Source organism: Rosa rugosa, chromosome 4 (assembly GCF_958449725.1).
Source record: "Rosa rugosa chromosome 4, drRosRugo1.1, whole genome shotgun sequence".
NCBI classification, from domain to species: domain Eukaryota; kingdom Viridiplantae; phylum Streptophyta; class Magnoliopsida; order Rosales; family Rosaceae; genus Rosa; species Rosa rugosa.
The window spans coordinates 39,342,188-39,413,007 of record NC_084823.1 but is presented as its reverse complement, the minus strand read 5'-3'; the positions used below and the strand labels follow the sequence as shown (position 1 = coordinate 39,413,007).

At 38.6% G+C, this 70,820-nt stretch overlaps 7 protein-coding genes across 21 annotated transcripts in view; 3 read left to right on the top strand and 4 right to left on the bottom strand.

Moving 5' to 3' along the window:
- The first annotated feature begins 12,303 nt into the window (after positions 1-12,303).
- On the top strand, positions 12,304-13,728 carry LOC133706755 (spermidine hydroxycinnamoyltransferase 2). The gene is made up of 2 exons (XM_062132298.1): positions 12,304-12,913; positions 12,994-13,728. Exons 1-2 carry the CDS (start codon positions 12,446-12,448, stop codon positions 13,588-13,590), a joined length of 1,065 nt encoding a protein of 354 aa, XP_061988282.1. The 5' UTR covers positions 12,304-12,445; the 3' UTR covers positions 13,591-13,728.
- A 5,101-nt stretch (positions 13,729-18,829) lies between these two features.
- On the bottom strand, positions 18,830-21,785 carry LOC133745430 (histone-lysine N-methyltransferase, H3 lysine-9 specific SUVH6-like). Of its 3 annotated transcripts, none has more exons than XM_062173501.1 (4): positions 21,669-21,785; positions 20,956-21,009; positions 20,758-20,857; positions 18,830-20,623 (listed from the first exon to the last, which is right to left on the bottom strand). In XM_062173501.1, exon 4 carries the CDS (start codon positions 20,583-20,585, stop codon positions 19,149-19,151), a length of 1,437 nt encoding a protein of 478 aa, XP_062029485.1. In that variant the 5' UTR covers positions 20,586-20,623; positions 20,758-20,857; positions 20,956-21,009; positions 21,669-21,785; the 3' UTR covers positions 18,830-19,148. The 3 variants fall into 3 exon arrangements, with proteins under 3 accessions (XP_062029485.1, XP_062029486.1, XP_062029487.1); XM_062173502.1 differs by having other exon boundaries at positions 21,582-21,710; XM_062173503.1 differs by lacking the exon at positions 20,956-21,009 and having other exon boundaries at positions 21,669-21,764.
- A 3,738-nt stretch (positions 21,786-25,523) lies between these two features.
- Positions 25,524-36,834, top strand: LOC133742461 (MADS-box protein AGL24-like). 8 transcript variants are annotated; one of them, XM_062170124.1, is made up of 12 exons: positions 25,524-25,866; positions 26,245-26,416; positions 26,501-26,556; positions 26,959-27,606; positions 27,890-28,090; positions 33,415-33,493; positions 33,728-33,789; positions 33,876-33,975; positions 34,044-34,124; positions 35,883-35,933; positions 36,028-36,212; positions 36,634-36,834. In XM_062170124.1, the coding sequence occupies exons 5-12, from the start codon at positions 27,915-27,917 to the stop codon at positions 36,650-36,652; spliced, it is 753 nt and encodes a 250-aa protein (XP_062026108.1). In that variant the 5' UTR covers positions 25,524-25,866; positions 26,245-26,416; positions 26,501-26,556; positions 26,959-27,606; positions 27,890-27,914; the 3' UTR covers positions 36,653-36,834. The 8 variants fall into 8 exon arrangements, with proteins under 8 accessions (XP_062026108.1, XP_062026110.1, XP_062026109.1 ...); XM_062170126.1 differs by having other exon boundaries at positions 26,245-26,556; XM_062170125.1 differs by lacking the exons at positions 26,245-26,416; positions 26,501-26,556 and having other exon boundaries at positions 25,524-25,859.
- A 120-nt stretch (positions 36,835-36,954) lies between these two features.
- LOC133742460 (histone-lysine N-methyltransferase, H3 lysine-9 specific SUVH6-like) lies at positions 36,955-39,202 on the bottom strand. The gene is made up of 2 exons (XM_062170122.1): positions 37,635-39,202; positions 36,955-37,391 (listed from the first exon to the last, which is right to left on the bottom strand). The coding sequence occupies exon 1, from the start codon at positions 38,894-38,896 to the stop codon at positions 37,643-37,645; it is 1,254 nt and encodes a 417-aa protein (XP_062026106.1). The 5' UTR covers positions 38,897-39,202; the 3' UTR covers positions 36,955-37,391; positions 37,635-37,642.
- Positions 39,203-40,901: 1,699 nt separating this feature from the next.
- LOC133707026 (uncharacterized) lies at positions 40,902-45,907 on the top strand. 2 transcript variants are annotated; one of them, XM_062132572.1, is made up of 8 exons: positions 41,117-41,244; positions 41,342-41,411; positions 42,919-43,007; positions 43,142-43,217; positions 44,214-44,263; positions 44,340-44,672; positions 44,804-44,842; positions 45,262-45,907. In XM_062132572.1, the coding sequence occupies exons 2-8, from the start codon at positions 41,342-41,344 to the stop codon at positions 45,436-45,438; spliced, it is 834 nt and encodes a 277-aa protein (XP_061988556.1). In that variant the 5' UTR covers positions 41,117-41,244; the 3' UTR covers positions 45,439-45,907. The 2 variants fall into 2 exon arrangements, with proteins under 2 accessions (XP_061988555.1, XP_061988556.1); XM_062132571.1 differs by lacking the exon at positions 41,342-41,411 and having other exon boundaries at positions 40,902-41,244.
- Positions 45,908-50,872: 4,965 nt separating this feature from the next.
- LOC133744801 (vegetative cell wall protein gp1-like) lies at positions 50,873-51,328 on the bottom strand. Its single transcript, XM_062172842.1, has one exon. It carries the CDS (start codon positions 51,326-51,328, stop codon positions 50,873-50,875), a length of 456 nt encoding a protein of 151 aa, XP_062028826.1.
- A 17,529-nt stretch (positions 51,329-68,857) lies between these two features.
- Positions 68,858-70,820, bottom strand: part of LOC133707147 (histone-lysine N-methyltransferase, H3 lysine-9 specific SUVH6-like) — a 4,211-nt gene continuing 2,248 nt past the window's right edge. For 4 of the 5 annotated variants that reach the window (XM_062132690.1, XM_062132692.1, XM_062132688.1 and 1 more), the window contains exon 2: positions 68,858-70,365. In XM_062132690.1, the coding sequence (XP_061988674.1) occupies positions 68,950-70,338 (1,389 nt within the window). In that variant the 5' untranslated portion in view covers positions 70,339-70,365 and the 3' untranslated portion in view covers positions 68,858-68,949. The remainder of the gene's footprint in view (positions 70,366-70,820) is intronic. The other variant, XM_062132687.1, reaches the window with a different exon arrangement.

The following is a 70,820-nucleotide window of genomic DNA, read 5'->3' as shown; positions in this document are numbered from 1 at the left end:
TTTTTGTCTCACTGGGTTTTTGTTACTCGGCAAGGTTTTTGACGAGGCAACGAGAGTAGCACCACGTTTGGGCGACACAAGGGGGAGTGTTCAAGTAAATCCAGAATATGTGTCTGGCCCAAACCCTAGGTTACTTGCTCTAGTTGTAATAGGGTTTGTATTAGAGATAATCTCTGAGAATCTTAGTAGATATCCAATCAATGTACGATTATGTTTCCATGTACAACTCTATCTCTATGCTTGTAATCCTCTATTTAAAGAGACCCCTATTATCAATGAAAGCACGACTCAATTCTCTCCCAATTTTAGTTTTCCTAAAACAGAACCAAAAAATTATCTAACTTTTTCTAGCTCATATTTTGTGAATATGGATGAAACATCAATACATACTTTGAATTCTCCTTCTAAATTATTTTAACCCTTGTATCTTTTTATACTCCATCCTATGAATTACTTAGATTGTAACCTTTTCTACTGCAATTTTTAAAGGGTAAGCCATTATTTATAACTCTCGCCCCAGTATTAATACTGACGTTTTCACTTGAAATATATATATATACAGCGGTTCTCCACTGCGGACGTCCGCAGTTTTTCGATCCGTACGGATTTCCAATTTTGATCCACTTTTCGATCACATTTTCACATCTTAACCGTTCAGTTTTTAGGTCCTAATGTATAGATCACCTCTGCAAAATTTCAACAAATTTGGTGATCATTAAGGCATTCAAAACTGCAAATTACAACAATATATACGAACGGTTCCGGTTCGACAGATTTGGTTCGTTCGTGTAAATTGCAGTTTTGAATGCCTTAACGATCACCAAATTGGCTGAAATTTTGCAGAGCTGATCTATACATTAGGACCTAAAAACTGAACGGTTAAGATGTGAATGTGTGATCGAAAAGTGGGGAAAAACACAAAATCCGTACGTTTTTGCTTAGGTGCGGATATCCACACCTGAGCAAGATTATATATATATATATATACGTTAATTTAAAAAAAAATTTAACTATTTTGGGATGAGGATCACAGTATTATCGTCATGTCATCTATGATTCTTTGAAATGATCATCTTCGATTTTGGAAGTCGTAATCGGTACTCAGAATCTTTGTCTTGTTATCCGATTCATTGTATATTATATCATCAGAGCGATAGATCCAATGAAGACCAAACTCAATAAAAAAAAAATTCATCTCTAGTTAACGCATCTCTAATGGGCTACCTATAAGAGATCATAAGTTAAAATTTAGTGAAAAGCTAAAAAAAGTTGCTTCAATCACGTTCCCTAATATGCTCCTAAGATAACAATGTCACCAGGAGCTCCTAAATCCGAAGAGAGAGAATATGATTACAACGCATTTAATAATCTAATTAATATTTATTTTTGGACAGTGAAATAATACCACGAAAATTCAAAAATGACACTTATTTGCCCAGTATTATTTAGTCTAGTGACATAGTCTCCCCTTCATAAGTGGGAGGTTGTGAGTTCGACTCACGAAAAAATAGTAGTAGCGTTTGAGTTGTTTATCTGATAAAAAAAAATAACACATATTTTGGTGTAAATTGAAGTGAGAAATTAGGGTAATTAATTCTTTCTTTTCTTTCCAGAGAAATTTAAAATTTCCAAGTTGAGAATACCAAAAGACAAAGTTGACTTCTAGAAATTATGAAATCCTCACCTTCAGTTAAATTTCATCATTTTTTCCCCTCACTTAAACACATATTTGGGTTCATTTAGCACCAATTTTCTTTGAGCTAAAATCATTTTACTTTCTTGAACTTTACACCTAAAATCTTTTGTACCCCCAAACTTCTAATTTGATCGCATGTGCCTTTGTCCTCTCCAATTTGATCGATTATAACCAATCCTTCACTAATGTATCAATTTCTTCATATATTGTTGCCCCCTCAAATTAGTTTTTAGCCTTCAATCATGCAAGAAACAAAGGCCAAAGCTAAAAATTGACCCTAAATGGTCATGGATTGCCACTAATTTTATGAAGAAAATGAGAAATTAGTTTACTAATTAATGATTATAATTGATCATATTGGAGAGTATAAGGGCATATGTGCTTAAATTAAAAGTTTGTGGGTACAAGATATTAGGTGTAAAGTTCAAGGAAGGTAAAATGACTTTAACTCATTTTCTTTTATGATTTTTTGGTATAGGCAGTTAGGCATCTTTAGCAATGCTAGCCATTTTTGTGTCAAATTTTAGTCAAAGCAGCTAAAAACTCATTTTGGCTAGCCACTTTAAAAATACGTCTGCATCAGTGCTCTCTATTATAGCTAGTTTTAAATTTTTATTATTTTTTAAACAGATATTAAGGTTTAAATATATTTATAAATTACATAAAATATCTCACAATGAATGTTTTAAATTATAGAGAGTCTCATCTTGCTCTCTATATTTAGGAGCGAGATAGCTAAAAGTTATAATGGAGAGCCATTTAGGAGTCTGGTACAGCTGCTAAAATAGATAAAAAACTAAACATGTTCTCTAAAATAGCTAAGGAACTAAAATAGAGAGTCTGCTAAAGATGCTCTTAAGCACTTTTGTTTTATTTTTACTCCATCCAAATTTAAAATCAAAATATCCAAATCAAAACAGCAAAACTATCATCATTGATTTATAAAGGAAATTTAGAGCATCGATGTGCACTTGCACCAACAAAAATGGATGGTTGGATAACATCAATTAACCTTTTTGGTTATTAAAAAAAATTTAAATACAAATATCAAGGGTTGAAATTATCTAATAAGTTTCCATGTTGCTGGGTTTTTTTACCCCCTTTTCACCAAAAAAAAGAAGAAATTATCTAATAAGTGCTGGGTCACTTGCACTGCCGGTGCATAAAAGAATTTGAGCTAAATACTGTTTAGTACCCTGTGGTATCGGTCCAACATCGATTCAGTCCCTCAACTTTCAATTTCATCAAAAACACCCCTGTGATATCATATTCTCATCCAATAGGTCCCTCCGTCGGGATTCCGTCAATTTCAACCGTTAACCGCTGACGTGGCAATCCAACTCAGCAAAAGTGGGACCTACATGGAAGTCAAATACTGAAAATAACCCTGGCCAACCAGATATGGAAAAATAAAAAATAAACTCTCAATTTTGCGGTTGGGGAGACTCGAACCCACCCCCAAAGATATGCAAATCAAAGCCCCAACCACCATACCACTTGGACGATAGTGACACACTTCCAACACAATAATATATATCTGATAGCCAACCGGATATGGAAAAATCCAAAATAAGCACCATATTTTGCGATTGGGGAGACTCGAACCCACCCCACCAGATTAGCAAATTAAATCCCCTACCACTGTACCACTTGCACGGTAATGACAAATCCCGAACAAAATAATATATATCTTTATACCCAATCGAATAAACCAAAAATCTTAAATAAGCACAATATTTTGCGGTTGGGGAGACTCGAACCCACCCCACCACATGTGCAAATGAAGAGCACAACCACCAGGGCACTTGTATCTTTTTGATATGACCCAAACAAAATAATATATATATCTATATAACATATCAGAGTACCAGATATCGAAAAAAATGCAAGTGGTCTGGTGGTTGTGCTCTTCATTTGCGCATGTGGTGGGGTGGGTTCGAGTCTCCCCAACCGCAAAATATTGTGCTTATTTAAGATTTTTGGTATATCCGATTGGGTATAAAGATATATATTATTTTGTTCGGGATTTGTCATTACCGTGCAAGTGGTACGGTGGTTGGGGATTTCATTTGCCAATCTGGTGGGGTGGGTTTGAGTCTCCCCAACCGCAAAATATGGTGCTTATTTTGGATTTTTCCATATCCGGTTGGCTATCAGATATATATTATTGTGTTGGAAGTGTGTCACTATCGTCCAAGTGGTATGGCGGTTGGGGCTTTGATTTGCATATCTTTGGGGTGGGACCTATTGGATGAGAATATGATATCACATGGGTGTTTTTGATGAAATTGAAAGTTGAAGGACTGAATCAATGTTGGACCGATACCACAGGGTACTAAACAGTATTTAGCCCAAAGAATTTTCATCGATTTATTCATTTGAACAATCAACAAACTTTTATTCATCCTTTATAGCAGCAATATCCAATTTTTTGTTATACTTTTTTTTTGAATTAATGGTAATTCCATTGATAAAACTCATGCCAAGAAGGCCATTACATATCCACCGGTTGCCTTACAATGGACAGAACAAGGCTTCATGGTGAAACCATAGTGATACATAGGATAGACCAACTATATTCGAACTTATCGCTCACTTAAAAGCGAACCTATAAGCTATGAAAAAAACCAAGGACTAAAATATCGATATTTCGGCAATAATTTCATTTTTTTGAGTCCCCAAAATTATCGTCACATACCACCATAATATCGTGATATATTTACGATATCTCGCGAAATATCCCGATATTCCTCGAAATATGCGATATTTTGCCGAAATTTAGGGAATATTCCAAAATATTCCTCAAAGAAAATCGAACAAACCTTGACATTACACAGGTTTCGAACCTGTGACCTTCCAAAATAAGGCCAGGCAAGGCACCAAGCCCCCAGCCAACTCGACTGACCGTTGCTTTTGGTTCTAACACACTTTGTTTCTATTAGAATGTGTTTTCCATGGAAAATATTACTAATTCTTTTTTTGAGAATTAAGTTAAACTTCTAAAATATAATTTTAAGCAATTTTGTATTTTTAATTTGTTGACTCTAACATTTCTAAATAGTTTAATGCTTTACAAGATCTCCTAAATACTTTTGTCACGTTTTCGTAATATTAATTCAGTTGTATTTGATTGAATAGTTCTACAACTTTACTAAATCTCTAATTATAATTTGTACCATATATTTTACTGGCGGCAACATACGTACTCTAAATTACTATAATTCACTATGAAATGAAGGTTGTTCACCATTTTTTTTTTCAAATATAATAGATAATGGAACAAAGAAATAGGTCACAAGGTTTCACTTAAAATTTCAATAATTTTCTCTCAATTTCCACCATTTTTTTTGAAAATTTATCAATATCGATATTTCCTCGATATTTCCGTCGAAATTTCCATTTCTCAGAGTATCGATATTTCCTCGATACTCGATATTTTAGTCATTGAAAAAAACATAGCGAATAGACAAGCAAAACTACACTCGTTAGGGCTCATTAAGTAACCAAACCTAACAAGTATAAGGCTCTAAAAAAAATAGAGAATTATTTAGCTAAAATAAAACTGAATAGTAAGCCCAAGAGCGTCTAAGAGAATAGTCCAACTCTAGAGCCTATCAAGCTGGCTTGATCTCGGCCCATCATCCCCTGACGCCATGTCGTACGCTACAAGCCCAACGCCTCCGCCCGACCCGCTCTGCCGACGACCCGTGCCGCCTTGATTTACCCCGCTGCGACCTCTCGCCGCTTCGACCCAAAACCGCCACAGATCACACCGTTAAGACTCGATCCCGAATCACGCCGGTCTAGCGCCTCACCATCTGCACCACCGTCGATTCAGAACCCATGCTGCCAGTCCTGATTAGCACAACCACGCCTCCAATCTTGGTTAGAGATGCTACCAGAAAAACACAAGCTGAAAGCCGTCTGGAACTACCTCGAGTACAAACCACCCATGGAGCACCCTCGAAACATATCGGATCGAATACCGGTCACGCAGAAGACCCCAAGATGTCGGCGAGGCAGGAGGCCAGCACCGGTCAGGGCGCCGCCGGACGAGCTCGATTACTTAATTGGAAGAAAAAAAAAACCGATTTCAGGGTTTTAGGGTTTCTCGAGGAAGAGAGAAAACCTATTTTATTAACCATATATGCATTAGGGACCAATTTTGTTATACTTTTCTTTCATAAGTTATTTATTGTTCAATTTCAGCCTTAGCAATGAATTTTATATATAATTACTTGAAAAATAAATAAAAACAATATGTGAATAGTGGTTGCTAGTTTTGTAGTAGGTCATATTGTAATTGTTCACGTCAAGCTTAAAAAATGTCATATTCTGAATTTCTTAAATTGAAAATGTAATTTAAAATATTTCAAGCTAGGAGGTTGAAAATTTAGAAGGTTGTTGCATTATTGTCATAAAAATAAATGTACTTTGTAATTAGTGAAGTGATTGAAACCTCCTTACTGACTAATTATTGATTTTTCTATATTGAAGAAACTTAGATTTGAATTTATTGTTGAATTAATTAGTCAGACAGCTACATAAGCCTAATTTTGTAAGCCCTAAAGGACTCCGGCCCCTTTCCCAAAAGAAAAAAGAAGAAGAATGTCATGTTATCCTTATTTATGTTTGGGATTACAACCACGATTACAACCTGACATATATATGACAATTTTGTCAATTACATCTTGTGGCCCCAAAGTAGAGGGCAGTTAGTTGTTGTTAATTAGACCCCAAATCCAATTTTGCATTTAATTAAGTGAACGTCACGCCATTCGCATACCAACTTGTTTACATTTATGGCTGGACGGTGGTGCATACCTATCACCTGTAAAGTTTTCCATCACATTTTGCTTTCCTGTGTACCTCAAATTTTCTCTCTTAAAAGTTATAGTAACCAAGGTTTTAAATATCGGTACTTTGAAAAAGGGAGATATCGGATATATCGGGGATACAATGTACGGAAATATCGTTTTTGAAAAAAGTCAATTTATTAGAAATTTAAAACTACATATAAATACATATGAATGTCAACTTCATCTACATCCAAAAAGAGACTCTAGGCGGTTGAAAAGCCGCTCGCTGGTCTACGAAAATGCAATAATCAGACCAAGACATATGACCCATATAGTGCGAATTGTAGTGATGAACATGATAGTTATAGATCTCTTTAGAGCTGCCGACTGTTTCCCCTATAAGGGGATAATAAGGATGAACCCAACTAGATGACTGATCATATACTTCTCCATATTGATTATATCCATAAGCATCATAACCAAATTGATTATTGCCTTCATGAGATTCATTTGAGATCCCACTGCGCTCTGTGCCTAAACTGATAGAGGACAAACTAAGCATCATCACCAACCAAGAAAGAGTAACTTGACGACCAAATTATTATTCAAATCTTCCACCAATAATTTCTATGGGAAATTGGTAGGAAATTTCATTCCCTGATCAATTTGGGGCCCTTTGTATAGTTTTATAAACATTGCACTTAATAAAATAAAATCAATAAAAAGATGAATTACATTTAACTATTTAACCGTCTGTAGTTTGCTTCATATCATATATCACTTTCTATTTTTAATTATGTTGATCCACTAAAACAAGAGACAACTTCCAAAAAAAAATTTCAGGTTTAAGACACAGAGTAACACAAAATCTTATAAACTTAGAGTAACACAAGAAGCACACACAAAAATTTTATACATTTGGGTTACCTTTTTCTTTTTGAAAGTTAAGAATTGAGGTTGTTTTTGTGAAAATTGAGAAAGAGGTTACAATGAATTAGAGAGATGCATTGAATTAGAGAGATGCATTACAGTTTCTGATATATATTAGACTGAGAAAGAGGCAAACTTACAAGAATACCCTTATGTAAATGGTTCTTATCTTGTTAATGGATTAATACTAAACCAGACCATTAAAATTTGTGTTCTTATCATGGTGACCCTATATGAGACCAAACCAATAAACCTCAAACCGAATCCTTATAATTCATTCGTGTTCGTGTCGTGTTATCATGTCATGTGCAATTTTGCTAGGTATAGGGCCAATGACATTCAATCAACCACAATAAAACATCATCAAACCAAGTACTCTAGGAGCATAAGTTGAGATAAATGAAGTAAAATTAAAGGCTCATCAACTTCTTGATTCCATCCAAAAGATGCCCATCAACAACGAGACTCTCCTCTCCATCTAGCATCACCTGTACAATCGCATGCGTGTACGACTCTACCTTCAGATGAAGATATCCCTTTGTCAATGCTAGATGGGTTGAAATTGCGAAGATATTGGTAATGCCATAGAGAGGAATGGTGTTGGCTACCGCAATTTTCCCTTTGTCATTTCGAATAATGACACCAGCACCACTAGTCCTTGAAGCAGATATAAAATTAAGCACCATCAGTGTTTAATTTCCAAATACCACTTGAAGGAGGGTTTTTTCATTCAACTAGGTAGTTGATAGACTTTTTTTTTTTTATTAAAAGAAAAAAAAAAAGAATAATTAAGAGAGGAGGGAGGGGGGGGACGTGAAGCCAAAACTCCTCAAAGAAAAGAAAAATTCCAAAGGCAATCCAAAACATATGCAAGATCAGCACTACCTCGCTAAATCAAAGATTGAGACGCACAGTAGGTGTTCGAGTTCCAGTAGGGTATTGCGAACTCGTTTGGCCATCTTGTGTAGTTTTCAATTTCTTGTGATAAACTTTTGGGAGAGTACGAAAAAAATTCTCTTCATCCAAAGTTGCTCTCTCTTCATCATGCAAGCCAAGAATTATCAAAATTGAATTTTGATCTAGTAGAACAACGATGCCCAAGGGGTTCTTCATTTTCCAAATCACCCCAACAAAATTTGGTTTGAGTTTCAGGTATTGCCAAAGTAGATTCTATATGATTATTAGCAAGCAAAGTGTCAGTGGGCACAAAATCATCCTCTGCTACAACAACATTGTTTACCTTTGAAACATTCTCCATAACCCCACATGAATTCTCCAAAGGAACCGTTATTGGCTCCATGAGCACGTGATTATGGTCTTCTAAGACATGCTCACTAGGTTCATCAGCTAATATATCAAACCTGTTTTCAGTTTCTAGAGAATGGGAAACCAAAGGGTTAACACAAGGAGTGTTCCTGAGTCCATATTGTTCGGTGACTAGGGCATTCTCCTCAAGTTGCTGCTCAATAGTAACCAGTCTTCTCCCTGCTAGGAGCAAGATCCATTCCCACTTGAAAAGTCATCTGATTAGTGGTGACTGGTGAATTTTGAACAAAGGAAGGGCCCTCACCACAATCCATTATAGGAAGAGGTGTAGGAGCAACAACCACAGCATTGTCTTTGGGTTGCTTAGGAACATAAACCTTAGATATAACCCTCTTCCTCTCATCGTTGTTACGTTGCTTACGTGATCGACCTCTACCACTTTTTGACTACTCAACTGGCTTAGAAGTAGCAAGTTGAACATGCTTGCAGGAGGTAACTCGATGCCCCACATTGCCACAATGTGAGCAGAGATCAGGATGCTTCTCATAGTCTACACCTTGCACACAAGTTTTCCCATTTTTGCTTTTGATCACCAATTCAACAGGAAGGTCAGAAGAGAGATCAACGTCAACCAAAATCCTAGCAAAAAAACCAAACTTACGATCTAATATACTGGGATCAATTTTCACTGGAACACCGATATCACTAGCTATTTCATACAAGGTCTTAGCCTCCCAAAACTCCAGACCCAAATCCCAAAACTTCACCCACCCATGAGCATTAGTATTGCATTTATTGGAAGGGGAGAAATTGGGAACCCATTTCATGAATCTCATCATTCCAGGTTTCAAAAAATTGCACCCTGTGCACAAACCCTAGAGACTGACTCCTCCGAAGCAAAACTGAAAGTGTAGAAACCTTTTCCCATGGGAATAATTTTCCAGCAGCCAAGATTGCTCCAAAAAAGACTAAGTTTCCGTTGTAGATCGATAGGAGTATAAGGCTTGTCGCTAGAGGCCAATTGAAGACGTCCCAGAAGCATATGTTTGCATTTATCCAAGCCTGCTTGATAACCTTCCTCTGAAATGGTGATTGATGTTTTCCCATCATTGACCTTAGGCACGGGCAAATCTGAGATGGGAATGGCTGCCTGATGTATGATAGAAGCATAAGATTTGGGCTGCGACGTCCCACCCTCAGCCAAGAAGGGCCAAGGACAGATCGGTCGTGAATTGAACTCTAGTACCATGGGTAAGAAAACCCTAGTATCAGGGCGGCGGCAAGATACCCTATCTTTTAGTCTCACCAAACTAGCAATAACTGCAGACCTTTTTCTACTAGACGCTTACCTTTTACCCTATCTTTTACCTTTTGTCTTTTCATCTCTTCTGCTTCTCTTTTACTCTCGGTCTTGTTGAAACTGTGACCATTTGATACTCCTCGATCTTTACTTTCGGTTCATTAAATTTTTTATTTTATTTTTATATTGATTAGTTTAAAATAAGAGTTCAAACTTTTGTCTTTTGGTCAATAAAAAAAGTAAGGTCAGGCGTGAGACTAAGCCTTCCCAACTAGACTAGATTCTAAAGAAAGTTGGCATTTCTACCCTTTGGATAATACCCTATGGGTAATACCCACTCAAAAATACTTTGTAATGGGTATTACCCACAAAATAATTTGTGGGTATGGGTGTTTAGTATTTACCCAACCCATTTTTACCCGTAGTTTTATTTATTTATTTAAAGGCCTAGTAAAGGCAGGATTTTTAAGAAATTAATCCTTTCATGCCATGATCCTTCTTTTCCCAACGAACTTCTATCCAACGGCAACGGCGGCTCCACCTTTCTCCTACTCCCCAATCTCAAAACCCCATACAATTTATCAAACTCAAGGGAGGTTTTGATCATCACCCTCACCTTGATCTTTCTCTCTTACCTTGATCGTCACCTTCCTTCACCTTCACTTTACAATCCATGTACAGAACCAGCTATTTCACATCTTATCTATAATCACTTCTTTAATACCAATCAATGTGAGCTTGTTTGTCGGAGCCAAACCCGAATCCGAGATCCAACAAGAACAAATCGGAAGGCATGGTGGTCATCCGGTGTCAGATCGGAAGAGACTCGAAATCCTCACTGAAATTGCTACTGTTATCAGTCGGACGCCAAGTGCTTAAGAGCCTTGAGGCAACTGTAGAGATCGGAGTCTTCGTCGGATTTGGTTTTTAGAGAGAGAGAGGGAGAGAGAGTAGACCGGATTTGATTTTCAAAAACTAAAAACTCTGGGTATTATTAGTTTATTACCCATAGGTACCCACGGGTAATACGAATACCCATCCCTTTTTTTATGGGTATTTTAAAAGTATTTTTTTTAAATATCCATACTCACCCAAAATCCGTAAATGGGTACTCATACTCGTAAAAATATACCCACGGGTACCCATACTTAGAGCAAATGCACCCATGAACCAAGGGCAATTGCTGATTTGCCAACCAAATTGGTACTACTAATCCACTATTCATCCCAAAAATTGGTACTACTAATCCACTATTCATCCCAAATTAGCAATTGCCTCCAGCTTATACAATGCACCAATGAAAGGCAATTTGCCTGCCAATCCACTATTCACACTTCAAATTTGAATAATTCATTAAACTTATAATTTAATTAACTAAACAATTAACAATTAGATTAATCATACAATGTTAATTTAATAAAAAAATAATGCATAAGTTTTAAAAATAAATAAAATTGTATATCAAGTATAAATATCGTTCTCGGAAAAAAAAAAGTTATCGTTATGATAAAAAAAATATATATCTATGACAATTGGTCAGTTACTTCTCTTGGTCAGTTACATGGTCAGTTACTTCTCTTGGTTAGCTACTTGGTCAGTTACATGGTCAGTTACCATTCGGATTATTTGAAAAAAAAATTCTGATTATTTTTTTACCATTCGGATTATTTTTTAGGGTAGAAAAAATCTTACTGTTGTCAATTAATTGCAGCCATTGGATCACATGATCCAACAACCACAATTAAGTGACCGTTGCACAAAAGACAGTTAAAAAAAAAAAAAACAGCCGTTGGCAGCAGGCCCATGTGGGTGTGGAGCCCACCACCAATGGTTGGGCAATCCATTTGCTAATCCTTGGTCATCCAACTGCCTGGGCAGGTGGGGCCCCCAAAAAACTTGCAGTCAGTCCGGCAATTTATTGCCACTGCATTCCACTTTTCCTTCTTTCTCTCCAATTGGTCATCCAATTGGTTTGCTGTGCATTTGCTCTTATGGGTTAAAATGCCATCCCTAGTTCCAAACCTCTATTCAAAAAAAAAAAAAAAAAGGGAAGTAGGTAACTCGGGCCTCCAAATTATTGAATGTATTGAAAGGTACTGGCCTAATTACCCAAAAAGAGTAATTTTGTTCTTCAATTTTAGACAAAAATGGGAATTGTGTGGATTTCATAATGTGTTGAACAGTTGAACCTCGTCTAGTTGTTATCGAACAGTTTTGAGTGGCTAGAATTTACGGGTGTTGCAACAAAAACAAGAGGCTAAAAGCTCTTCATGTGAACAACGAACCATATCAAAATGTTTGACAAGAAAATGGGAAATCAAGCACTTTCAATTCCATGCATATAAATAGGGGGGATTTTAGGTAATCTCAAACGCGACCACTCCCTATATCTGCATATATTAATAATGTTTATATTGTCCTTTTGGTAATACCTTTCTAGCAGTTCCTCTCAAGATGACATTGTCCAATGGTGTCACCATGCTCCTCCCAGAAGCACACATTGAATCCGTCCAGTCTGTAATGCCCTTCAAGATCACCGATCCGCGGCCGGCACGCCAAGTGTCGGCTGCAGACCCCGTCGGTTTGGGAATATTCCAACAGTGCCTGCACATAGTTCTCTACTACACAAAAGCAACCGAAGAGGACTCACGTTGGCTCCATGCTGGTTGGATCAAGGAATCACTTTCGAGGGCGTTGCTGGAGCAACCGCTATTTGCTGGCCGTTTACGCACGAGTGATGGGGGAGAGTTGGAGATTGTGGCAAATGACAGCGGCGTTAGACTCGTCGAAACTCGTACTCCGATGACCATGGCTGAGTTTCTGTCTTACAAGGACAGCATGGAGGATACAGAAGATAAACTTGTGTTTTGGAAAACTATTGATGAACGAAGTCCTCAGTACTCTCCTCTCTTTTATGTTCAGGTACTTGGCACTGGATTTCTTGCTTCGTTTTTGTTTTTGGGATATATTGAATTCACTACTATCTTTTGTTTTGTTTTCAGGTGACATATTTTCAGTGTGGAGGGAGATCAGTAGGAATTAGCTGCAGTATTCTTCTAGCAGATCTTTTGTTCAAAGACAATTTTCTCAAGAAATGGGCTAACATCCACCACAATCTGCTTTCAGACGAGAGTCTACCTGCGACACCCTTTTATAACTTCCCACATGTTGAAAAAAGTGGAAATTCCTGCAAGAAAATATTTGTCTCTATTCCGAGCAAAAAATGTGGCAAGACAATGATCTTCAATGTTGCAGCTGAGAAGGCGGACTCGGAGAACGATGATGCATTGCAACTTTGTGTTGAAGAAGCAGAGAGCAAGTTTGGTTTTGGGAAATTGTTTGTGAAGATCAACGTTTCATCCTGCAGTGCAATCAAGGTTGAGAATTTTCAAAAAGAAGGACTTGCTAAGCCGAAACTGAGCCTAATTGCTGAAGCGGATTGGGATTATTTCGGGGCAAAGGAGGTCGAATTTCATGAAGGGAATAAGCCGGCTACTGTTTCGTATTGGTTTGGATTCATTTCTGGTGGACTTGTTATGGCAGTGCCATCATCAGCTGATCAGGAGGGTGCTTCAGTGATTGTCACAGTTCCTAACTAGGAGGATTAATTCCTAGTTAGTCCTGAATATCATACATTCTGTTATGTTTCTGTTTCAATCTCATTAATGTATCTCTTTGATTTGATTGATCAGAATTGATGGAAATGAATAAATGTGGACATGTGTTGCTTAAACAAACACTTGTGGCTATGGTTGTTCAGAAACAAGAAATCCTCAGAGCCATTTTAAGCTTTTAACAAACACTTGTGTGCAGAATTGTTACTTAAACTGTCAGACAGTTGGTGGGTAGCTTTAGATATATTTAGTATAAAATGCTCACATTCACTGGGTGAGTACTATTGACATTATGATGAAAGGATCTATATTAACAGTCCATATTAGAAGTCAAGGATAACCATGCAAGGACGCTAAGGAGAGGATCTGAATCCCACATTTTGATGAATCAGTCATCAAGATACATTAAAGGAATCAGCTCGGCCATTAAAAGGACTTCAATAATAGACGCTAGTGCGTGGATTCATTACTTCAATTATTGAGCCATACCTCAAGTGTGAAAGACCATTTCAGCTACTTGCATTGAGTAACAGCAGATGCTCCTCTCACACAAAGCTTATGGAGCAGAAAATTGTTAAACGTTTTGTCTAGCTTCTTCAGCGCGCAACAAGATTCCACAATAGGCAACTTAAAAGGATTGGTTAATTAAGCAATTATAACCGATAACTAGTCAGTTCTAATTGAAGGCTACGACTTAGTTTGGATCTCACCGTTAATCTATATTGTCTAGATTTGTATGTGCTTGATGGGATTAGTCTGATGTCAATTTACCATGTATCATCATCTTCTGATAATGATGTCGAGCCGCTTGCTTGCTAACTACCATTCTTTTGAAATGTATTTAGTTCATATCTAATGTGTATTTATAATTAATTGATGATAGCTAGTAAAGGTCTTGGAGGATGTGGGATACAATTAAACTTAGCGTTAGCGTTAAGACATTTGATCCCCTCCATTTTGACTAAGAAATTGATGAAACCGTACACGCTCAAACGTGGCTTTATGTATCGTTTCTTAAAGTGACCTGATTAACTTAGGTAACCTAGCTAGCTAGAGTTTATGGATAGGCCTAGTTTGAGATAGAAACAAGAAAATTAGAGAAGAATTTGATTTTTGACCTAGCTTTTTGCCTTGGTCTAAATCTCATTCACCTTCATTAATAACCTACTTAATTTAGAAGCTCGAGCTGCAAAAAATTACTACGCATGGATGCCTTCAATGCTCAAGCACACCCATGTCCACACATCCCTCCATGGACTCAAAAGTCAACACGTTCGTTCGTTAACTCTTCTTTACTACACACCACGTTTTGTAGACCCTGTCCTTCATAGAATTGATTCATCACAAGTTCATTAACTCTCCCATCTTGTCTCACCAATATGCAATTGATTCATCACAAGTCATAACTCTCCCATCTTGTCTCACCAAAATGAACATGGAGAATTGGAGATGGACTTTTCTTAATATAAAACAAATCTCTATACAAACGAACTATTATTATAATATAGTTTACATTATTTTTTATTGACGGAAAGTGAGATCCAATTTGAGACCTTTGCCAATACTTATTGAAGAAAAATGTCTTACGTACTACACCACTAACTTAAAAGGTTATGGATCATCCGCTTCTACAACCAAGAAGTTTCCTTGACGTATTGTTCTTATCTGACTCTGTCGGTCTAAAAAGAACCCTTTTGTCCTTATACCATCTCAGGTAGCTAGACGTTCACCAGCAAGCCAAATAGGGGATGAGAAGGGGTAGTATGGATGCTCACCTGAAACTTCCTCTAGAACATATCCTCATACAGTGTCACACCAGTATCCGTACGAATGGCCTAGTTCTACCAAAAACTCGGGGCCAATTACCAAACTCAGGAGCCTAGCGTTCGGAACTAGAGGAGCCGAACAGTCCTTCACCTAATTGTTGCAGTAGAAGTTGGCATATCAAACCCGAACCTAAATCATGGGTGGGTGGGCATGTTCCATCCCGGGACAGTGTCCATTGTGTACTTTGGAAACTTCTATACATCGATTGCATACAACTATAATGATCAGCACATAAGAGAAGTGAAAAAGCTCTTAATATATAAGGTGGTAACATACCAATTTATCATTGAGCAACTGAAGCAGGGCAGCAAATTCATTCAAAAAGGACACAGTCCAGAGTAAGCATCACTTGGCTGTACAGCAGGGTGCAGCTAGCCAGTTATTATCCAAAGAAAAATTAGCGAGTAAAAAGGACAAAGTTCATGGTTATGGAGCGCAGAAACAATCACTCTCTTTATCTATCTTAAGACAGAAACGTGCAACAAATCTCGTATTTATAACCTGTTAAAACCTTCCATTACAATCAAGTAATACTATTAAGCCACAAAACATTTAAACACAACAGCCATTACAACCAATACAAAAGCAACTCAATATATCCAAGCTCAAGACTAAGATAATAGAAGCAAACCTTGAGGATCCATTCTGATGAACTGAGGCAGCTAGCTAGGATGAAGACTGGAGCTAGTAAAAGAAGATCTTCTGCAGAATGCTTAATGTGAACTCTCAATGGGAAGTGCTTAACTCACGTACTGAAGCTACTGCAGGGACCCCCTTTATATAGTGCTTAGAGTATGTCAATCCACTAACCCATCAAAAGTGTTTGAGTCCTACTCTAACTCTATCCCATAACCACATTACATATAACTGACCTGATATTAAGGTCATTTCAAGTTACCTTATCCTGCATTCTATCCAGATAACACAAGACTTAGTCAAGGTCCAAAATTACAAATCGATCTCTTAGTAACTTATTCTGCGTAGTCACAATTACTGTCAATGCTTGAGGTAATTAATTTGTTTGTCCAAATTACTTCTTACATTCTCCCACTTGGACAACTATTAATTACTTGACAAGAAATCATGTTAGATCAGATGTAGTCACTATCCTTAGTGCACATGAGACTTCAATGCAATTTTATAACTTGTAAACCAGTGGTACTCAAGTTCAACAACCACAATGCAGAATGACAAAGAAAACTTAGCATCACTAACAATGTAGATATCAAACTATATATCACTTCTGGTAATGTGAACTGTAAGTACATACATAATATGAACTGGACTCACATTTTTGCATGTACAATTGGTCCTCCTTATGGCTCTGTATGCTGAGCCTCAACACAACTTCCAATACGAAAGCTTCCGTATGTGTTCATTCAGTTCTAGACTGAACTATTCCTTCTGAATTCAAAACAATCAACCAAAAATAATTAAACACAGATTGTTCACAGAGGAATAACTTAAAACATGAGCTCAAAACAAAAACAATATGCTGCAGCAATGATGGATAAAAATATCAACTTTATTAACTTCAAAACTGAGAAAAGAAAATCTTAGTAACAATTTTCAGTTCAAGAATACAATGAAAGCAACTGAAAAATAAACATACAATCCAAAAACAGTGGCAATATTACTCCCACTAATCCTGTGACTACTCCCACTAGAATCAAAAATCCAAAGCAGGTAAAATTCCCATTTCAGTGATATGTTGAGTGAAAGCTGCAACTGTCAAAGCCTTGGTGAAGGGGTCAGCTAGTTGAGCCTTGGTGAAGGGGTCAGCTAGTTGAGATAAAGTGTTAATCTTCAACACTTCAATCTCTCCATGCTTAACTCTCTCCCTAACACTGTAGTATTTAAGATCAATATGCTTGGAGTTAGTTGACCTCTTATTATTTTTGGTAAAATAAACAGCTGCTGAATTGTCACAATAAATTTTCAATGGCCTTGAAACAATGCTGGCCACTATGTTTGTTTGCACCAGAAAATTTTTCAACCATAAGCCTTCACATACACCCTCATATATTGCTATATAAACTCAGCTTGCATAGTTGAAGTTGATGTAAGTGTTTGTTTAACACTTCTCCACACTATAGCTCCTCCAGCAAGAATAAACACATAACATGAAGTAGACTTTCCTGAATGTGGATAGCTACTAGCAAAATCAGAGTCTGTATAGCCAATCACCTCCAATTCCTTGACTCTTCTATAGACCAGCATATGACCTTTGGTCTTTTGAAGGTACCTAAGCACTTTCTTCCCCCCAATCCAGTGCTCACAGCCTGGATTTGACTGAAACCTTTACAAAATGCCAACTGCATAGGCCAAGTCAGGTCTTGTGCACACTTGTGCATACATCAAAGTACCAACCAACTGAGCGTAAGGCTTGTTCTTCATGCTTTCTTTCTCACTTTCAGTTTTAGGACATTGATCCTTGTTCAGCTTGTCACCCTCAGTCATAGGTACCGGTCCTCCAGAACAGTTTGACATGTCAAAACGTTTCAGCACCTTGTTAATGTAATTCTCTTGGCACAGCCCCAAAACTTTTCTAGCTCTATCTCTCTTGACTTCAATCCCTAGTACAAAGGATGCCTCACCTAAATCCTTCATGTCGAACTTTTTAGACAAGAAAGACTTAGTCTTCTTCAACATGTTCGTATCCGTGCTAGCCAAAAGTATATCATCAACATACAAAACCAGAAAAGTATAGTTTTTACCTTCTGATTTCATATAAACAGATTCATCTACCTGATTCTCTATAAAGCCAAAATCACTAATCACAGAATCAAATTTCAAGTACCACTGCCTTGAGGATCCATTCTGATGAACTGAGGCAGCTAGCTAGGATGAAGACTGGAGCTAGTAAAAGAAGATCTTCTGCAAAATGCTTATTGTCAACTCTCAATGGGAAGAGTGCTTAACTCACGTACTGAAGCTACTGCAGGGACCCCCTTTATATAGTGCTTAGAGTATGTCAATCCACTAACCCATCAAAAGTGTTTGAGTCCTACTCTAACTCTATCCCATAACCACATTACCTATAACTGACCTGATATTAAGGCCATTTCAAGTTACCTTATCCTGCATTCTATCCAGATAACACAAGACTTAGTCAAGGTCTAAAATTACAAATCGATCTCTTAGTAACTTATTCTGCGTAGTCACAATTACTGTCAATGCTTGAGGTAATTAATTTGTTTGTCCAAATTACTTCTTACATAACCAACCCAGAAAGCAATCATAGATCCCAGTCCCACACAATGACACAAAGATGGAATGAAAGTGACCATGGATGTTTTGTTGAATTAATACTATTTTTCAATTGCCTTCCACTAGTTACTTGGTAAACATCAGTTTATTTGAAATATTGGAATTTCCCTCTCAAAATTAGGTAAAAGCACTACGTACGTAAGAAGTTTTTAAGCTGTAAATGAGCAACATAATCTGAATTCCAATATTTGTTGGTAACTGGTTCACTTGAAACAAACGAACACGATTTGGACAAATATAATCCGAATTTTATAATAACAAAAAACTGAAGCAATACGGAGCAAAGAAAAGAACAAACAGTCCATTCACCAAGAAAAGGACCTCATCTTGCACGAACTCAGCTGGTGTTGCCTTGTTGGTAATAGAGTTGAGAAGGAACAGCTGAAAAACTGCACGATATATCCAAATACGAGCTAGATAATGTGTTGTAATGCTAAATTCTGAAGTTATTTCTTTCGTAGCAAGCTCTGACCCTCAATTCTGTCTAGTTGAAACTTGAAAACAAGCTTACCATGAGGCCCCATTTCCTTCCAACACTTCACTACCAAATATAGTCCATCATATATATAATATTTAGTTCTTCCATCTGATGATTCAGAACCACGGATCATTCTAACAGGAGTCTTTGCATGCATGCTATTCTTCAAAGCAAGGTTTCCCCGTTGAAGCTTTTGATCTTCAGGTTCCTTATCCGGATGCATCACATTTCCTCCTTGGCCCGTGTAAGTCAAGGAATTCAAATTATGCAAATCATCAGCATATCCCCCAGATGCAACAATACTAGTTGCAAGCATCTTCCCACCAAAAGTTGCATAATCTATACCACCTTGAGTTGGGTAATGTAAGCCAACAATATTAAGTTCAATCCTGTAATGAAATTCATCGCCAACTTCAACACCGGGGAAATGTCCCAAGATTTGTTTGCCAGTATTTATATGTTTTCCTTCCTTCTTGAGAATCTTTGCAGCTTTTAAATCGACCCTTCTGAGTGGAGTTCCTCCTTCCTTTGACTTGTCATATTCCAGTTGTCTACAAAGAGCTTTGAAACGACCCAACGTCTCTGTCACCTTTTTTCGGATGGCATCCGTGTTATTATCATGAAGGCTGCTGCTAGAACTAGCCTGACCAAAACCAGTAGTCTTCCCTGCTATTGAATGAATATTCTTTTTAGAGTGTCCTCCAATCTCTGGGCCAACTTTTGTCCTCCAAGCATCTTTAGATCTTTCTAGCTGAAGCTTTGAATCAGGTTTCTCTCCCTGTCTTTCACTTATACCTCCTCCTGGTTTAGACTTGTGGGCCACTTTTCCCTTCCACCAGGAAGGATGTGATGCAGGCTTCAAGTTCGGAATTACTTTATTCAATTTCAGTTCTGAACTCTCAACATCTTCTTCAAGCAGATGGTTATGAGAATTAGATATATCAAAAGACTTCTCCTTTGGACCTTCCATCCTCCGTTCCATCATATTACTAGGTAGAAAGTTGCCACCATTGACTTGAGAAACATCTGCTTTCAATTCACTGTTGTGAAGCTCTTCATCTTGAACATCCACTTCTGATTTTTTCACATCATCAAAAGCCTTGGCCTCGAAACATATATTTATTCCACATTGAGGTGGGAAATCCCGAACATATTCTACTATTCTTTGAGGAGGATATTTTTTAGCCACAGTCATGTCCATACCAATGCCATTAGAAGTACCAACTGAAGTTGCATACCGTCCACACCCAGGGGGGAAGTCACGAATAGCAGAGACTCTGGGTCTCTTATACTCGGGCCCATTTTCCAAGGACAATCTTCCCAATCTTTCCTCAGAATGGCTACCGCTTAGCTGTTCAATTGTTCTCGATGATTCCAACTGCTGCAACCCCATTACAACCCTCATTCCAAGTTTCCAACTCCCAAAATGAAATGCTCAAGAACCTGAAGACAGAGCAATCACTAAGGTATATGTATTCACAATGGTATAACATAACAAATCAGGTAAAACCTAAAGTAGTAACACTTCATCTAATCATCCAACAACTTCTGTTAGTGACCTAAAATGTGGAACTTACAGAATTCCTGAAGCAGAGGACTCTGGCTTCGTAGCTGACACGACCAATACTTTGCAATCTGGAAGTTATCAATGCCTGTGGCTGTCAAGGTTGTTAACGCCTGATAAACAAAGAGTCTATTGTTAGAAACAGAAGTTATCCCAGACTTCATAGGGTAAACGAAGGTGGTAACGAAATGTGATCACAATAAGCTCTTACGTGTGCTTCTAAATCCCCAAAACAAACACTTCCTTTCTTCACCACAGTCTATGCCTACAAACAAAGACATAAGTTACTTATATCAACTACGAAAAGAAACACAGAATTACAGGCACACTAATCATAAGAACAAATGGTGTCAAGGTCAGGAAGTTCCCCAACTTCTACAAATGCAGTAATATAGCCTGATCTCAAATCGAGCATTGTGGGACACTTTGCTAGAGTTGAAATACTAATCGAAAACTCAGATCTTAACCCCACATACCTACAGTACTCTTCTGTATAATCAGCAAACAAAGAACAGTACACATGTCCCACAAAAAAAAAAAATCATGAACGAAATTTGGACAATTAATGCACTAATCTTGGACAGTTATTCCACATTATCAGCCAAAAATGACAGAAAAAATTTACTAAGAACAAATTTTGAGCAGCATAAAGATTGAGAATGGAAATTGAAAACAACCCTTTGTTGATGACAGCAAAAGCACACCCTCAACACAACCCAATTCTCTGTTCATGTCAAAAATGCAGGAAACGAAAAGAGATTCTTAAATGCAGTAGTCCATCGATTCCCAAATTCTCAAAAACCCAACTACAATTTCACAAGGTTTACACATTCTCACCGAAAAACCCCAGCCTCAAGAAAGACCCATATTCGGTTCAGGTCGAAAATGCTGGAACGGAAGACGAAAGAGGCAGAAGGGACTCACCGAAAATTGCAGAGAAAACGAGGCAAAGAATCTGAAGAGGCATTTGTACTAGTTGCCAGAAATGGCAGTTGCAGTAGCTTTTGTACACTCCAAACCGACCCTGTGACTCGATTTTCTGCAATAAACCAGTCAATTACTTGTACGAAGGATTTCAGCTTTGTCTGAACCAATGGGCCGGGGTCATTTTGGTCATTTGAGCTTGTAAAATGGGAGACCAGATTGACGTGGCAGGTTTTCATTGGAGGTGAGTGGACCTGGGTTTGTAAATTTACTGGTTAGTACATGAGTGTAGCTAGGCCCCTTTATTCTTTACTTATTGATGGAGAAATGCTACCTAACATTCAACGCTCTTTGTTTGGTTCATAAATATCTCTGCTTTACGAATTTTTGTTTGAAATTTTATATTTTTCGTTTAGAAACGACATTGCCACCTTTGATCTACCACCGCGTAGAGTCGCTATCACTTGCATTTGCTACGAACCCACATTTACCATCACCCCAATTTTAGACGTCATCACCTTATTCTAACAAGGTAAGTTTCGAAGAAAGTTTACAAAATAATTATATACTTTTAGTGGGATGTCACTCAGTAGTCCTACCAATATGGTGTGGTGATCGAGATACCCCTCCCAATTTTATTTTGTGGCATCATAAGAGTGACTTTATGGGGTATTCATCAATTTAAGTTGCTTTAACTTATTTTGTATGGTTCTTGATTCAAAAAATGTGTCACCTCAATAACCATACTATGTTGAGTTGGTATATGGTGGGAACCGTGTGATAATCCCTCCATATTCTATTGTCACATTTTGATAGTAACATTCTGGGTGTCATCAATTTAGGTTTTGTTAACATACATACTTTGTTTGGTTCTTGATTCCAGAGGTTGTTGCCTCACTAACCATGCTAATTTGATGTGGTGAGATATCCTTTACAATTTTATTTTGACGCATTGTAATAGTGATATTTTGGTCTTCTTTAATTTAGGTTTCAATAACTTATTATGTTTTTTTTTTTTCCACTAAACTCATCCCTAATGCCAGTGAGACTTGAAATCGTCACCTCCACAATATTAGTTAGGCTAGTTAATCAACAAGTTGTAACTCACTGAAAACTTATTTTATATGATTCTTGGTTTAAAGGGCCTGCTGATTTGGTCCCCTACCTCATTATTTCATGTTCTTTGTTTAATATATTGGAGTGTTAAGGAGGCTATTCCTATCACTTGTTTCATCAAAAGAGAAAAAGAAGAAAGAAAAGAATCCATACTAAGTTGGTGATCTCATTCCAAATGTTTATTTTGAAACTAAGAACTCATACATGTACTCTAATTATTGCAATTTTCGGGTACGTACATGTTTTCATTTTTATTGTCAGCACCAGTTCACTACACAAATAGAGTGAAGATGGCTATTATTCCTCATTTCTCCTCCAAATTCAAGTCAAGCGTAACCCATAAACCTCTACTCCATCCCATGAGTCCATCATTGCTGTGGAGTTGTGATAGGAGCATTTTTATGCGACGTTTTAATAATTATTTCCTCATATTTTTCTTAATTATTTCCTTTACTTCATCATTTTTAATTTAGTTTTTATTTTCTAGGTACATTGGAATAAATGACAAGGAAAAGAGCTTAAAGACACATGAAGGATGTGAGACATTGGAGATAACAAAGGCAAGGCACAAGGGATGCAGAAATGAGCTGAAATGAAGAAATGAAGTTTTCCTAGTCCAACTAGGAATCCCAGTCAACGCAGGAATCCTGATGAGGCTAGGAAACCTGAAGGCATTAGGAGACCACATGACTTGAAGATGACTTGTGAGATATTATGGGAGATTAAATCTGATTTTTGCCATGGGAAATGATGGAGATAATGTGAAAATCAATGAGAGAATCAAGGAGATTACGTTGAGAAAATCTTGGGAGAGTTTCAAGGGATTGTGCAACAAGATAAGGCTCAAAACAAGTCCAGATTCGTTCCTCAATTCCCTCAAGATATGTTGGCTGAAATTAAGGAATTAAAATCTGCAGTATTAATGTGAAAATCAAGAGAAAATCAAGGGGAGGACATTAAGGATAAAGGCATGGAGAGATTTATGGGAAAAAAGGTCCAAAATGCATCCAGATATATTGTCTAGGTTCATGCCTAGATATTTGGCCGAAATTTATGAATAAAATCAGAAATAATCCTTGGAATTTCAGCAACAATATATTAGGGATTGATTTTGGAGCTTTTTGATTGGTTGGATGACACAACAGAGCTGACGTGACGCTACGTGATTGGTCGAAGCTGTGTGGCATTATCAGATTAATTCCTTGGGAAATTAAAAGAAAGATCATGAAGCTTGGCCGACCCCTATATAAACCCCCCTATGCTAGACGTTTTACACACACCTTCTCATTCAGAAAATCCTCCATAACGTCAAAGCTCTCTCTCTCTCTCCATTCTCTAGTTGCAAAGTTCTGCGTTTTCAAGCAAGGAGAGGAGGAAGAAGAAGAAGCCATGAAGATCCTAGCCTCCATCATCTACCTTGAAGATTTGCTTCCAAGATTCAAGATTCCAACGTTCAAGCTCTCCATCTCCATCTCCAACTCACGGTGTAATTCATTATTTTTCCTTATAATCTTTTGATTTCCTTGTTTGATTTCGTAGGAATTTGTTTCTAGTTAACAATAATGTTTAGGGCAAAGTTTAAGCCCAATTTCTATGTTTAAATAAAGTTTTCGCATTCTATGATTGTGATTCTAAGTTGCTTATGTGAGTTTGTTCGATTGAATTTGCTTGACAGAAAACTTTTATATGTTTATCTTATTTGGGTCGACACTTATAGGATTTGCATGTAATTGGTGCTAGATTTAGGTAAACGATTCACCTACTAGTTTTGTGAACCTAAATCACAAGTAGTAAAGGCTTTGGACAAATGTCGAATTCAATTGAAGAGGATTGCAAATAGGTGAACTTATTCATAACTAGGTTGTGCACTTAAGTTGATAACCTTTTTCTATGCTTCTTGCGTTGAACTTGTTTTGATTAGCTAGCTTTCTAGACTATGATTGCGTGTTTAATAGGATTGATCTAGGTGCTGTCACTTAGGTGAATTAGTAAAGGAAAGTAAAATATGGGAAATCATTTGCGTCGAATGTTTCACATGATCAACTTCTTTCTCATAACTTAGATGATCATCGAATGTTTCACATGATCAACTTCTTTCTCATAACTTAGATGATCAATTATAGGGTTTGAGTTGAGTTTGATTACATGGACTTGGTTTTGATCTTTGTTTCTTACGTTTCATTCTTGTACATGTGTTTTTATAAAAGGTGAAGTTTATTGTTGAATACGAGTTTTAATTGTAAGTTGTAAATTGAATGGAATAGGTGAAGTCTTATTATCCTTTATTGTTTTTTTCTTTCTTATAGATGCTTTTGTGCATCTCGTTATACTTTATTGTGTTCCTTCAATGCTTCTGCATCGCTTCATGTAACCCTCATTTTTCACTTAATATGGTTTGTCGTTTTTCCTTTAAAAAAAAAAAAAGACATTAGAGTACTGTTTAATAAATTTGATTGGTTAATTGATTTTTTTGCTAAGTTTGACTAATTTTGTTAAAGGAAAAAAGAAAAAAAAAACATGACGCCGGCACTAAACGGCAACCTGGCGACCGAAGAACAAGATGCAGTTAACCAATCTCAACTCAACAGTCTCAACTAGACATCACTATACCATTCGGAGTTCAATTCCAGTGCCAGGCCCAAGTTATTGGACAACTTTGCCCCTGACGCTGGGCTTTGACTGTTTTGCCCCTGACTGCCTCTTTGTTTTTTTTTTTTGTTTGACTGCCTCTTTGTTTTGTTTGCTTGCTCCGATAGTTCCAGAGTGTGAGAGAGAGAGAGAGGGATGATCGATAGGCGGGAGGTAGAAGAATGTAATCAGGACCTTTCGCCACCAATCAGAAGAAGAAGGAGGAGGAGGTTTGCTGAAGGAAAGTCTACAGAGGAGGAAGGGATGTGTTGATCGATTGGGTTTTCCGGATAGTTGAATTAGAAATCCATTGTTTTTATAACTACCTTGATTCCTAGGCATCGTCCGAAACCCGTTCTCCTGATTTGAGCTTAATCCCTCCCTCAATTTCAGTCTGTTCCCAGTTTGGGAATTTCCGTTTCACCTTCAGAGTTTCAATCTTCAAAGGTAAAAGGTAACTTCTTTATGTAAATTTTGCTGTCTATTTTGATGGGTTCGGCCCTTTGGGATTATTCGATTAGGGGTTTTATGTACAATTTCATCACCATGAGTTTTGTTCCTCTGATTTTTGAGAATTTTATTAGGTTTAGGGGCTTGTATCTGAATTGCAAAGCTCTGATTTTTGCATGTTTGAAATTTAGGAATTGCGTGTTTGAGTTAGCTAGGTCAATGGATACGATTTTGTGTCACAAAGTTTTGTAGAATCACCATCATCGTTCAAATTTAGCAACATGTGTACAAGGTTTGTGCCTTCAATTAATCAGTTCAGTTTGCTGGGCTGGTTAGGTTTCAAATTGCTTTTGTCGTATAGCAATAATGGCTTTTGATGCAGGACTTTTGTATTTGGTGCATGTGAAGAGATTTGGGATTGTGAACAGGGGGCGGGAAGGGGAAGAAGAAAGTGATCCTGGGTTATTGGGTTTTGCTGTGAGGAGGAAGAACACCTCTGCGTTTTGGATAACTCTGCTTAGTACGTTTAGCGTTCCTACTAAGCAGAGGCAGAGGTTGAGTTCAATCTAGGCTTTAGTTTGAAAAGCCTTACCTCTGAGGAAAATTATAACATGTCATTATTTTCTTTTCTTTGTCAGGAAAGGAAATTCCAAAAGAGGCTGATGTGCAAGGCCAATGCTTGCGTGCTGATCATGTATTGCTTAATGTTGGAATTAATGTTCATTTGAGGATATATGATTATCAAGTAGATTGATATTTTGACTATAAAATGCATCTCGTTTTATATTGTGGCAAGTAGACTTACAACTATATATTGTAATTAGAAGTTGACGGTGCAGGAAAACTCTTGCGTTATGTAATAGTTGGTTAGAAAGGAACATGTGAGCCAGGGATAGGTTTTGGGTGGTAGATTTCACTTTTGGACAATAGAGGACATCTGTAGCCTTTGGTTTATGGCACAGTACTTGCTTTGAACGAGCTATTATTCTCATTTTTGTTTTGTTTTTCATGGTCAGTGAGAATGTCTGTGGTGCTAATTGCTCTTTTCTGCGTTCAAGTTTGTTTTTTCTCATGTTTTTGCTTCAATTTGCTGCAGAACGGTGATTGAGCAAAGGAGAAGAGGACGGCTTTGGGCCTGGGTTTGTGATTGAAATTATCTGTCTGTTAATGTAAATGTACAATGAATGTATAAAACTTAGCTAGCAAACAAATCCGCAGTGTTTGTGATTGAAATGATCTGCCTGTTAGTGTAAATGTACGATGAATGTATAAAACTTAGCAAGCAATCAAACCATGCTGCTGGAGAAATTGCCTAGTATGTACGAAAGGACTACCAGGTGACCCAAGAACAGAGCTGAATATAAATGGAACCGCAGCTATATATGCCTGAATCTCGGTTAAGATATATTAGAGTGACAATGAAGAATAGCACCAAGTGGGACTGGAGATAAAGATGGAGAGAGCCATTTGGTAAACTTGCTGGAAGTAGAATCATCGTCCATGTAAACAGGTCAAAATGAGTTATAACCGACATTGTGTAAAAGATATTTTCTAGGCTAAACCGAGACAGAAATAAACGATGCAGATCACATCTATTACCCTGCCTGCATTATTGGCCGTCCGATTGCGGCCACGCCCGTTTCTTTTTTGGGGAAACAATTCTTTCCTTTTTTAGGCGTTTACTATTTCACCTCCATTTCTGCTTGCTGTCGAGACCCAAAGCTTCAGTTTCTGCACCACGAAGGTAAGCAAAAGAACAAATTAGAAATTGATAACCTAGTAGTTACCCTGATCTTTATCTGTTCTATCTATGATGTTCATGAGTTGGCTAAAATGTTTGTTTATATGATTTGGTGGGTTTCTTTTTTGGGCTTTTCTTCACTAAGATCTGGGTACTAGCTAGGGTTTCTAGCTCAGTAATCTTTCTTTGAAATTGGGAATGACCCATATTTCCTTTTTTCCATTATCAAATGTATGATTACTTCTTCAACCGGTTGGTTTGATATATAGTTTGATCTTTGATGAAGCAATTAATTGAGCAGCTAGCTAGCTATGAATAAGATAAAGATTGAGAAGATAGAAAACCTGCCGGCGAGGCAGGTGACGTTTTCAAAGAGGAGACAAGGGCTTTTCAAGAAAGCCGGAGCGTTATCAGTTCTCTGCGACGCTGAGGTTGCTGTCGTTGTCTTTTCTTCTACTGGCAAGCTCTATGAGTCCTCCAGCTCCAGGTACTTCTCCACCGTCGTCCTCTTCAGATTATTTTGGTTTTTCTTCCCTGAAAAAATATTACCGGCATAGAATTACGAGAGAGAGAGTATGTGTCGAGACCTTTATGTATCTTCCATGGTTTCCTGTAGCTAGTATGGTGCAACATGTATTGATGAAGTGTTTTGATTGGGACGAGTATTCTAGTCGTTTGCTTTTCCACTGAACACATGGTGTTCTGTTGCCTCTCATTTATTTGGAAATTAAATTACATGCAAAACTTTGTACCACTTGTCAATTATGCATATCAAATATTCTTAGGTGGAAAAGGTAAATAAAAAGAAAACGAGCTTGCTTATTCGTAGTTCGAGAATATATATATAAAGAGATATACATAGAATCCGAGTGTATCATAATTCATGTTTATTATTAATATTTAAAATACTATAGGTATTTCCCTGTCAGGCAATTGTGTCTAACATATTATTTACACCTGCATGTTCTTTCACGGTTTTGGGTTTGTAAAAAGGTGGTTATCGTTGATCAATCTCCTGACCTGAAGGATAATATCTGTAACTGTGTGTGTTTGGTTTACTGGTAGCATGATATCTGTTGAGCTATATAATTTGAGTTTTCATACTAGGAAAGTGCATGATTTGATGATATATTCGAATACATAGAAGCTTGAAGACATTCAGCTGGATGTACATCCATGCTTCGAGTAGGGCATGCAATGAGTGGTGGAGCTATCATGACCATGCATGCATTTTTAACTTGTTTTTGTCCCGCATTGGTTTTGTTGGCAAAAATTTAGACTGATAGGACTAACTCTCATAACATGTGCATGCATGAGAGATACATGGACGGTGAGAATGTAATGTGTAATGTAAATCATGGAATAAGAATTAATGAGCTGTATGTTTTCTGTTTAACCGACCCTAGCTAGGTTTATAGTAAAACTACAAACAAAAGCATTACAGTAACCCTTACCGAAAAAAAGTGTTCTAGTAAAAGAATAAGTCTCATTTTTATGTGCGTAATCAAATTATATGTGAAGATTGATCTCTTTATTCTTTTAGTCGATTATCCAAATACATATTTTTTATGATACAAAACAAAGTAGGAACAGAAACATTTTACTTATAGATAGAACAAAAGCAAGTACTTTATTCAGCACTCGCAAAAAAAAAAAAGTTATACTAGAATTAATAATAGGAAATATTATTTGACACGTAATTTATAGCAATAAAAAACTTGTGGTCGATAATCACAAAGCTGGGAAACTTGTTGCTAATTATATTTCTCTTCCTTCTTCTTCTGAGGCTTCTAAAAAATAAAATTTCTCATGCTACGAGTAGTCGTCTTCAGTATATAGTAGTCCCACAACAGAGCAATAGTGTTTCTTAGAGTCTAGCTAGGAGATCACGTTACTGCTACGATAGCACCTCAGATTAGTGGTCGTTATCCCAAGAAACATCTTTAATAGGCAGACGTTTTGTCATTTCAGAAGGGACTAGAAGATTCCTGTGAAAACAATATATGTCGGTAAGTACAATAGCTCATTCCTAGGTTCTCTTTCCACTTCAAGAACGGCCAGTGTTAGCTCCATATAAGTCTAAACTCTCCCTCACCATTTCAATGGCCAGCTATCATTGTTAGCAATGATCTTTCTCTTTGTTCGTCTCTGCTTTCTAGGACTCTTATCGCTTGGTATTGGATGAAACCACGTGGCCGGCTAGAAATATGAGATGGTTGCTTTAAAATCTTCAAAGCTACAAGAAAATCGAGACTACAATTAATTGCTACTTGGTCAATAGTACAGCACCTTCCTCCATGACTTCAATTCCTAGCTACCTTTGCTAGCTAGAAGGATGTCGGAAGGAAGAGTCTCTAACAATAGGAGTGAACAGCCTTAAAGAGAGTGTTTTAGCAACTGTAGGAGTTATATCTTATGCTAGCACGTGAGGAGGTGCCAGAGGCCTAAGACGGCATTGTATGTGAGTTTTTCCATCTTAGAGCTTTGACTAATAGCCTTTTTTGTGAAAAAAGGCATGCGCCATAGCCCTAAGTACTGCAGTTGTGAGCTGAGCTTAGCTGAGCTGAGCTTGGAGCCTGTATAAAATGACTTGGCAAACTCTGTCATAGATTTATCAGTGTCTCAACTAACCTTTGATATCTTTCCTTATTGGCAAGGCATTTTGATCATTGTACTCATCCAATTTGTGATTCTGTTATGTTCCATTTATCTTCTGCATACATACATGCAAGCACATCAGTTTATGTAGAAGGCATATTTCCTAGTACGTAGGATATGAAAGCCACGTACCATGGAGTAATATCAAGAAGGTATTTACATTCCACCATGATTTTCATTTTGAGCTCATTTCGAGCTCAAAATGATTGATCGGCTTTCAGCTCCTAGTTTCTTTCTTATCATCCAGGTTACAAGGTTACAACAATATTCTTTATCTAGATAATTAGAGAAGTCAAACTTACCTTTTCTTTGCTGGTGAAGAGACTGTGATCAGCTCTGCTTGTAGCCAAACACAGTTTCATGGATCAGCTTAACCATCCAAAGCATGATCGATCTAGGGATTTTTTAAGCCCACTTTAGTGAATCTGACCACTTAAATACTATTTTCTTTGGTTAAAATCTATTCTAAATTAAAGAAAGGAGAGACTTTATTGGTTTCAGTTAGTATTGGTTTTTTATTTGGTGTATAAAAAGAGATAATTTAACTTAAGCTAAGAGTTCTAAGCAATAACTAAAGTATTGAGTACTGTGGAAATTGGAGGACGACCCAAATAACAAAAATTCCAATAAAAATCAAGAAAATCAAATATCGATGAAAACTATACAAAAACAGATTAACTAAAATTGCACTAAACATATCAAGAAGAGGTATTTAAAATCAGTACTTGTATTAGCTCAAAAAAAAAAACAAAACAAAAAAAATTGGCTGATGTTTATAAAATGTAGCTAACTTGCAAATTAATTTGGCTGAAAATTAGAAAGCAATGTTGAAGATGCTCTCACAAAGCTATATTAGTAGATTTCATTGTAGAGAAAACATATCACTACACCAAAAACAAATGTAGAGAAAAATAATAATTTCCTCCAACAGAATTCAAAATTGCAGGAAATACTACTAAACTATCACATGACCTCACCTCACAGTGGAATGAGGTAATGAGATGTTGATGTAACTGAAAAGTCAGATTAAGGAGCCCTACCTATCACTCAGTTGATTTGAGGGTCTCATTCACTTTAGCGATATGTCTCAAAAATTCTAAACATGTTAGCAGGGTCTCATAGGTGGGATAAGTTATGAAACTTTAATGTTTATTATACACTTATTTTATATTTACTTGAGCAAAAATTACAATTTATATCGATCAAAATTAAAATATTGAGAACAAACTTATTATATTCATTTACACTATTTACATATAATTAAACCAAAATTACAACATTGACAACGAATTTGTTCAAAAACTTGTAACAAGATCGTAGGTGGTGTAATTATTATTAATAGAACTAAAGTTACACAAAATATGACTCATCAGGTTACCACTCTAACAACAGATTTGTTGTCACATTTATAAATATGTGTATGACCTACATTTATGTATCATAGAATTTTCTCTTATGATAATATTCTAGGATTTAACCTCATGCATGCGTCCCAGACTCCCAGTTTTTGAAAATCGGCAACCAATCTTGGGCCAGATTTTACAAAGTGCTGGAAAATGCTATGGAAGATTGCTACCTTACCAAAAATAAAGATGTTCCTCTGGAGAGCTTTGAATAAAGCAGTTCCCACTTTTTTCATTCTCTTCAGAAGAAAACTAGCTGGGACCCCAGCTTGCCCAATTTGTGGAGAGGGTGAGGAATCGATCGAGCACACTCTACTGTTGTGCCCTTAGGTTGATCTTGTTTGGTTCGGGTCTTCTTTGGGACTAAAAATAGATAAACAAAGTATCACTACTTTGGATATTTGGCTATCAGATATTGCAAACTCTCATAAAAATTTAGAGAAGAAATGGGTACTTACCTTGATAAGCTTCACCTGTTGGTCGATCTGGAAAGCCAGGTGCAGCTTTGTCTATCAACACTGCCAACCGTCCCCTAGCCTTTGTGATCAAACTCTGCACCAGTTCGGCTTTGGAATTCATCAAAGCTTAATTCTATCATCAACAAAGCAAAACGGAAAGCGCGCAGCTGATCCCCCGATTTGGACTCCCCTCCTTCCAGGAGTATTATCGGTGAACTGTGATTCAGCCGGGAATGAACCTGATTTGGGAAGCTTGGGAGTAGTAATCCGGGATCATAATGGGGCGGTGGTGAGGGAAGGAGCCACCTCTTCCCGCTCGTGCTCAGTGGAAGTGGCAGAAGCACAGGCCTTCCTTTTGAGAATGAACTTGGCTGTTGACATGAACCTAAAAAGTATAAGGGTGCAATCAGACTCTCTTACACTAATCTCATATTTGAACTCAAATGACACATGCAAGAATTGGAAGACTCATCAGATCATTGAGGAAATCAAATGCAGGAACAGCCTTTTTGATCAGGTGTTTTGGGAATGGATTCCCTGGGAAAAGCAAATCATGCAGCTCATGAGGCTGCCTTACTTGGAAATCGAACGTTGGGTCTTTGCAGATGGGCGGAAATGCCACCACCGTCTCTCACTTTGGTTCTTAGGAATGATGGACTACCTTGTCCACAAACATCTTTTGAGCTGTTGGCCTCCTATTTCTCTCTCTGTCTGGATTGAGAAGGAGGTTTTGGCTTTCTTTTTCTGTATTCCGGTCCTCACCGTTTCATGGGCCTGTTGTTGGGTTTTGCCCTGTTTATGAATTTTTCTTCCAAAAAGAAGCTTGTCTCGCTTTTCATGCATATTAACCACTGGATGACATAATCATTTGTCTTCTCTTGAGATCATTAATTGGCTATTAATTAGGTCCATTATCTAAAATTTATAACCTTGTATATATAGAAGTATACAAAAATATTTTTTTATTCGTCCGGCTAAATGGAGGGATAAAAGATATAAAAGATTTTGAGCCTCCCTCCCTTGCAAATGATATCACTACTTCATACAGTCTACTTGATATAGTCTGGACTTCCTCCTGAAATTTAATATGTTGGAAATTCTAAAGGTTCCAAGAAGTTTGTAGTTCATTAGTTAAGGGTAATGGCTCCGGACTATCAATATGCAGAAATATTTTTTTTTTTCCCTAGAAATGGTCAGGCTTGAAAAGAAAATCAACCAAACTAGCTATATCCTTTCTTGTGTAGTATGGAAACTTTAATTGAAACTTATTTCATTTCTTGTGTATTGTGAAGTACGAAGGATGTCATTGCAAGGTACGAATGCACTGAAGATGTGGAAAAGGGCGACCAGCAGCCACCTCCTGAGCTCCAGGTACATTCAATATTCCATTCAACTCAGTTAAATATCTTTAGGTGTATTTTTTGAGCTTCAAAATGTGTTACGTACTATATATGGCTATTGAAGAATATATATAATATAGGTATTAATCTTTTGGTGGATCATATTTGTTTAAAGTAATCAAATATTTTCAGCATGTCACATGCTAAGCATTTCATGTTAGAGAACGATTGATTATTCAAATCACGATTCCACTTCTCATTTTAGCTGGAGATTAATGAGTGCATGAGGTTGAATAAGGAACTTGCGGACAAGATCCTCGAGCAAAGGTAATTTACTAATTTTTAACAATTTGTATGATGGTTGTTCAGACGAAGTCTGCTATAATACCATGGATATATGCCTTTTGTAACAGGCGGATGGAGGGGCAGGATCTCGAAGAGCTGAATATAGATGAATTGCAGAGATTGGAGAATAGGATTGAAGGAGGACTCAGCCGTGTGCTTCAAACTAAGGTTTATATAGTTAATGTATGTGAAAAACCATAAACTAATATCTAATTGAAATTTTCCATTCATTTCAGGATAAAAGGATTATGAGTCAGATTCTGGCACTTGAAACAAAGGTTAGCAAGTTCAATTTGATGAGACAAGCTAGTGTACTGGTGGGTATGAGATACCCTCATTTACAACTATTTGAACAAATATTTACAAGTATTTGAACCAAAATTACAACATTGAGAACAAAAGTTACCATAATCATTTACACTATTTACATATAGTTAAACAAAAATTACATCATTGACAACGAATTTGTTCAAAAGCTTGTAAAAATGTCGTAAGAGGTATAATTACCATTATTAGAACTAAGATTACAACATTGACAACAAATTTGTTCAAAAACTTGTAAAATGTCGTAAGAGGTGTAATTACTATTATTAGAACTAAAATTACACAAAGTATAACTCAAATTACAACTTTGACAACAAAATTTGTTCTCACTTTTGTAAATGTGGGTATGAGATACCCACCACTACACTAGAATTTCCCCAATTTGATTATCGATAATACCAGTGATAGATGTACCATATATATTTATAATTAAGTTCAAAACATATATAACGAGAAATTTTGAGAAATAACCTTTTTTCATCCATTGAATTGACTTTTAACGAAGCTTTTCAAAACTATTGATATTTAACCTTTTGAGCATGTCAAAAGCCATTTAAACCCTATTCATCTCCTTACAAGTTCACAACCATTCTACTTTTTCACGCTTTCGTACTGGTGTTGTAGAAATTATTTGAAACTAAAACTCTCCTTTTCTCACTGCCATTACTCAATATTCATGGATTGTTGATGTGTTTTGAACTTTTGATTGAGTTTCAAAATTCTCCTTGACTGTGCTTTGACTCTTGATTTATTGGGTTTCGATTGCATCTTTCTTCCACGAGCCATCATTGCTTGATGCCTGATGGATAATACTGGAGTACAAATATACAACTCCATAAATGTTACAGAGCTTAACAACCAAAGTTTGGTCCTGGTAATCATGCATGGTTAGGTTCGAGTGATGAAGTTCGACTGAAGATTTGGTCAATGATTGGGTTTAGGCTTCCTCAATGACATTTTTCTAATTTATTATGCATGAATTTTTTGGGTTCTTAGTCATGAATTCTGGAAAAACAGTATCTCCGGATCCTATAAATAAAAGCTTATAACACAAACCCTTAAGTGAGCAAAAATTTGTAGTACTAAATGCATTATGGTGATTTTGTGATTTTGAATTATTAGGAGGCGTCCAATCACCATTACAATCGACTCTTGAGTCTTGACCGATAGAAAGTCGACCCATAAAACCAGAATCGATCAAGAACTTAACAATGGTTGAATGAAATACTAGTCTCCAAAGTCCATAACTTTGGGAAAATTGGTTTTAAGGATAATTGCGATTACATTAAAGTGAGGAACTTCAATTTTCCTACTACAGATTAGTATGCTGCTTGAACCTGTGATATTATTGATAAATGTTTTAGAATATAAAATAAGAGATCGATGAATTTTCACCTCTGAATTTTGTGAGAAGAGAAAAGAAGGAAAGAGAGCCAAGTAAAGAAGAGTAGGGTTAGCGTTAGTTAATATTAAACATAAGGCATTTAAGACTTTTCCACTCACTAAAATGTCATATTTCAATAACTTTTAAAACATAAGTTATTAACACGAGACCAAAATTTTTTCTAAATTTCTCAACTGTTTTAAGTGTAAGAGCTATTATGAGGTTCTACAGTTTTGGCATGGGTTTGGCTAGAGTATTTGTTGGCTTTCCTACATCATTGGGTCTTTTTTGTAAAAGTGCATGTCCCATAGTTATTTGCACATTTATTTCTTCCAATTATTTTGCCAAACTTTTCTACATAATTCAGGGAGCAGAGTTGACAGAAGCAAACAACCAATTAAGGCAGAGGGTAAATAAGGTTCAACTTGATCATTCTGTACAATATCATATATCAGTTAGGGTTATGGATCCTTATATATAACTGGAGGAACATTTTTTCATTGATTACACAGTTAGGGATGCTATCCGATGGAAATGGAAATACTGGTGGTGTTGCTTTGGAGTCGGAGATCTCAATTGATGAAGAAGGTATGGCATCGGAATCTGCCACAGGTTCCGCCGGCTGCTACAGTATTGGTTCTTCGACTTCTTCCCTTGATGATGACTCCTCTGACAACCCCTTATCTCTCAAACTTGGGTGAGCTTTATTGCTTGAGTGCTTTCATTTAACAGAAAATTTTCGTTCATGCATGTTTATTTCTTTCTTATGTTTAAAACCTTTAATTTCTAGGGGTTAATTAAGATCGTTGAAGCTTATAAATTGTCTGAACTGAAAGCTATTTAATGATTTAATCTATATGTGGTTTGCACAAAACTTGGAATTTAGATTGGTATGAATGTATGATATCTCTTTGTATATGTCTTTTGTAACTATATTACACTTACGGTCCTCAAAAGCATATATATTTATATTGTTCAATAGGATTGAAGTTGAACTTTTACCTAAAACGTAAATGTCTAAACGATATAATTTTGATAATAAGCATAATTGACATCAGAATATAAATATTAAACTAAATCAAATTTGCTTAACAATTTGCATTGTCTCTAACTTTCAGGCTTCCTCGCTGTGGCTAAAACAGGGAAGGATATATGGCATCATTATTAATTAGTGAATAAGGTGTAATTATATTATGATACTATGTTACATCGCTGTATGTATGTCTTAAATTGGAAACCAAATACGAGGGCATGACTTCCAAACTTGCCTCTCAAGAAAGATTTCTGAAGTTATGGAATGAACTATAATTATTATCCAATCTAGTCACTACTAGATAACCACTACCATTGTTTCAGGCTATTGATACTAATGGGGATGGAAGTCAGTGGCTATCGGCCTTTCCGACTCTAATTATACCAACTTCATTTGGGATTTGTCTCCCTTAGCCACTGTTAAATCTGTCCGTCCCAGCTTAGGTGCAATTATAATGGGCAGGAATATCACTGTTCCAGAAATTTGAAATTGCGTTATACATTCAAGGGCAATTTCCAACTTCAACAACTAGCAAGCAAAGCATGATTAATATCAAACCCAACACCGCATTCACATAACCCAGTTTATACTAACCGTCTCGTACTATGGCACACATCAAATTTAGACCTAATTACATCGTTAACAAGCTTTGCTCTATCTAGACAATACACCTATGCCTCACTGTCAAGTTCTTCTCAAAAGTCAATTTATCTACCCTACCTGTCACACAGAAACACCTTACATTGCTGGCAAATCCGATTCACAAACATCTGTGTAGCTCTTTTACATGGTTCAAATACTGAGTGGCCATTCTTCTTTGTATATCCAAGTTCGAGCATGCATCTGTGGGGGCGAAAACAACTACAATAACTCCAAAGGAATTAATAGTTCATAAATCACAAATCATAATGAATGGATTCATAGTCTAATCATATTCCAATGTATTTTCAGTTCATCATTTATAATACTGTTTCATATTGGCAAGCATCCACTCAACCAAATGCAGTACAATGCACAATATATGGAACTAACATATTTGTAACTTATAATATCCAAATATTTTATAGATGAAGTTGCAGTACTAACCTCGCACGTCACTTTCCAGTGCCTCCAATTCTGTTCATCTGAAACTTGAAAACAAGCTTACCAAGAGGCCCTCTTTCCTGCCAATATTTCTCTACCAAATATAGTCCATCATAGACATATGTCCTACTTCCATCCAATAGTTCGGAGCCACGGATCACTCTGACAGGGTTCTTTTGCACACTATTCTTTAAAGCAAGATTTCCCCGTTCAAGCTTCTGATCTTGAGGGCCCTTTGTATTCTTTGCATTTCCTCCCTGGCCCTTTGTATTCTTTGCATTTCCTCCCTGGCCCTTTGTATTCTTTGCATTTCCTCCCTGGCCAGTATAGATCAACGAATCCTTACTATGCAAATCATCTGCATAGCCACCAGATGCAACGATACTGGTTGCAAGGACCTTACCACCAAAGTTCCCATAAGCTATACCACCTTGAATCTGGTGATGTAGGCCAATAAGGATAAGTTCCACTCGGTATTGAAACTTATCACCAATTTCAACTCCTGGGATATCTCCTATGACATGTTTGCCTGATTTTACAAAGATTCCTCTTTCCTTGAGGATCTTAAAGGCTTCCAAATCAACCCTTCGGAGAGAAGTTCCTCCTCCCTTTGATCTTTTATGTTCTTCCTCCAGCAAGAGCTTTTCACATTCATCTTGGAACATATGCAATATCTCCTTTACCTTGTTTCTCTCAGTTGTGTCATTATCATGACTTCTGCGGCTTGAACTACTACAACCAAAAGGAGTAGGGCACCCATCCGTACTCCATGATTTTGGAATCACATGATTGTGTTCTTTTTCATCATGCTGATAATACTCCTTCTTCCTTATATCAAGTTGAATTGTACCTTGACAAGCAGCCCTTACTGGTACATGATGATTCTTCTTTAGAGACTTTCCTCCAATTTTCTTCTCAGTGTTAGGTTGAAATTTGTTCCCAAGTCCTGTTTGTTTCACATTAGTCTTCACTGTCTTTGATGATGATGATGACTTGTAATCCCTAACTGACTTCTCTTGGCCAAATTTCCTGGCCTCAGGAGAAGCATTTATCCCACAGAAAGGAGGAAAATCCCGCACAGCTTCTACTGATTGAGGAAGATATTTCTTATCTGAAATTTTCTCCGTAGCATTGGCATTCAAATTACTCAAGTGAGCAAATGGTCCACACCCTAAAGGATAATCACGAACAGCAGAGACTCTACACCTCTTATACTCTGGCAACTTGGTATGGGAAAAACACTCACTATTTTCCATGAGCAACATCCAAATCCTTCTTGAGAAGTTGTCAACTATCTAGCTTCTCGTCCTAAAATAATGCTGGGACCATCAATGGCTACATAAAAGAAAATAGCAGAGGATAGTTCAGACTTCAGACCAACAGCTGTTTTTACTTGCTCATAAAGGTACTGCAGCAATCGATCAAACATATGGATATAAGTTGCAGCTGAAATGCAAATTCATGTACACTTCACAGGCTAACAGAAGTTGATACCTTGCCAGATTTGTAATCAGGGAGTTTGACAGAAGCAATGATTTTTCTTGATGGAAGGTTGTCAAAAATGGTGACGGATGTTGATACCTGCTCCACAAAGAGACCATTGTTAGATTCAGCAATTACCGTACTCCTTTCATATCAACTGCAGCTTACTTCTTCATCCCAGTTGAGTTAAGAGCCTAAAATCAAATGTGTCAAATAAGTCTGTAGTGCTTAACTAGTAATGCACATATGGTAACTATAAGATTAAAAGGTGGACTAGAACACAAAGTTCCCCAACTTCCACAAGTCAAGATTTATTGTATTCATCTCAACTCCCTTTTTGCTAAAAACTTTCAAATACTAATTGAAAGTTCACATAAATACTTGAGCACATCTAGCATTTTATATGATAAGAAACTAAAGCAAGAAAGAAACAAAACCAATGAACAATCTAGTAACCAGAAACTCAACAAGCATAGCAGATTTCCCTCACTCTTCAGGAACCTGAAGATCACAAGCTGGAAAATAACAAAACTGAAGAAACAAAAAGAATCTGGGGAAAAAGTTCAACATAAAACAATGCTGGGGTACCAATGATTGCACAAAAGCCAAGAGCAGGGGGCTAGTTAAAATCAACAGCTGTGATGAAGATGCATGTTGATGAAATAGTGCAGCAATAGATTGAAATGTGGATTAGGCTCCACTTTACAAAGTTCCTCAACTTCCACAAGTGAAGATTGGGTCTCATATCTAATCCCTTTGTGCTAAAAATATTGAACCGCCAGTTGAAAGTTCACACAAATACTTAGAAGAACATATACACACCTTTCATATAACAACCAAATACAGAAACCCTGAATAATTTATTAACCATAAGTTCAAAACAGAACACATAACTGTAACCCAATTAAGCAAATGAGATTCATAGCACTAGATGATTGTTCGATTAGTACCCATTGCTCTTAAAATAATTATACAGGGCTATAATTGCAGCAACAACTATTTTGAAGGTCATTTCAACACATGGTCCATACCCAGAAGGCCAGAACCCCAAGCCAAAAACCTCAACCTCAAGAAACCCACTTTTTGTACGTGCTAAAAAAAAAAAAAATGCAAGAAAGAAAAAGGAAAGGGAAGAAGAAGAGGTACCCAAAATGCAGAAAGCCAGAAACAAACCCAACAAGGGGTAAACTACAAATATATGTATACATACTACCCTCTAATCCAACTTTGTTATAACGCTACGTACTTAATTTCTCTTAAAGAGCCACACATTGCATCAGTTGAAGCAACAAATTACTTTCAAAACCCTCTACCTCAACACCAAGAACCCTCAAAACCCTCATACAAAAAACCCCAAACTCAAAAAACCCATTTTCTGTTCCATATTAAAAATGCAGCAAAATGAAAACAGAGAGAAACAAAAAGGAACAAGACAAAAGTGAAGAAACTCACCGAGAAACCATGCCCAAAATCAAACAGCAAAACAGCAAAAATCTAGCACTTTTTCTCAGGTAAAAGGCGGGGTTATCAATGTCCCGAGTCCGAAATAATGGGCCGGGTCAAATATAACTTGCCCAATAGGCCCACACCACTCAGCTAACCTCTTTGTTTTGACACTTGGTTAGTACCTTACTTCTTAGGTGTGAGGATAATTTAGTCATTGAACACCTTCTTGTAAACGTGGCAATTTTTGGTTGGGTAGTAATTGCAAGATATAATGTATTTGCTGGCAGAGGAGTAGAGCCTGATCACCTTTGCCTCCTTCACCTAAATAAGTTTCAAGACTTTCAGTTCAGGCTTCAAGAGAGAGAGAGAGAGAGAGAGAGAGCAAAGGTGGGAAATTTGAAGGAGAAAGAAAGAAAAGGTTGAAGCTTTAGCTTTGTAAAGACCCAAAGAGAGAGAGAGAGAGTGGTATTGAGCTTTGGCTTTTGAAAAGAGAGAAGCTTTTGTAGAGGAGGAATGGAGGGAAGCAGTAAGAGTGGCACGATGGTGGTGGTGGCGGCCAATGAGAGAAAGCCAAGTGGCGGAATCCGGATTGGGAATCCGTTTACTTTGAAAGTGGGTCAAGTATTTACTGGCTTTGGCATCGGCTGCGGTGTTGGTATCGGCGTTGGCCGCCCCATTAATTTAGGTACCTAAAAACTCTCCTTTCTTCAACTACTCTCTCTCTCTCTCTCTCTCTCTTGTGTAGCTTTTTTCTCTGTGAGTTTCATAGTTTTGTATTGAAGATGGACTTTGGGAGGCTCTTCAAGCCCAAGAATGGTGAAACCCATCACACACAAGCTTCTAAGAGACCATGTATTGCTTTCCGTTTTCTCTCTGGCATTGGCTTTCTTTGTTTGGTTTTGGATTTTCGGTGTTGTTTTTTGGTTGCTGAGAATGTGTAGGAAAATGGGATTAAGCTGTTTTGAATTTTCGGTATGTTGGCTTGAGTAATGGAGGAAGATGATTGATTGTTTACAGATATCGAATTTTGGTTCTTTGCTGGTTTAGGTGCAATATGCATTGGTTTTGATGTAGAGAATTCGGTGGTCCTCAAGTTTGTGCATTGTGGTTCTAGTCAATGCGTGGTGATCGTGGAGTGTGTGCAGTTTGAAGCTATGTTCTAATTTTGAGTTTCTTGTGCTTTTAACATTTTGTTCTGATAATGAAGTGTTTGTTGTACAACGATATTGGTGGACCTGTGTCTTTTTAATTTCCAAGAAATATATTATACCACTCTTGCTAATTGCTGACGTCTCATGTCTTGGAACATTGAACTGGGGTTGTGCAGTCATCCATGACAATCAATTCAATTTTGTAGTCATGGGACCAATTTAAATCATGGTTTTATGGTTTTGTAAGCAGAGTTATTAGTTTTACACTATCTGATAGGCGATAGTTTTGACAAGTTCCAAGACTAAAATATTCCACATGTGTTTCAGTGGTTATTTGGTGGGTTATCCACTAGTCACCAAAAGCTACTAATGTAGGATCATTCACCCTGACATAGACACATTGATAGCATGCATGATCCAAGATATTAACTCCTGTCTAAGTATGAATGAAATGCGAAAGCTGCATTGCTTAACCTCGAGTTGAGGAGAGAAACTTATAGGGAGGGAGAGGGAGGCCATTGACTTCTGGTGTGGATGCATGAACTCAGGATTAACATCTGCTGGAAAAATGAATGTTTTTCATGTTCAGTTCTGCAATATTAGTTCTATAAAACAGGACTCTTTTAGCACATAGAATTTGGCTTGCTAGGCATCACAGTAACTATGCATGCACTAATCGACCTATAAGTTAAAAACTTAAAGAGTTGCAGCGATGCAGGGTATACACTATGTACACTTAAATTGCATTTGTCCTTTTGGCATCTCAATAATCCCATAAATTCAAGGAGGCATATCCATTTTCACGTTATGTTTAGAACTAAAAGTACATTTGGTCTTTGTCACTTATGATTGAAAACCTGACTTTTCTATTGTTTATAGAGGCTTTTATTTATCCTTGCTCTCTCATCCAGTCCAAATAATCTTTTCAAATTTTATATTTTATATTATGAGTATTTTCTGTCAACCAAAACCTTCAGACAGAGATCTTTTCCAATTCTTCTTTCACCAAATTACAATTACAGAGAAAGTAATAGCAGGAGAAATAAATAATTATATCTATAAATTATCATTAATTTATGAAATGTTCTATTTAATTAAGTCACTCTAGTTTCCTTTATGTAAAGATATCATTGACAAGTTTTTTCTTAATGGTTGTAGCAGACTAGGGGTTATTAGTTAACTCATACATTGCTTTGACTATATACCAGGTGCAGTACCAGTAGTCAATCAAGTCATGGGTGCTACAAGAGGTGCCACTGATGCTTTTTCTGGCGTTAGCAGACATGTAACTGACGCCGTAAGTCAAATAACTTTTTCCTTTTCAATCTTGGATTCTTGGGAGTACAGCCTTTATATGAGAGAGGAAGAGAAAATCATTATACAAGACTTAAAGGATTCCCAAATGTCTTATCCTGCTTTCTCATTGTCCAGTTGAGGAAGGTGGGAGCAAAGAACATAGAAGCTGGCATTGGATGTGGTGTTGGTTTTGGACATGGTTTTGGAGTTGGTATGTCATCTTATTTGCTTCAAGGAGAATCAGTATTAAAATATATTCTCTTTCATTTTTTTACATAATTTCATTAACATACTTTTACATGACCTCATTGAAACCTACTGTTATCCAAGCCATTTGATTCATACATTGTACTACGATAGTTTAAATATTTTGAAATGCTTTGTTTTTTGTTTTCATGTGGAAATGTTGACGTGCATAACATAACTTACAATCAAAATACCCTAGGATTTTAACTAAATTACCACTGAATATTCGTGGCTTTTTGAGAGATTTATTTAAGTTGTTGACATTGTTTTGGGTGTGAAAGAGGGACTGGATGGTTTCTTTTGTTCATAAGCACCGACTAGGGTGCATGTAAAAAGCTTTAGCAGAATAAATTGTATGGTGTCTGGCATTTACAAAGCCATTCAGACTTTACCTCTGTTATTATGTACCCTTGATCTCCATAGTATTTTCAGTGTTCTTTCATTTAATATTTATTATTATTTCCTCAAGTTTTGATTTTCAAATTGGTGTTTAGTGAAGTTGGATTACCAAAGTTAAAGTGAAAGCACATTTTTAGCACTATAATGACTATGACTCCGAAAAAATAGAGTAGTCGTCAGACTATTAAAGTTTATCACATATATGATGGTCCTACCATTTACCTTTCTATTCAATGAGTTGCATCAGTCAATCGCTTATGTAGATATAGCTTCAGTTATTTAAATAAAAGTTATCAGTACATCACTAATGACACAGACCCGCGAATGTTTGCGTTTAGGAATCTCACTAGGATGTGCAGTTGAGTTTAATATCTCAATAAGAACCATATTTCTGTTCTTTCGTTTTTCACTTATTCCAAGTTATTGTACATTGTTCCAAATTATACTAAATCAATTGCAATTATATCTTTTGACGTTGTATACTAAGTTAATACATTTTACTTTGTAATTCCCACCTTGTAACAATATCCATTTTAGCTGAACTATGGAATTCCAATTGCAGGCCTTGCTCTGAAGCCAGGGATTTTGCAACAAATTCAATTTTTTGCTGTAGTAAGTATTACTTTGTTTTGTCATTTGTTATTTCTACTGGAGCCTACCACTGTGCTTCTGACTCTACATTCTCCAGCAAACAATGACAAAAATGATGACAAAATTTGGAATTGCTCCCAATTCACCAATCCTTCAAGGTGCCATTCCAAGTTCATTGCAAAGTGGCATTGGCATTATGAATGATTCATCAAGCCAAAATTCAGTCGGAAATATCATGCAGATGGCAACAAAACCACCAGACTATGCAACTCAAGGCTTGCCTGGATATGGAAATAAGGGTACAGGTTCAACTTATGATAATTTTCCATCAACAAGCTCTCCAGTTGATACACCTTTTGGCAGTCGAACGGAGAAGGTTCTCAGCAGTTTTTTACAGAGTCCAGTTTTGAAGGGAGAGGAAAGTGAAGTGGTATGTAAAAGTTCCGACTTTAAGTCTGAAATTTTTGTGAGTTTTTTTGCCATTCTTGAAGTCTGTAGTGGGTGGGTCTGCCATTCTTATTTCTTTTATACTAATCATTATTCTTGGCTTTACCTATGTAGGCTGGACGCTTGAGGTCAGAGAATAAAATCCTTCAAATGGTAGTAACTATTATTGACTTGTGGTTTCCAAATGATTCCGTTCTAATTTAATTATTTTGTATTTTCATTAATTGTTCCCAAGTGATTGAACTTAGAGACAACTTTGAAAGTGATGTTATTGCCTGGTACATACCTATTTGATATATCCAATGGTAAAGGTCCATTTTTGTGAGTTTCTTCATAGCTATCATGACATGTTAAGAAGTCATTTTTCTGACAAAAATCAGATCCCTTTGCTGTGGTTTCAATGTACTAGTAGCAGATTGATAGTTATAGTATTTATTGTTGTTCCAATTTGTTTTTTAGAGTATTTGGCAATATTTGAACAAATTATCATGGGTTGTAGAATCCTATTTTCTTTAGCTCATAGAGCACCTGTTTCAACAATTCATTGTTTAATTGAAATTATGTTGTATCAGGTATTGAAACACCAGCAAGTCATTGACGAGCTCACGGAGGAGAATGAGAAGCTTCGCCATATACTAATGGAAGACCTGAAAGTACCACCTAGCAAGCTGCAAGCACATTATACAAGTAAAATCAAATATCCATGTTCAGATTGCTTTGAATGTCGAAGAAAACAAAGGAGAAGATAGGTGAATTATCAGGGTTCTGTGCCTTGTTCAAAAGATATTAGCTTTGATACCCCTTCACTGGAGTTCAGACCTTGGTGAGCGTTCAAGGAGCATCATCTAGGTTCAAGGGTTACAAACCAATTAAAGAGACTATACAAGCAGAATCCCCATCACCTACAAACCAGTTGATGTGCAGTGGTTAGATTCCAAGGTGGAACTAGCCGTCTTCTCATATCAAGCTCTGTGCTGAACATCTTACTTTACATTCTACACGTTTGTGAAGCAATCATTTCTTGGGCAAATTTGACTTGAGTTTTCATTTTCCTTTTATCGGTAACACTTTGTTATATTGCTAGTTCCAAATTTAGCGGATCATGTAATTGTACCACATTGTTGATTTAGTAGTATGCTCCTTTAGTGCTGTACTCAATCATATGTAACACTAATGTAATTGACAAGTGCTATATTGGGTTTCTTTTCTGAATCAAAATTAGCTACTTATACTGTGAACTAGGAGTTGAAAAACCTTCATTATTGTTCAACCGGAAGTGTCAATTTTTCAAATGCTATTTTTGAGTATGGATAACAAGCTCTCCCTCGTTTTTAGCAACTGAAATACACAAGAATACCAGGTGCAACAAAAGCTACAAACTTGTTATAGGCTATTCTCTAACGTGTATACGATTAAAGTACGTTTATCAAGTTTTTGTGTTGTTTTTAAAACTTTTATAATCAAAGACTGTCCAGGAAAAAAGAGGTAACGTTCGAATTATAGTAATATGATTTTTGTTAACACGGCTATCACCTTGCCCCTTGCTAAGAGAATTACATGTCGGTATGTAATATGACTCGGCTATGAAGTTGAGAGTTGTGAATGAGATTTTTGTTAACACGGCTATCACCTCACACAAAAGAAGGTGTGTAGCTTCCCGCAGAAGAGGTTGCAACAGATTTTCATGCAGAAGAGAATGAGAACATTGAGGACATTTATAAGAAAAGTGGGTATAAAGAGAGCTTATTTGATTTTCATAGGGCAAAGATACATCTCTCCGTAACCAAATTTTGTTATGTTGTTGTTTGATCACTTGATGAGATGTTGGAGGAAAGCAAAACAGAGATAGCGATGGAAGCTTTCAGGGTTGGAATTTGTCTAGATTTGTATGGTTTAATGGACACCAGGTTCTTTCTCAACTTTGGCAGTTAAAGTTCTTTGTGGTGATTTTCAAACTATCTTAGTTACTTTTTAATCAATTGATTTTTAATATTTTGTGCGATGTGAGATTTTGGTTCAATGTTCCATTTATTTATTTATTTATTTTTCACTGAAATGAGTGAAATCTAAATTTTTACCAAAAACAAAAGTTAGTCAAATTTCTAACCACCAAAGATCATATTTTTGATTTAACTGATCAGTAATATGCTTGTAAACACTCATTTTTTATTCAATTTCTTATGAAATTTTGTCCCAAATTAAGAAAACTACATATCAACAAGTGAACATAGATAAAAAATAAACAAGCTAAGGAACCAGGGATTTATTGAACATTATATTATCTTGTGCAAAGAGAATTCATAAGAACATATTGTGCCTGCACACTCGAGCAATTAGCAATAATTCGTAGGCATCTCGCAGGGAAGACAGTAATGACTCGCTCTCAGCCATCTCTCTTTGCACTTGCTACAAAAACATGTGACCAAGACATCTTTGTCCGAAACTCTTCCTAGTTCTTAGCAAACACTACACCTCACATCCTCTTCAGCAGCGTTTTCATCGATGACTCACTCGCCGTTACTCTTTCCGATGATGATTCCACTGCCATCATCGACTCCATCGTAACCATTTCGGTCACACAACGGTTGCAGCCGATCAAATTATGTTGTCATGAAATAGACACTCTTGAGACAAAGAAGTCTCACTCATCTATGGTCCCAAATGTCACTACCTTCTTGGATTTCACTATCTCTCTTTGTCAATGTTCCTGAAGAGTTCTCTCTCAAATATGTTTGCACTTGGCTGTGAATTAATCACTAGGAGACGAAAACCTTCATCATTGTTATGTTTACGGTTTACCATAAGTGTATATGCAATAATGTGACTGAGCTTTTAGAGTTGGAAGTTGAATAGCTTTCAATCTTAATTTGGCTGTTTAAAGCAGAAGTTGCCCAAACGACCCGTAATCGTCTCTTTTATTATAGGTAAATTAAATTGTGTTGGGTATCTTTCATTTGATGTGAGGTCTTGCCCTACTGAGAACCCATGAAAATGTTATAACTTCAGTGAGAGGTGTAATTAATCAGTGGGCCACTGATCCAGACTCCGTCATTTTCCTCTTGATTGCAATATAGGTCCATTTCATTAATTCAGAGTTCCAAAGCAATCATACAGTAAAGAGTTTGATCTATGTCAAACCAGGATATATACAACCTAAACCAAGTGCAACTAGGCTTGAATCCAATTTGATAGGAAAATAGTTCACTGGGTTTTCTACACGCTTAGGGTTTCTCATTAATAATTCAGCTAGACTTGTGGCTAAATATTTCCTTTCTTCGAGAACATCATATTTTGGTGTATGTCTTTATATATAGAAAGAGGCAAAGACATAAAAAGTTTATGATGATTCTGAAATATTGGATCTTTGAATTGAATGGCATCCAATGCTTTTATCTCTACAAACTTTAGCTTTTTGTTTGTGATAGTGAAACGACGCCATTCATATTATTTGCTTTTACGTATACGAATCTAATCAGCAAAGCAGGGCACACATATATTCCTTGTGATTTATATAACTCGGATAGTTTAACCCATCTTAGATTCTCTAGTAGTAAGGTAGTGAGAATGTAAAAATAATAAGATTGTAGGAGGTTGACTTGTTCAGCTGTTTGTTAGGCGATCTGAAATTGAGTTGGAAGGACAAGTAACCAATCCTCAACTCAACATGCTGATCAATTCAGATTCAGGATTCAGTTCAACTGATCGAAAGAAAGTTCAACGTTAGATGATTAAATGGTTTTTCAAGTTCACTCGGTTGTGTGCAAGGATGAACAAGTTTTGAAGAATGAGACCTAAATAATAGACGGTTAGGATAATGGTGGATCTACAATAGTTATTAACTAGCTAGTTAGTAAATAATTTCATTAGAAACACTCACATTTCTAATTAACCTGCTGATGTGCATGTTTAATTATCATTTTGAACTCAGACATACACTGTCCAAGTCGAACTCCTGGAATTAATATGCTAGTACAAATGGTTATATTCCAACTTCTAGTCACCAACATGGTGCATGTGGCTTTTTAGCACTACATGTTATTTGTCACATCGTCCATTGGTTTTATTCCATCAATTTGACACTTGGTATGCCATAATCACTCACGGTTGCTCATAGCCAGACCACCATGCGTCACTCATTCCCTGCTGTACGTCGTCACCAAACCATCCCTTCTTTCTCTCATAACTGCGAGCACATATAGTTACATCTGTTGAAGAAAGATCTCCTATCTAATTCTAGAAGTTGGCCAGAAAGAATGGATAGCTCATGCGTAACATAAAGAATATCAAGTTCCCAGCTTCAACTCCGCTGATGCTTAAGCGGATCTAGGGCAATTTGAGGAACCTTTTTAGGAAATTATCACTCCCTTCTTAGCTGGGGAGGGCTCTCTCAGTCTCTCAGCTGGGCGATCAATTGTCATCGTTTTTAGAACTCATTGTAGTCGAAACAGATGTAGCGTCTTGTAATTTCTCGTATTCAACAAAAAGAAACCACTATTTAACATTGGTAACTAATTTTTCCTCGATCGGCTACTTGTATACAACAACGGGTATTGATGCAGAACAGATGGCAGCCCAATTTGAAGAACAGTTAGATCGTGCTAAAGGAGGAAAACGAAAAGTGACTAGTAGACGTGAAACAGCTCCTCGGAGTCCGATTGGGATGCACCTTACCTTTCCGGAAAGGGAATCGCGCCAGAAATCAAACTCGTCGCTTTGCCACGACCTGTGGCCTTTTTCGGGCTTTCGGAGTCGTTTAGGCCCTCAAAACTGCATTTTTCTATTTTTCAGTGTTTTGGTTTTCCTAGTTATTTTCGGGTTGTTTTCGTTTTTACCCATGGGATTTAGGGTTTCATTGTTAGTCGCCCTAGGGTTTATTTTCTTATAAATAAGCCGCCTTAAGGCTGCAAACCTATCTTTTCATCTTTTATCAATAAAATAGGGATTTTCTCTTTTATCTCTGGTGGACTCCAGAATTCTTTGTTAGGTTTATTGCTGGTAAACCTAGTTTATCAATCCGATCATTCCGACTGCGTCAGGTATATCCTTTTTTTTACAACTTGTTGAACTAACTGTAAAAACTAGGAAGCTAGAATTTACACTCTGAAAGAAATGGATTCATGATCAACCTCTCTGTCACCTATTATGCTCGTGGGGGCAACTAGTAGTAGGAGGCATGTGCACATCACTTTCGTATTCATATTGTTTTGTCACATATATGCGTATCAGCCCCACGTACCCCATCAATAAGTACCATTCGTTTGGAGGCCTTGTGCTTTCATTTCGATCATCCCCATTAGAGCTTATTGGCCGGCCATTCCATTTCTATCTCCCTCCAATCCTTTAACCCGGCACGGCCTCCGTAAAAAGATAACAAACAAGTTCTAAGCAAAGCTGGAACACTAAAGCAAGAATGTACGCTATCCCCAAATGCACTTCACCATATCCGATTTCTTCCACATATTATTCCTCTACTAGTTACCCAGCTAATGCTGCACCTAACTTTTTTCATTTCCTCTAACATCCGAGTCCTTCCCCACCACGTACAAGTTCCACTAACAAAGATGTTCCATTAATATTTGCACTTATTCTGAGCCATCCATATCATTGCTCCATGCCTCCATCCACCCATTTCAGCAACCCAACTACCTTTTTATTGGTTAAATCTTAAGGTTTTGAGATATAAAAATACATTGGAATTATTGTTGGGAAGTAAATTTAGAATTTTCAAAGCCAATTTATTATTATCACTTACTGAAATGAAATTTAGGAATGTTGTACTAGGTAGGGTACGTATAAGTAGTAAGCGATCGAACTGTGAATTGAATCTGATCATATAGGGTCGATTAGTATTTAGGTGTTTGTGTATATGAGTTCGTTTAACCAAGCACGTAGAGAACTGTAATTAAATAACACACACTTCTAAACACAAAACAAGAATGACGGCCGAGCTCTCTTATTCATCTATTGAAAATGCTACCAAATATTGAAGAGTACCTTATTAACATAAGTACATGCGTACGAACATGAAATTCCGATAAATCTCCTCTTAGAAATCACAATGGAGATCCCAAAAATCATCAATCAGAACTAACCAAAGAAAAGGGGAAGAGTAAACCGACAAAAAACCAAAAAACAAAAATGTAAAGAGGATACACAAATATACTGGTAATAAGTCAAGTTTAATTAAGCAAGGAGTAGTAGTGCAATAGCTGATCCGGCCAGGAATGGCAGCAAGGCCGTGTTAACTCCATGAACAAATGCACCTGAGCCGTTTGGGGTCGATGGTGCCGGTGATGGTGTTGGCATGGGGCCTGGAGGGGTTGCGGGAGGTTCTCCTGGACCGGCTGGTGCAGGCGGCGAGCTCATAGAAGACGGGACTGGGCTTGGCGGGCTGAGCATAGGAGAAGCAGGCATCGGAGGCATTTCAGGAGGGCTGGCGGAGGTGCTGGGCGGAGTGGCAGTGACGGTGGGAGAAGGAGCTGAAACGGTCGGTGGCGGAGCGGTGGTTGTTGGCGCAGGTGTGGAGGGAGTGGTCGTTGGAGCATATGTTGGGGAGTAGGAGGGTGGTTGAGCTGTGGACAATGACGCTAGGAGGGAGAGTGAGAGTGTGAGGGCGAGCATGACAGGTGTGAGAGCCATGGCTCCGAGGAATGCGAGTGAAGTGCAACAGAGGAAAGTAAGGGTTGAAGTTGGAGTAGTAGTGGAATTCTGTGAGGAAGAGAATAAGGGATGCGAGATGAGGGTGAGGTTGATATATAGAGTCAGAGGAGAGCAACAGTGGAGGACTACAGAGAATCTTTATTGTGGTTTGTGGTGGGCAGAATTTTGGGTGCTTGGGATTTCATGGCACAAAGCACAGCTGGTTGACACCTATACAACGAGAATGACCTACTCTGTTTTTGTCCATAATTTTACTTTTTTTTTTATTTTGTCAAGGGGAACCTAAATGCTTTCTATGCCCAAGATAAACCCCTTCGGCGCATGTGAAATGCTCCAACTGTGCATTGCAGCACAGTGCCTGGCCACTTTGATAGCTTCGGGGTTCGAACCTAGGTTGGGGAGCACACCCAACTAGGCAAGAACCAGTAGGCCACTTGCAGTGGTTTGTTCATAATTTTACTAATTACTCTCCTCTTAAGATTTGATGTGTCGCATGTTTTAAACTACATTGTAATTTTTATTTTATGCTTGTGTCTATGTCTAAAGACTCTAAACTGATCTCTTCGGATTATGTTTTTATTTGGTTTGTATTTGTGTCTAATTAATCTGAAATCTTTGAAATTTAAATATTATAGTTGAGAATTTTAAATCTTATACATACTTGTATTTCTGCATAAAAAAAGCGTACAGCCCCGTTTACTTGGTCAGCTACTAACTAGGAATTATTTGATCAATTGCCAATAGATTTGCTCAATCTCTATCCAAGGGCTGAGAAATATTTACATAATTTGAATTAAAATTTATTATTTTTATATTATTTAATCATTCAATTACTTTCTTATCTCTTCTTGATACCCAAAAATTGCAAACTCAGTTCTCATCCCGGCTCTGTTATGGCCGAAGACCCAAGAACTTGCCTCCGCCGGAGACCCAAGCCAAGAATTTGCCTCTGCAGTCACCGTCGCCTGCCGGCGACCAAAACATCTGGCTCTCCACCTCCTATTTGCAGGACCCAGTTCTCATCCCAGCCCCGTTCAATCTCAAATCATATTCCCCAATTCCAAAATCCTAAAACCACCTTCCTTTCTTTCTCTCTTTCTCACTTCCAGGTACCCACTTTTCCTCTTTGAAATTCTGTGATTCTTTCGTCGCAAAATCTTCAATTTTTTATCACGTACCTTTCATAACCCAGAAGCTCGATTCTTTGTGCTGATGGTCTTGGTTCTTCTCCAGTATTAGAAATTTGAGCTATTTGGGCAAATGGGTATGCTCTAATTTTTGGTGTTTCAATGGCAATCAAATCCTATGAGATGCTGGCTGAGCAATATATACTTGCTCTCAGACCCTTTTGCTCCTTACACATCTCTGCTTGTGGGGATTTTCGCTTGCGAATTGGTATGGTCAATTGGTCATGTTGTCTTTAACACTATGCTACTCTCTTTCAATGGAAGCCCATGTTGATCATGAATTTGCTACTCTGTTAGCCGGGATGAGAAGGGTTCTGCAAATTTTATGGGTATCGAGAAGACAATAATCAATTCGATTATTGAAGATAAGAAAGTAATTGAATGAACACAATTTAATTAAGAAAGTAATTGAAGATAAGAAAGTAACACGATACATGCATGAACACAATTTAATTACCATTTCTAATATTTCAATAAACGATGAAAATAATTGATTTTATTTCTCTAATTAATTAAATAAGTGAAATGAGATGTCCAATATATTTATTCGATTTATAAAACCAATGTTTCTTAAATCTTACGACTACACGTAAACTGTTTTAGAAAAGTTGTTAGACCTAGCCGCTCGCTCTGCTAGGGTTTTCGTAGAAGATTTTCTTCGACCAAAATCTCCAAACTTTTGTCTGGGCTCTATGGCGCAGACTCCTACTGGTACTATGGCTGTTCGTCCTCCTTCGGACTCCGCAAGGGTGTCTTTGGGCGAGGCGGGGCAGGCAGCGTTGCAAGACAACAACTGGTATATGGTTGGGCGACTGTTGGGGTCAAAGTCGCGGTTTCCTGGGTTCAAGGGCACCATTGCTTCGATCTGGCGTCTCAAGTCCGGCCTCTCTGTTCATGATGCCGGAGATCGATTCCTTTTCCAATTCACTCATGAAGCTGATCGTAATAGAGCGCTGCATGGAGGGCCGTGGTTCTACAGGAACACGATGCTGTTGGTAGGGGATTATGATGGAGTTGGCTCAGTGGAGAGGGTTCCTTTGTGGAAGATGGAGATCTGGATTGCGGTCCAGGGTTTGCCATTGGCACTTCGCAACAAGCATGCCTTAACCCTAATTGTATCTGCGGTTGGTCAGGTTATTCGATTTGATCAATCGGCTCTTCGTAGGAAGGAGGAGGAGCAGAGGATCCGGTTGGTGTTGGATACGCGTCGGAGGGTGCGTACTTGGATGCTTTTTGAGTTCTCTCCCACGGTGCAGCTTGAGATTACTCTCATTTATGAGAAAGTTAAGGGATTTTGTAGGGACTGCGGTTTATTTGAGCATGAGGCCTCAGGGTGTGATGGCTTTTTGCTGAAAGAGAAGGCAGAGATTCAGAATGGGCCTCCAGAAGCGGCGATGGCCGGGTTGTCATTAGAAGTGGGTGTTCTCCCTCTGGAACCAATGCTAGCTCCTATGACGGAGCAGATGCCTTCTGCTGAGGTTGGAGGAATGGTTGTGGAGCTGGAGGCGCAACAGGATGGTAGGTTGCATGGTTCCCATTTGTTGGGAGTGGTGGAAGCCCATGCGTCACAAGGTAGTAACGTGCTGCATGGTTCCAAGATGGATGGAAGTACAATATGTGCATCCTTAGGGTTGATTGAGAATAATGGGGTCGGCTGGTTCAAGAATTGGCAGAAGCTACTCCCAGATGGTGCTACGTCAACCATACTGCCAACCAACGTTTTGGCTAAAGTGAAGAAAGGCCTTCTGAAGCCGGGGGTTGATTTGGGTTCGACTGGTTTGGTTGCTGCTAGTACCAAGAGAAAAGCGAGCTATGATTTGCTCAATGCGGGTAAGAAGATGTTGTCGCTTCCAGCTCCTGCTCTTCGAGTGGATGAAAATATTGCTTTGGTGTTGCAACATAAGAATGGGCAGATTATAATCTCACCAAAGAAAAAGAAGAAGTTGGGTCGTCCTCGAGGTAGTAAGAATAAGCCGAAGGCTGCCAGGACTTTGGATTCGGAGCTGCATGAGAGGAAATCTCGCAAATGGAAGAGTCATATTGACTCTGGTGCTGTGAATGAGTCTGCAGATAGCCTGTCCAAGGAAGCGGTTATTGCTGAGGCTGAGGCATTGGATCCAGAAGGTGGAATGGAAGAGGAGGCTGCTTCTCCTCTTCCGGATGTTATTTAATTTTAGCTAGGTCCCAAAAATCATGATCTCTGAGGGTTTTTTAATCTTGCTTCGGAGATTTTTGGTTTTTGTTTGCAATAAAGGTGCGTGAACTGTCTAAAAGGTGGGTGTGCTAGGGGTATATTGGGTTCTTATTCTTGTTAGAATAGGAGTCTCAGGGTACTCTGAGGAACGATTCTTTCTGTCGACCCCTTAGGGGTGTTTCGTTTTTGTACTGCTTGCTGAATCTATATAATGGGCTGACCTCTTTTGATAAAAAAAAAAAAGGGTTTTTATCCATTTACACCATTTTTAGAGATTTTTTTCCCACTTACCCCATTAAGTTTTTTTAATTCTCTCTTACCCAATACACTCTAAGGGAGTCTTCCCTAATACCCCATTAAGATTTTTTTTTTTGTTTTTAATTTTTTTTTAATACCATTTTACCCCTCACCCCTTTGTTACTTAGAGAGAGAGATAGAGAAAATGCAAGAGAGAGAAACCATAGGAGACTTCGCCGGAGCCCGGTCACCGACCGCCGGAATCCGGTCACCGGCCGCCGGAATCCGGTCACCGGCCGCCGGAATCCGGCCAACTTTCGCCGGAATCCGGTCACCGTCGCCGGATTCCGGTCACCGGCTGCCTCCCACCGGAATTTGCTGAAAATCTCACGGGAAAGTTTTTTTGCCCCCAATAGACATCTATTGCCCCCCAATAGACGACTATCAACCATGTATTGCCCCCAATAGACGACTATCAGCCATGTATTGCCCCCCAATAGACGACCATCAGCCATGTATTGCCCCCCAATAGAAGACTATCAGTCATGTATTGCCCCCCAATAGACCTCTATTGCCCCATATTGCCCCCCAATAGACGACTATCAGCCATGTATTGCCCCCCAATAGAAGACTATCAGCCATGTATTGCCCCCCAATAGACTACTATTGAGGGGCAATAGAGCATTTTTTTTTCTTTTTTCTTTCCTTATGGGACTTTTGTTTTGCACACAATTCCAAAAAAAAAAAAAAAAAAAACAGAAGTTGCACACTAGCACCATTTCGATTTGCATCGATAAAGCTCCATCCAAATAGACAAAAAAAAAAAAAAAAACACCGCCGAGCCTTGATCTTCGGCCTCAACAGAAATTTCTTCGCTCTTCCTCACCATGTCGCTGCCCAGCACCGCCGCGTCCAGCGACTCCAATACAACAGAGAAGAACTCGAGCCCGGACACGAAGTTCCTCCTGCATGACGTCGCTCCCGGTGGAGAGAGAAACCGGTGGAGATCGGAGATCGGAGATCGGGCCGGACCCTTGCAGTGGTCGGTGTGGGACTTGAAGACGGACCCGGCACCCTTACGCTGAGCTCTGATGACGCGAACCATCTCTATCTCTGTTCTCTGTTCTCTGCAGAGGTGGGGGGGGGAGAGAGAGAGAAACCGGATCGGAGATTGGGGGGAGAGAGACAGAGAGAAACTGGAGATTGGGGGGAGAGAGAGAAACCGGATCGAGGGAGGAGAGAGATGAGAGAGTGGCATGATGTAGTTTTTTAATTAGTTTAAGGGCAAAGTTGTCATTTCCTTTTAAACTGGGTTAGTGAGAATAAAAATCTCTGGCTGGGGTAAGTGGGATAGTTATAGCCAATTTTGGTGCTTTGGGTCAAGGACCCAAAAAAAAAAACTGTTTTAGAAAAAATAATATACATATGTCAATGTCTATACCTCAACTGCATCCAACAACTTCAAAACGCGCATGTTGAATTAAATTAGGAGAAATTTGCATTGGAAATTTGGATATTAATTTGGTGGCACAATATGCTTTACAAAACATAGTACGGTTATGGACCAAACTGGTCAATTTGGACGACCATTCAGAAGAAGGCCTAAGAAAAGAAAAAAAAACAAAAACAATATTACCTTGTTCAGGTAAATATTAAATGAATTCGTGCATGATTTAGTAAGTTGTTAAATAAACAAAACAATATTACCTTGTTCTCTTCAAAAAAAAAAAAATATTACCTTGTCGACATTGACGACGTCTAAGTCTACCTCGATTACTACTCATAACAGTCTATTTTCCCTGCCCACGCAAACATGTGGACGAAACTTTAAACAGTAGTACGCCTTCAATCGAGACTTTATGGGTTGCACACTTGGTACGTGGGGTACGTAGTTTGTCCCACCAAACTAGCACGGGAATACCAACAAGGACTACACAACATACATTGTGACAAAACCCCAGTTTTGCTTTCGTACATTTGGTCATAGTCTAAAAATTACACGTTCACCTTTGATTAGTTGTCGATGTGAATTTGAAGCGTATAAATCGTCATGAATCTTTTCTTATAAACCATAATCTAGTTTTACTTTCCTAAGTTTGAGCCGGTATATATATGACACTTACATTATTAATTTCTTTTAATGAATCATTATTGAGCATGCAAACATAGGAGTCAATCATTTAGTAGTTTTCTCTTATTAGAGAATTAAGTTCTATATAATTAGTGTTACGTTAAATAGGTAAAGTTATAGGAAGATCGAGATGGTTATTAATTTACCTAGGAGTCATAGACCTTGTTGTGATGTACTGCAGGCCTGCAGCTAACTGGCTTGACCTATATATAGCATATACTTATGTCCGAGTGTGCATGCTAAAGAAAAGTACATCAGAACTTGTGGGTTGGAGTTTTGGGTTTTAGATGAAAATTCAAAGCACCAAAATGTGAGAACCGCAGGTTGTCAAGCAGTAATATATTTACTGATCAATCCCTGCATGCCTTCTTATTGTATATCCTGACATTTTATCTACTTTGTAGCAAAAACAGCCCTACAGCTAGAATGTATATATTCATCATTGACGGAATTTTCTTGTGTCTATTAATAATTGGCATCTTATTAGATTAACCTACACGTTTTGATTAATCTAAACCCCAAATTAAACTTATGTAGTTATGTACCTGCAGCTCAACTTGTAGCAGCTGCGATGCACCCTTTCATTATATGTTTAATTTGTTGTCACTAGCCTAGCTAGTTTTTTCTTCTTCTTTTCAATAGAAGCGATTTTACCCTTTAGTGTTCCAGATAATTGGTAACGAATATTAACTCAACTGCGTGTGCTAGACTACATATATTTATTGGAAAAGGATTGAGGATTAATTAGAGAAAAATACTGGGCAGTAAATTGATTGTGTACATTGAGAGATAAAAAGAGATAAAGATCGATAAGGGTTAACATCAGGTCAAATTTGCAGAATCTCATACTAAACATATTCATATGCTGCTTCTAAAACCATGAGAGATAGAGTAGGCAGGCTGATCGATCAGCAATTAAAAAAACCTACAGCTTTGCATATGTTCCGAGGCACAATTTATGGTAACACAGCCCCAGTGGCAATGTTTCCATCAGAAGGGCGAAGTTCAGCTGGACCGGACGTGGCCAAGCCCGATTTGAATACACTGTCCATTTTTTTTGGACGAATTATATTCTGTTTCCTTATTACCGAAGGACTTGGTTGCTTAGGTGCACGCTGGCTATAAAAAAGGGACTCCGCTTCCCATTCGGAAAATTCCAAATCCCTTTAGCCTAACCTTAAGTACAAGTCCTTATCGATTTAGGACTACCTAGCTAGCTAGTTATACAAAAGCGATCGACTGCAGATTATTCCATTCGGTTGTTTTGAAGCAATCATGTTGTTTGAGAAATATTCATTCGAGAGTAAAGTGTGGCATACAAGCGAACCCAACCCAAGGGGAGGGGAGGACTTGGTTCTGATCGAAATAAAGGTCTACACTAAGATCGGAGCCGCCTTGAGGACTGGTTCTCCAACGAAGTATGGCGAACCATACCACAGTGAAGGTAGAGAACTCATCATTTCTAATCTCTCTCGTAGCGAGCTATTATCCAATAGGAGTGAGTATACATGGAGAATGGTCGAGTTCTTTTCAGGCGCATTTAAGGAGGAGCCACTCCCCGATGATGTGCGACGATCTTGTATTGAAGAAGTATTCCGGGTGGTCGAAAAAGATCTAGTGGCGGCCTCATCATTTTCTGTTATTCATGTCGACATATTGGAAGTGGTTGACCTCGTGCTTGAGTCTGCTGCCGTTGCCTTTCTAGACGATGCGATATCATCAATCGAGGGTTTGGAGAAAGTGAGAGTTGATAGCTGTTTCTTGGGGTTAGAAGACTCTTGTGCTATTTGTATGGAGGACCTAATTGATACAGAAGGCAAGAAACAATTCAAACCACCTAAGAGGAAGAGCAAGAGGCTGCTTGGATTACAAAGCCTCAGCACCACCATCGCTAAAAGGCCAAGAAAAGAGCCGCCCCCTTCAAGGGTAATTGCTCGCTTGCCCTGCTCACACCATTTTCATGGAGATTGCATTGTCAAGTGGCTCAAAAACAATCATGTCTGTCCCCTGTGCCGATACCAAGTGGCTGGTCAGCCATCGCAACAAACCAGATAGGAGCATAAAATCAAAGCCGTCTCAAAATTTTTGGCGGCTTGTGCGAAATTAAGAATATATCCCTTTTTCGCAGACGTATATACATATACTATTGAAATTTTTTGTTACATAGAGAAAATATAATACTGTTGTAGAGAAACTGAAATTGAGAGGAAATTGTTGTGTATACTCATTGATAATAGAGGCCTCTTTAGATAGAGGATTACAATGTATAGAATCTCAATCATACAAGGAAAGTAATCGTACATTGAATAGGAATCTAGATCCTTCTAATTTAACCCTATTACCACTAGGTCAAGTAACCTAGAGTTTGGGCCAAACACAAATAGAGATATCCTTAAACACTCCCCCTTGTGTTGTCCAAACGCGGTGCTTCTCTCGTTGCCTCGTTAAAAACCTTGCCGAGTAACAAAAACCCAGTGGGACAAAAATAACCTCGGTCGAAGGGGAAAAAGAGCACAACACACCTTTCACGTTTCGAGACCATACATGTAGACATCTCCCCCTGATGTCTGCATCTCCCCCTGATGACTACGGTCATGGGAGTTCGGGTAACTTCCGCAAACGATGCTACCAACATGTCTCTCGAAAGTGGAATTTAGGCAATGACTTAGTGAGCAAGTTTGCCACACTGTCCTCAGATTGAACCTAGTTCACTTTGATCTCGAGGAGAGTCTGTTGTTGCTGATTATGCTTGGTGTTATCGCTTTTGATGTAGCCTTGCCTCATTTGTTCAAAACAAGCAGCATTATCCTAAATGCTCGTAGGCTCATCTGTGGTAGACTTCAAACCACAATTGTTCGAACATGCGTAATTATGGATCCAATCCATATACATTCACGAACCTCTTCGTGAAGAGCAATGATCTCTGCATTGTTCGAAGATATAGCGACTAGGGTCTATTTCTGTAGACCTCCAAGATATCACGGTCTTTTCCCATGGTGAACACTTAACCGAATTGGGAATGACCTTTGTGTGGGTCAGAGAGATACCCAATATCAGCAAAACCTTCCAAAACACTTATTGTTTTGGGATGGGGATAGAGGATGCAGGCCAGCGTTGGCGACATTCCTGGTGTGTGATGGGTCTGAATCCATCATCTTTCTGTAGGGATAGAACAAGCCCATATCAATCATACATCTCAAGTATCGAAAGATATCTTTTACACCAATCCAATGGCGTCGCGTTGGCGCAGAGCTATATCTAGCTAACAAGTTCATTGTAAACGAGATGTCCGGTCTTGTGCATTTAGCTAAGTACGACAATGCGCCTATTGTACTTATGTAGGGCACTTCCGCCTTTAGCACATCTTCGTCATCATCCTTTGGACGAAGAAGATCCTTTTCAGGATCAAGACTACGGACGATCATGGGGGTGCTTGAAGGCTTGACCTTGTCAAAATGCCTAAGCATCTATTGATACGATGCTCAAGTTCCAAACCGAGACATAATCGTGTTCTCCCATAATCCTTCATCTCAAAATCGGATTTCAAGTGTTCAGCGGTTTCCCTTAACTCTTTAAGGGCTTCCAATGAAGATCATGTCTAACATGAACCGCGATAGAATCCGAAACTTGTTATGGAAACGCGTGGGCATATCCCTTCCCAATCAAGTAGTCACTTTAGTGAGCGTTTCAACCTCTTTGTAAACGCGCTCCGTGGTGTAGAGCCACTTGACTTGGGTAAATGAAGTTCACCATGAACCTTCATGTATATTCCGTATCTAGATCCCCATATAGATACGTAGTGACCACATTTGTAAGCTGCATGTTCAGTTATTCGGAAACTACCAAACTGACAAGGTAGTGGAGTGCAATGACATCCATTACGAGAGAATATGTCTCATCGTAGTCGATTCCAGGGCGTTTTGTGAGAAGCCTTGCGCCATAAGGCGAGATTACCATCCCTTTTTCTCATCACGCATTCTAACGAAGACCCATTAGTCAATAGGTTCTATGTTAGGAGGTGTTGGCATCACTGGCTCAAAAACCTTCCTCTTCGTTAGAGAATCCATCTTAACCTGGATCGCATCTTTCCATTTAAGCCAGATTTCTCTACGTTGACATTCATTTATCAACAGAGCGTGGTTCGATATCATCTGACTCAACAAACTCATGCGCAACGAAATGCGCAACTACATCATCAATTATGATGGAGTTTCTATCTCACGTCTCATGTACACTAGTGTAAGTTTCATAGAGCTCTATATTCTCAGGAATAGGTTCTAACTTTGAGGCGTCCCCCAACTATAACCATAACCCGGAAGATACTCATGAGACGGATTTTGAGTGTCGATGATCAAAGAATTGCAATGTGCCAAAGTATCATTCGAAACCCACTGGCCTCCCATGCATCCTAGCTGGGGCCATGGCCTGTGACGCCAGAGTGCCACTCTCTATGGCGTTGGCACCATGCCTACCTCTATGTAGGGTGGCGCTACGTCCTCTCGTAGGGACGTCCATCCTTGCAGGCATGTTTGCAGCATATTTGTGTGATCTCGTCACTTTAACAGGGATCGAGATGAGACATAGTGGGGACAGACTACGACAATTCCTGTCGTTCCTGTTGAACATTCGTGTTCTTATCTCCCCCTAACGACGGGAAGACTGTCTCAACAAAGTGACATCTGCAAATCTAGCGGTAAGGAGATCGCCTAGCAAGGGCATGAAGTGGCGGACGATTGTTGGAGTCTCAAATCCAACGTAGTTGCCCATTCGTCTGTAAGGACTCATCATAGAGCGCTGTGGCGGCGCAATTGGCACATAAATGGCTCACTCAAATATGCGTAAGTACGATACTAGTACCCAGTCACTAGCTGTAACGCGGAGGTACATTGAGTGGCGGTGGGTCGTAGACGAATTAGCATAGCTGCATGCGATATTGCATTACCCCAAGCGGATATAAGGAGATTGGTGCGCATTACCAATGTCCGGACTACCATCGTAGTCGTTTCCGCGAGACCATTTGGGTGTGTACATGGGAATATGATGTCCAACATTAGTCCCAATGCAATAACCATCGAGAGTCTTCGATGTAAACTCACTAGCATAGTCAAATCCAATTGACTTAATATGATGATTCGGGGAGTGAGCCCGTTGTCATATGATATGTGCTAGGAGTGTAGCATAAGCAGCATTACAGGTGGACAATGGCACAACACGGGACCAGCGTGTGGGCATATCAACCAACATCATGAGATATTTAAACGTCCGCAAGTTGGTGGAATCAGTCCACAGAATCCCTACGGATTCTATGTAAGAACATGATGAGTATTTTTATATCCTTTGCATAGGACGGTCTCAGTCCTAATTTTCCTAAGGAAATGGCTTTGTAAAATGAGCGAGAGGCTTTAGAAGCAACCAATGAGAGTTTTAGTTGGGCCTAAGCGTTTGAAACGCATATTGAAGCAAAGTTTGTGACTACATCACCCATCATGGTGTCATGACCATGGGAAGTGGCATCCATGGCGTTATAACCATGGGGATTGACATCCATGGCGTCATGGCCATGGGTAGCGCCATATATGGCGTTGTCACAAGGGACTTGGGCGGCCATATGGCGCCCCAAGACAGCTGCAGCGCCAGATGCTGCAATTGTTGCGGTCTTGCTAAGTCCAGGAACCAATTTTTGATTCTTGCTTCATTTTGCTCAAAAGGATGGATGTCCTTGTGAAGTCTTCAGTAGACAGATCATCATGTCATGACTAGGATGATCTATCCTGTCGTGACAAAGCCAATATGTGTCTAAATCCAAGAGATCTTCTCTCATAACTTTATTGGATTTAATAGCTCGAATAGTGACAGAGAGTCCACTAGAGAGACACATAAACTTCTCTAAGATGCGCCTTTGTTCGCAATCGTTAGAGGTAATGCAAAGGAACTCATCTCCTTTCTCTACCTGCGTTTTCGCATGGAATCCTTTGGCTATTCATAAGGCAATTTGCCCTAAGAGCGTAGAGAGTTTCTGTGACAGTAATCAAGGTGCCATTTGGCAATGGGAACTTGGGCTATTCCATGTCCTTGAATTAATATTGATGGCCCAGCCATCGTAGTCACAAAGTAATATGCTCAGAATCAAAATTGAGTCATAATGAAAAGAACTCGAAATTTTATTCATAAGCCAACGGAGTACATCATTGTCTCTTAACCATTAGGAGAATCTAATCCAAATGCAAGCTAATGCAAAACAATGGTAATCGTCTAACTTCTTTCGGTAATTCCAAAATAGATGTGACCAGGTGAGTAAAGAGATGTCGGTGGAGCAAGGCTCGCTTAAGTACCACTAATCTCAAAACCTTCCTAGACATCACATTTACGTTGAGTACGCCTACTTTGAAGAAAGACAAAAGCATTGGCATCTACTACAAAAATGATATGGCAATTGCCTACATCTCTTGGAAAATAAAGACTTAAACAGAATTGGCGATCTAATGATCCCAGCCAGATTTGTAGTCTTGAACCCTTCACTCTAGATCATCTTCTTGATCTTCTTGTTCCACATAGTGAGTTTCTCTTGCTTCACAATATGCTTTGTAGGCGGTGACAATTTCTTCACGAGCTCTACAAATGTGTGCCCAATGATCAGACACTCCACATCGAGAACATATATCTCTTGCTCAAACTCCATTGATTGAGGCGCTTTGAAAGCGTCATTTAGATGGCTCTTAGTGTTGGTGGCGCCACCAACATGGCCAGAGGCGTTGCCTCCCTCTCTCTTTCCACGTTGACCTCTTCGGTTCCGTGTTCGCCTATATTGGCGGTTACCTTCCCAAGTAGAGCGATTATATGGACCAGAACGTCCAGAAGTATCCCTAAGGTTAGGGTTTCGCTCTTGGCGCCTTCTCTTAGGGGCGCGACTATAATTGGATTCCGGAATATGCTCTATTTCCACGGATCTCGAATTATAGTTCTTCACAAGGATGTTGTCATGCTTTTCAGCGACATTCATAGCTCCAATGAGCTCATGAAACCTTGTGATTCCTCTTGCAGTAACATCAATTCGATAGTTCTTAGCAACCATCAATGCAGAGACGGGGAAGGTAGAGAGAGTCTTCTCAATCAACATCGCATCTGTGATCTCTTTACCACAGAATTCCATTAAGGATTTAATGCGAAGTGCTTCCAAGTTGTAGTCAATAACTGACTTGAAATCACAGAAGCGGAGGCTATGCCATCTCACTTCTAGTTCAGGAAGCAGGGAGTCACGGACGTTGCCAAATTTTTCTTCGAGTGAGACCCACAACCTTCTTGGGTCTTCTTCATTCATACACTCGTACTGGAGCGGATCATCCATATGACGAGTCATTAGGATGATGGCTTTCGCCTTATGTGCCTCTAAGGCTGCTCTATTTGCTTCCAAAGCTTGAGCTTGCTCAACAGTTAGCACGTCCTAGCTAGGCTCGAGAATCGTATCCAGGATTCCATCGGCCTTGAGATGCTGGCGGACATCACGAATCCACCTGTGATATCCAGAGCCAGTTGTTCCCAATGGAGCAAAGTCCAATCTATTCAGGTTACTCATCCTGAAAGAGAACAAGAAAAGGGGTTAGTTTCGGAGCGTAAAGGGCTACCACGAAAATATATAAAATTTCTGAGCGTAGTCGCTTCCAAGAAATTAGGAATTTCCGAGCGTAGTCGCTTCCAAGAAATTAGATTCCAAGAGGGGTTGGATTAGATCGAAACAATGATGTGTGTGGTCGATCGTTTTCTTCTCAACAAACTCTAAGTTTGGAGGACTCTACAAGCTCCAAGCTTGGAGTGAGCACGAACCCCCACAGTTCGGCTTTTGGTCTCCCCTATGAAGAAGAAAGGGGGGTAGAAGAAGGGAGGTTGCAAGTCCCCGAGAAAAAAAAAAGAGAAAAACAAAAAAAACTTCAAAAACGGGAACTAAACGAACCTTTAAAACATACCTCAAAAAGTGTAAAACTTTGCCGGGAAAAATCGCCGGAAAAGTACGTGAAAAGTCGCCGGAAAGAGGCCGCCGGAAAACTGGTGGCCAGCGGTGGTCGGCGGTGGCCGGACCTGCTGCAGGGGTGCTGCAGGGCTGCTGCAGGGCCTGTCGGCAGGGGCATGCGAGGTGCTTGCAGGGGCTGTCGCTGGTGCTGCCGAGGGCCTGCTTTGGTGCTGCCGAGGGCCTGCGCTGGTGCTGCCGAGAGCCTGCGCTGGTGCTGCCGAGAGCCTGTCGACAGATCCGCGCGGGGGCTGCCGAGGCTCTGTCGAGAACCTGCCGAGGGTTTGCGCGCAGGTGCTGCCGAGGGCCTGCCGAGGATGCTGGGCGAGGCGGTTCAGGGATCTTCTGAAATTCCGGTGGCCAGTTCAGTCAGTTTCCGGCCGGTTCTGGAGATGAAATTTCTGGTGAAGTATTTCAGAGATGTGATGTCGGTGTTGGCCAACTATGACGGTGGAAGATGACCTGGAAGTGTACGAACCGGGCAGAGATTGTTTTTCTTTTCTGGAGGCCGGTTCGGAGCTTTTCCGGCCGGTTCCGGTGACGCCGCTGGCGGTTCTGGGTTTCTGGGATCGAGAGCTTCAAGGTAGGAAGCAGGGGCCGAAAGAGTTTCAAGGTTTTTTATTCGGATTTAGGGTTTTGGTTATTTATTTCAGGGTTAGAGCTTCGTGCTGATAACGTGTTGTAGAGAAACTGAAATTGAGAAGAAATTGTTGTGTATACTCATTGATAATAGGGGTCTCTTTATATAGAGGATTACAATGTATAGAATCTCAATCATACAAGGAAAGTAATCATACATTGAATAGGAATCTAGATCCTTCTAATTTAACCCTATTACCACTGGGTCAAGTAACGTAGAGTTTGGGCCAAACACAAATAGAGATATCCTTAAACAAATACAAAATTATTGTTTAGATTTTTTATATTACCTTTCCACTTCTTGAAAAGAAAAAAAAATTGAGAGAGGGGACTAAAGCTTGTTACAAAAATTTCATTAAAAGAAGCAACATTACAATTGAATTATTAAAAAAGTACAAAAAAAGCCCAAAAAACATACAAAATTTGAAAGAATTCGAAGAATCAAAGATAAATACAGTATGGGCCTTGCAATATCCACCAAAAAAATAAAACCAAGAAAATAGAAGAAGGAAAGAGGAGAAGGAAAAAAAAAAAAAAAAGCAAGAGACATGCAATAGTGAGAATCGAACTCCTAATGAGGAGTAACAGAAGGGTTTAGTGCCAACTGAACTACAACAAAACTATGTCTTGAGGCCCTTTTGAATCAGCCTAGAACTTAAAGTAAGGCCCCCAAATTCCATCACCCATCTTGCACCTGCTCTAAGTCGGCTCTACATAAAATGCGACAAATATAATGTGCAATCTATTATACTTTTCTTAGCTATTTCCTTTAAAAAGTTTATTTTAACTATGTTTTCTTTTTAGGTAATTTGTGAAGCAATTCAAGAGAAATAGGAGTTTAAAGGGAGCAATGAAGACATGGACCATGAAGTACTAATGCAAAGGACTAAGTTTGACCACTCCTTTGGCTAGAAATCACAAGGGAAGTCCACGGAAATCGTTATGTAAAACAGTTACTGCCAAGCAGAAAACTGCAGTTTTAGAATCAGCTTTTCAGGAACAGTTTTGAAGAGCATTTCTTGCATTCTTCCAACTGCACTTTTACAGAAAGTGCCAGCATTACTTAAAGATATGATGTTGTACTTCATGAGTGAGTTAAAGAACCGGTCAGAATCGTCAACGAGGTAGCAAAAAATCAAGTGAAAAGTAAGCTTCCCGATAAAGCAGAAACTATCAGTTTTTCACGACATACACAACAAACATCATGAACAAAACCATAGTTTTGCTTTCGTACATTTGGTCATAGTCTAAAATTACACGTTCGTCTTTGATCAGTTGTCGATGTGAATTTGAAGCATATAAATCGTCATGAATCTTCTCTTATAGACCGTAATTTAGTTTTACTTCCCTAAGTTTGAGCCGGTATATAACACTTACATTAATAATTTCTTTTAATTTGATTAATCATTATTACGCATGCAAAGATATGAGTCCATCATTTAGTAGTTTTCTCTTATTGGAGAATGTAGGGCTGGGCATTTTAACCCGGAAACCCGAAAAACCGGTCCGGACCGGTCCGGACCGCCGGGTTCGGGCCGGGCTTTGTAAAAAAAAAAACACGAAAATTTAAGGCCCGGACCGTTTATGAATAAAACAGGCCGGTCCCGGGCCTGATATCTCAGCTATGTAAAAACCCGGATAACAGCCCGTATAACCCATATGCCATATGTCCCTCTGTGATAGGCTAGTTATTTGAGTATACTGTGGAATTGACCACAGGTGATCACTGAAGCCTACTCAATACTCACCTAAACGACTCGTATTGGAAAACCCTTTCGTTCAGCACGACCTCAGGTCCTCAACTCTCTGCCTCTCTAATCTCTATTCTTCGAACCCTAAAACCCCTAATTTTAGATTTCCAATCCCAGCCTATTTTCACTATTCGTTCAGCACGACCTCAGGTCCTCAACTCTCTGCCTCTCTATTCTCTATTCTTCGAACCCTAAAACCCCCAATTTCAGATTTCCAATCCCATCCTATTTCCAAAATCAAGCTTCGATCAATTCGGGTATAGCTTCATCAGCCTATTTCGTCCAATATCCAATTCAAAGCACAATCCAGTTAGTAATTCATCATTCATCAGTTTGAAATAGCCACTTCTGGGACTGAGATGGTGCCGGTTAATCCAGCCACTGAGGGCGGTGCGGCGATTGATGGCGGTGGGGCGACTGGTGGCGATGCAGCGACTGATGGCGGTGAGGCAACTTCAAGCCAGGTGGACACAGCAAAGAGAAAGAGGGAGGATTCGATTCGGACTCGAAGCAGTAGCTGTCGCTCTAATGTTTGGGAGCATTTCAGGCTTTTTTTCCAAAAATTATTTGGGCCCGAAAAGCCTAAAGGACCGGTCCGTTTGTTAACGGTCCGGGCCTTCCCGGTCCCTAGATGTTGAAAACTTAATATGGGCCCGGCCCGAACTATTCGGGCTCGGTCCCGGGCCCAGTGAAATACCAAACGGGCTCGGCCCGTGCCCAGGCCTAGGAGAATGAAGTTCAGCGTAATTAGCAGTGTTACTTTACATAGGTAAGGTAATAGGGAGATCGAGATAGATGGTTAACAATTTACTTATAGCAGTCATAGATCTTGTTGTGATGTACTGCAGCAACAAGGTCTATGACTGCTAGGTTTTGTAACTTTTGTCTGTAAGGTAGTGAGTAATGGTCGTTTGTCAAACAGTAATATTTATCGATCAATCCCTGCATGCCTTCTTGTATATCCTGACATTTTATCTACTTTGTAGCAAAAACAACTCTACAGCTCGAATGTATTGATCATTAACGGAATCTTCTTGTGTCTATTAATATATAATTGGTATTTTATTACACAAACCTACACGTTTAGATTAGTAAACAGAAACCTATCTATACTTGTACGTCTAGGAGAAGAGAAGATAATTACAATGGAATATCAGATAGTGAGTGTATCACGTAACAGAAGATAAGTCGTGCTTGATCAATTAATGATTGGTTTATCAAACAGCAGGTAAAAATTGCATAATCTTATATGACGCTTCTAAAACCATGAGAGATGTAGTAGGCAGGCTGATCAGCAATTAAAAAAAACCTACAGGTTTGCTTATGTTCCAAGGCACAATGTATGTCAACACTTGTTTCCACCAAGAGGGCGAAGTTCAGTTGGACCGGACGTGACCAAGCCCAATTTGAATACACTTGGTCCAAGTAGTAAGTAATTACAATTTCTCAAACCAGCATATTACAACAGGAGGCGCAAATGAAATTCCCAAACCAGCTTTCCCCGAGTTCCTCTTTTCCGGAAACATTTTGTTACTACAAACAGCCCTTTGTACACGTATTTCCTTTGACCATCAGAAGAGTAAAGCCTATGAATGAGTCTGATCGGATTTTGTTCATCCAAACTGTTCTTCAAAGCAAGGTTTCCCCTTTTAAGCTTCTGATCATAAGCTTTCTTCCTTGGAAGCATGTAATTTCCTCCTTGGCCTGTATATATTATAGACATTTCATTGCTAATCTTATCTTCATAGCTCCCTGAGGCAACGATGCTGGTGGCAAGAATCCTACCACCATGCATCACAAAGTCTATACCTGCTCGAGTCTGGCGATGTAAGCCAATAATTGTGAGTTCAACTCTGTATTTACATTCATCACCAACCTCAACACCTGGGACAGGCCCAATAATTTGCTTGCCTGTGTTTACAAACCTTCCTTCCTTCTTGAGAATCTTTGCAGCTTTAAGATCAACCCTTTTAGGAGCAGATCCTTCCTCTGACTTTTCATCTTCTAGACTTTCAAAAACAACACTAAACAGGCGCAATGCACCTGACACCTTCTTTCGCATCTCAATGCTGTGATCACATTCTTTCAAAAACTCTTCATTTTGAAGATTCACTCCTGGTTCTTTCACAGTAGTCTTGGCAGTGTTTGATGATGATGGTTTGTCTCCCATACTAACCTGCAATTGATCAGAATCCAACACAACCAACTTATCCAATGGAAGTCGCGAGCTTTCAAAATCTTCTTCATGCAGATGGTTGGGAGAATGAGATATATCAAAAGGCTTTTCCCTGTGAATTTTTTCCTCAGTGTTAGGTTGAACTCTGTCCCCAATTCCCGTTTGTTTCACATCAGTCTTCACTGTGTTTAATGATGATGGTTTGTAACCCATAACTGACTTCTTTTGACCCAAAGTCCTGGCCTCCAAAGAAGCATTTACTCCACAGAATGTAGGAAAGTCCCCAACAGCTTCTACTACACTTCCACGAGGATACATTTTATCTGGAATCTTTTCTGGATCATTGTCATTAGATACAGATGTGGATCCATCAGGTGGTGAAAAACAATTTCTATCCAACAGAGCAGTAGCCACCTCTTCATTTGGAATACCAACAGAAGCCACCTCTTTGACAGGTCTCAAACTGCTTAACTGATCATATGGTCCACACCCTAGAGGAAAATCACGAACAGCAGAGACTCTACGCCTCCTAGACTCAGGTAACTTAGTATGGGAAAAACACTCGCCATTCTCCATGGGAAACCTTTCCAATCTTTCCTGAGAAGGGATATTACTTCGTGACACATTTTCTCTTGATGGTGCCAAAAGATGCACGGTCTCTTCAACCACCATTCCTAATGCAGTGAAATTCTCAAGAACCTAGAAGCATAGTAATCATTAAAACACATGTATTAACAATTGTCTAACAACAACGGTACATCTAAGAATCCAAAATAGCACCTATAGAATTATTCTAAGCATCCAAATATCACTTGCATCTAACCAAGTAGAATCTATATTAGCAACAGAACATTTAAGCATCCAAAGATTATTCTTAAATTTCCACGTACTAGTAACCACAAAATGTGGAAACTTGTAGAATTACTGAATCAAAAGAATCTGGATTTGTCAATTTGATACCAGCAGAATGATTTGCAAATGTTAAAGAATTTGTTAAGTAACTAGCTTCTGTTCCTAATACAATGCTGGGAGTACCAATGGTAACACGAAAGTTAAGGTAAGAGAACAGATGAACCCATGAAGAGTAATTAAACATCTTCATACTACACTCTAACCCAATTAAACAAAATGAGATTTATAGCAGCAGATAGTTT

Bases quoted from the DNA above. Each gene is read 5' to 3' on its own strand.
- LOC133742460 (XM_062170122.1), bottom strand. From the start codon at position 38,896: ATGTTGCTCATGGAAAATAGTGAGTGTTTTTCCCATACCAAGTTGCCA.
- LOC133742461 (XM_062170125.1), top strand. From the start codon at position 27,915: ATGAATAAGATAAAGATTGAGAAGATAGAAAACCTGCCGGCGAGGCAG. The intron at 28,091-33,414 runs GTACTTCTCCAC...TGTATTGTGAAG, and splicing joins TATGAGTCCTCCAGCTCCAG to TACGAAGGATGTCATTGCAA. The intron at 34,125-35,882 runs GTGGGTATGAGA...TACATAATTCAG, and splicing joins TGAGACAAGCTAGTGTACTG to GGAGCAGAGTTGACAGAAGC.
- LOC133706755 (XM_062132298.1), top strand. From the start codon at position 12,446: ATGACATTGTCCAATGGTGTCACCATGCTCCTCCCAGAAGCACACATT. The intron at 12,914-12,993 runs GTACTTGGCACT...TTTTGTTTTCAG, and splicing joins CTCCTCTCTTTTATGTTCAG to GTGACATATTTTCAGTGTGG.
- LOC133707026 (XM_062132571.1), top strand. From the start codon at position 41,073: ATGGAGGGAAGCAGTAAGAGTGGCACGATGGTGGTGGTGGCGGCCAAT. The intron at 43,008-43,141 runs GTAAGTCAAATA...CTCATTGTCCAG, and splicing joins GCAGACATGTAACTGACGCC to TTGAGGAAGGTGGGAGCAAA. The intron at 43,218-44,213 runs GTATGTCATCTT...TTCCAATTGCAG, and splicing joins TGGACATGGTTTTGGAGTTG to GCCTTGCTCTGAAGCCAGGG.
- LOC133745430 (XM_062173501.1), bottom strand. From the start codon at position 20,585: ATGAGGGTTGTAATGGGGTTGCAGCAGTTGGAATCATCGAGAACAATT.
- LOC133744801 (XM_062172842.1), bottom strand. From the start codon at position 51,328: ATGGCTCTCACACCTGTCATGCTCGCCCTCACACTCTCACTCTCCCTC.